Raw genomic sequence first — 72,089 nt, forward strand, 5'->3', positions numbered from 1 at the left:
GTCAACGCTGCAACGCCAGTAAAAAGTTAACGCCGTTAGTTTCAGGTGCCAAACTAGTGGACGGAAAAAAAATTTGGGATAAAAAAATTCATAAGTACCAATATGGAAAAAGTGAACAAATTCGAATATCAAATTTATATTTAACTATTTTGAAAATAATAATATTTAAAAAGGTAATGGCTAGCATTTTTTGAGTAATGGAAAGTAGACGAATAATAATGAAATAGTTTTTTTTCCCTGATTAATGACAACTTAAATACATAATTCTCCTTAACTTTGATATATTCTTTCCATTTGATACCCTTTTTCAACAATTTCTTTAGTAGATATTTTTAATTTCGTGTAATACGAAACTCTTGAGAGGTAAAAAACTATCATGTAATAACTTAAAATTAATCGTAATTACAATAACTACAATTACAACAAAAATTAAACATTACAGTGCACCATTAAACTAACAATTAAAATATAAAACGACATATGATAGGTTGAGCCCAAAATATAAAATTTCAACCTTATCATTCCCATTTAACTAAAACTTCATAAATTAGAAAGTTTATATATACCAAATTGTGATATTTATATAAAAATTAAAATAAAATTTTAATTGAAGCAATAAACTTGAGTTTTATAAATATTAATGTTATAAATTTAAATCTCACTATAAGTAAATTTTTATTGATTTTATTAAAATATAAAAAATAAAAGTACTCTTATAATATTCTAACTTATTTTGCATATAAAAGTGTACTTAAGTTATTGCCTTAATCGAGTTTATATCCCGTTAACTTGTTATACTAATTCAGGGTTTGAAGTTAGCAGTGATATGTATAAATATAGGGAGGGTAAACTATACTAGTTCACGATTTGGTCATTTAATTTCAAAAAGTTATTAAATGATCATTAAACTATTCAAGACTTTTCATTTAAGTCACTGAACTATTTGAAACTTTTTATTTAAGTCATTAGGCTTTTAAGTTTTTTTTTTATAGAAAAAGTCTAATTAGAGAGCTCCAAGCAACAATCGACGATTGATACAGTGGATTAGTAACCATCTACAAGTAGAAGAATATATTTTAAATCTAAGTCGATCCGACGATTAGTGTTGGAGGAGAAAATTGTTTGTATTTTAGTTTGCATATTCGTGAAGTTAAAAACTATTTTATAAAAAAAATTGAATTGTATAAGAGAAATGGAAGGAGAACATTCGATTAGTGCAGACGATGTAAATAAAGAAAATCATACAACAACGATTTTAAGAGCTCAATGATCATTTTATAACTTTTTGAAATTGAGTGATCAAAATATAATAATTTTAATGATTTCGAGCGTAATTTATCTATATAAATATTAGACTATAAATTATGATTGGATAGTTAAGAAAAACTATAAAAAATATTAGAAAAAAGGGCAATTTACTGATTTGCATCGCCATCCAACTCACCTACATTAAAAAGTAATCCCCAAAAAGGTAAATTGATAAATAGAAAAGCTATATACACTGCATTTTAGCATTGCTGTTCCTCACTTATATTTTCCTCTTCCTCTTCCTTTCATCCATTTAAAAAAAAAACATTTTCTTTTTTGGGTTTTAAAGGTTTGAACTTATTATTATTATTATTTTTTTGCATTTTGTTTTCAAGTAGTCCCCTTCACTCTCCAACTCTCTCCATTTTCTCTCCTCTTTGTGTACACTAAAAATAGCACCAAAATAAATACTATTATAATAATCATATAGAAAATATATAGTGGTATTATACAAAAAGGAATTTGGGAAGGAGAGAGCGCTTTGTTTTTGAAGGGGAAAAGTGGGGAAGAAGAAGAAAAAGAAGAGAGAGAGAGAGGAAAATCGATTTGTTTGAGAAGATGAGCGGTGGGGGGTTTAGGGTTTCATCAATTCCAAACAGTGTGAGGAAAACGATCCAAAACATAAAAGAGATCACGGGTAATCATAGTGAAGATGAGATTTATGCAATGCTTAAAGAATGTTCTATGGATCCCAATGAAACCGCTCAGAGGCTCCTCCTTCAGGGTACCTTTTTTTTTTTCTTTGAACTTTTTTTAGCTAAGTTTTCAATTTCTTTTTTGGATATTCTCAATGGGGTAGTTTTTTTTTTTTGGTTAAATGAGGTTGATATTTTTAATGGGTATTTGATGTTTTATTTTGATCTATGTTTTTTCAGTTTGTCTTTGATCTTAATTTCATTTTGGTGACTGTAGTATGTTATTTTTTAGTATTTATTTATTTTTTTGGGTCTGATGGGTTTGCACTGTTCATGAGATTATATTAGATCTTGATTTGATATTTGTTTCCCTATTTTCAAAATTTTCTTATTCCTTTATATGCAAATGTCAAGCTTTGATTTTTTTTATTTAATTTTTCTTTGCAAATTACGTAATTGTTGTTATTCAGTTTTTTATTTATTTTTAAATTTAGCTCTACAAATGTGGTCTTGATTAAATTGCTTATTAAATGATAGTGTTTGCCGCAAAATTTATTCCCTTGAAGCTCATTTTTTGATTTTTCCCGCCTTCATTTCATGAATTCAGACCATTTGATTCTGTTGCATTTTCTCAGAGCTATCACTTTATGTTATAAGATTAGAAAAAAAGAAGGTTTTCACTATCAATATTTTCATTGTCTTGTTTTCCTTAAAATATTTTTATTTTTAAGCACATTGCTACAACCTGTGGCATTTACTATTATAGCACTTATTGGCTTTCTTTTGAACTCTGAGACGGCATACCTATTAAGTGAAGCTTTTAGTCAGGCATTCAATGCCACATCAAATGTTTTGAGGAAGTTTAATGACAGTGATATGCATCTGCTAAAGCTGTGGCTTATTAACTCTGAGAAGTTTTACTGGTTTAGGGTTTCCCCTTTTTTTATTGTCTGTTTTATTCCTACTTTTTGATATTTAGATTTTGGTCACTACTTCAGCTTGGTATCAAGTTGAGCAGTGATATCATATTATGGCCTTTTATGTGATGTAAGCTTATTGTTCCCCTAGTTCATACGAGTTTCGGCTTGGTTTTGAGCAAACAGCTGTCAGATGCATATAGTTCTTAGCCCATGGGTACTTTCTTGTTTATATCTTACCGCCTGTTACTCATATATGACAATTTTAATTGGTGCATTCTTTCTAAACATTGCTATTGTTTTATTTTTCTTCCAAATAGATGACAAATTTGTATGTTGTTCTTCAGATCCTTTTCATGAAGTCAAAAGAAAGCGTGACAGGAAAAAGGAGGTAAGTGATTCTACTGCAAAATTTGAAGTGTTTACTATTTATTTTGGGTTTCTGTAAGTTCTACATTTTTCTGTGTTGGCTATGTTGAAATTTCTTATTGATATCGGTTTTCAAGAGTTGCAATGGTATTATATGATGAGTAGGTAAAGCATAAATTTAACCAGGACAGAGGGTAGGAGGCATAGATAACTAGCACCTATTTTTTTGTTTTACCAGAGTCAATTGTATATCCTTTTAAGGTTGCACTGCGGGCTGGAGAGTTTGGGTATGAAGTGGTGGGGGTGTATGGAGTTGGCTGACAACAGGAGGATGGAAGGTTGAAGAGGTTACAAATGATACTAGGGAGGCACATATTTATTCTGTGTGGTAATGTGATATTTGGTACTCGTTATTGCAGGTTTTGAACAACAAAGAGTCTGCAGAGTCTCGGTGGAGACCTGGTTCACAGGGAAGGGGAAGTAGGGGTGGCTGGGGGAATTTTCCTCGTTCTGCATCACATGGTAAACAGCAATTTCGAAACACAAATTTGTTTGAGATTATTGTTTGGTTAATACTCTCTGGCTTCTGAAACAATGAGTTTGTTGTGCTTCATAAATTTTTGTTTGTTTCATCCATGTGACTAATTTACTGTTAGGTCAACGAACACTCTCAAGTTTTCTCTTGAACATATTTTCTTTACCCCAACCCTTGCAATGTTTTTGATTTTTGTGCTGGATTCTGTTTCTTTTACTAACCCCTGCGGTGCTGATGTAGTGGTTGTTGACCTGCTTTTGTTACTAACATTGCAGTTCTTTTGTACTTATTGTAATGTAGATGTCTAATGAATAAGATTTTCATGAATCTTGTGCTATATTTTAGTACATAAGTTGTGTACTTGTTAGCAATTGTGCTTACTGTAATTGCCACCTGCTTATCTTATCAGAGGCTGATGGTTCTAAGAGTTCTGGTCCTGGTAGAGACAATGGAATGAATCAAGTTGCAGAGAAAGGCAGTGGTCAGTCCTTGTCTACCTTGCAGGAGTCAAAAACAAAAGAATCTACCCTTGTTGCCAGGTGGCTGCAACTTTATCTGCTATTTTTTTTTTAATTTTCAATTTTAGTAGTGTCTATTATTGAAAATATTGCTTCACTTTATTACGATTTGTTTGAATTACATTTTTATTATTATTATGTTTTGTAGCCCTGTATCTGCCATAGCCAATGGTCCTAGTGGTGTTGTGGCTGAAACCTTTTCTGCTCCTCTAAGAAAAGCTGCCAATCAACCTCAAGAAAATTCAGCTGTTGGTAGCAGTGAGTTCGGGAGTGCACCTTCCCCTGTTAACACAATAGGCAAATCCACTATTGCATTTGGAAGTGGGGACATGAGTGGCGAGCCTGCAGCAAGCTCTAGTGACTGCTCCATGTCTACTGCCCCTGCCCCTGCATCTTCATCAGCAATCTGCTTCTCATCTTCAGACCCTGTACTAGTTCCATCCACTGATTCTCGGCTCCTCAACCCTTTGGACACAATCAAACATGAAAGCAACCGAGCTTCTACAGAACCAAATGCAGTTATTCCTACTGAAATCAAATTAGCTTCTGGTCAGAACTTTGAAACCGTAATTAGTTTTAGATAACTTTTATTCTTTGTAGACATCAATCTGATTGATTTTTATTCTCCTACTTATAGAAGCCGCTGAGATTAATAGCTCTTTCCTGCAAGGAAAGATGCCAAACAAATCCTCTGGAGTAGTGAAAAATCCGCCAGGTGAGTCTGCTCATCCTTCATCTACAGTGACCCATGGTTCCTCGGCAAGTCGGCCTTCATCCAATTATAGCAGCCGCTCACAACAAATAATTGGTCCTCAGAAAGGTAATTGGAGTTTCCTGTTGATCAATGCTGTTTTTTATCACTTTTTTATGTATTGGTCATGGTTGACTTAGCTTGAGATGTGTTTCTGTTTGTTTGATGCAACTTATTGCATAAAACTGGAGAAATATTGTGGATTTGGTGCTATAATCCTTCCTCCCTATATGCAGAGAAAGAGGGAGAAGCTACTGATGTAATAATGTGTTTTATCTAGATTCTACATAGATGCTTATGTTTTCTAGATCTAGCCTCAGTATCGAGCTCTATTGGTTTTTGGATATGGCATTTATGTAACTTCATTTATTGTAGGAAAATTTACTTGAAGACACATTTGCTTGAAAAAATGTTCAGACTCATTATTTTGCTCCTTATCATAATTCGAATGCTTAACTATCTTTGGTAAATGGGTATCTCTAATATATATATTTTCCTTTGAGCAAGACTAAATTCAGTAGTATGTTAATTATAAATTTTGAATGAAAAGCATCACTAGAACTTGGTAGGATAGGTGATGGGTTCTATGTAATCAAAAGTAGTACCTTAAATAACAATTTAGTTGTGAGAAGGATAAAATGGTTAAGATACTGTACCTTGTAACTCAAGTTTGCTGGGTTTTTTATTCTCATATTATTCACCAATGGTTGGATGATTTACAATGAAAATGTTTGGTGGAACATATTTTGGCTGATACTTACAAATCTTTGGACTACTTTATGTTCTTATCTAAAAATAGTTGAAGGGTTGCTAAAGATATGCGATCAAGTATTAATTTTCAGTATGTCACCAACAGTGGGTTCTAACAAGGAGTGGAAACCAAAGCCAGTCATCTGTAATGTTGGGCTAGGTTCTGGAGCAGCTACTGCATCTGAAGTTCCTACTGTTTCACTTGAAATTAATGCTCGGTCGCTGCCTGTTTCAAGTGTTCTTGACTCAGAAGTAGCAACTTCAAAATTGGAGAAGAAGTTGGAGGAATTACATCTTCCACAACGTCAACATGTAATAATTCCCAACCATATCCATGTCCCGGAATCTGAAAGAACCAAGCTGAGTTTTGGAAGTTTTGATGCTAGTTTTGGAGTAGCATTGAACTATATTGGCGGTCAGGAGAGTGATAAGAGTTCTACACCTTTGTCTGAGGCTTCTCAAGATGCTGATGAAACTGCAGAGGAACACGGTTCAAGGTTTGTTTTTGTTAAGTGTTTCCAATGGATTTAACTTTTGACGTCTCTTCTTAGCAATGTTGACTCCTCCCCCCCACCACACCCCCACCACACACACAGAGAAAAGCAAGTCTAGCCTTTGTAGGGATCATAACCTTGCTACCATTTCGTCTTTTTTGTGTGTTTGGGTCACATTATTTTCTTATTATGTTAATGATTCCAGTAATCAAAATGCATTGGCAACTGCTGAGGAAGGAGATTATGCCGATCGTCCACAATCACCTGCTCATGCACCTGAAAATTTGTCTGGTGATATTGCTAGTTCTATTCCAGAGTCTGATGAAAACAAACAGGAGAATACATTGCTTTCTGGAGGCAACCAGCACTCTGCTGTAACATCTCCTAATTACAGTTTTGGAGTTATACCGCCTATGGTAGCTTCATTTGGAAATGCTGAATCTCAAGCACGTGAAGTTTCTCGCCTTTCAAGTTTTGTTGTGAGCATCCAATTCCACCATTCTTTTCTTTTTTACATGTTGCTCTGTTGGTTTCTATATCTTATTCTAACTTAAAATTCTTTAGCATGGGTTTTGTGTAGGAAGTAGAAAATTTTATATTGGTAACTAATTTATGTTATATTCTCTGTTTTCATTTGATTTTGGTCATTAAGCCGATTGCTATAATCTGAAGTATTGTTTCAATAAAGTCAATTGCTGCTGTGCTGATTGTTGGCTCCGATTATTTCTGTTATTAATTGCTTCAATCTTTAGGTTCCTCATCCATTTGACCCAGCAACTTATTATGCCCAATTCTACCGTTCAAGTGTTGATAATGATGGTCGCGTTTCTCCCTTTGCTTCTTCTGGAGTTGCTGCAAAGTACAATGGGAACGTTTCAGTTCTTCCTCCACAGACTTCTCAGTCTCAAGAGGTTTGCAGAGACTAAGATTAAGCACCTTGCATATCTACTTGAATTATGTTATGATATCTATTATCTGTTGAATGATCATATTGCTTTTCCTTCTCTAATTACAAACCAGTTTGAGGTATGCAAATTATATCATATTATACTATGTACTGAAGTTCTGTTCTTTGTAGTGTTCTGGTAACATTGTCAATGACACATTTTCTTTGCTTTGGACATTTGCCTGCTTCCAATTGGGTCCTGGAATACTTCTTGAACTTCAAATGGTTAATTGATAGGATTACTCTTTAGGCAAATAATTTGGGGAAAAACACTAGGTAAAAAGGATGAACAATTGAACAAACATCGATTCTGTGGGGAAAAGTAGGCTTGTTTGGCAAAAGTCTACTTAAAACTAGATCCTTATTAAAAGTTGATCTTTTCCTTATTGTTGATTTTTATACAAGAGTAGTGCAGTATATTTCCAAGCACTAGATGTGAAGTTATATATGGTAATTAAATATATCTAATACACAGAGTTGTACTGTTTATTTTTCATAAATCATAATAAATACTGGTTCCTGGCGCATAGAAATCTGTGCTACTTTCCATTAACTGCACAAACTAGAAGATTGCTAACTAACCATTTCTTAACAATGATTCTTTTTAAAGGTTTTTTCTTTTTTTCCCTAACTTAAGTTTATAACTGTTGGAAATTGGAGCTGATTTGCATCTCTTGGCAGGGTGGAAACTCATTGGTACTGACCACAACAAGTTCATCTCCTGTAGTGACTCAAGCTGCTGGGATGATGCAAAGTTCTTTGGCTGTGACTCAGCAGCCAGTCCCTGTCTACCGCTCAGCAGCTGGGGTGCATTTACCACATTATCCTCCAAACTACATTCAATATGCCCCCTTTTACTCTCCTTTTTATGTTCCTTCTCCCGCGATCCACCAATTTATAAACAATGGGGTGTTTCCTCAACAACCTCAAGCTGGTACTGTTTATCCTTCTGTACCAGCGGCACCTACTACAGGAGTTAAATTTTCACTTCCTCAATTTAAACCTGGAAGTAATACACCAAGTTCTATTCATATTGGAATGCCAAGTGGTTATGGACCATATGGCTCCTCCCCAGCTGGTTATAATCCTAGTTCTGCTGTGGCAACTGGGAACTCAACCACAAATGAGGATCTTAGTGGTACTCAGTTCAAGGAAAGCAATGTCTACGTCACTGGGCAGCAGGTTGACAACTTATTCCCATTTCTACCTCTTGCTGTGATTTATTTATTTACTTATTTATTACATTTCTTAAAAGAGGTATTTGTGACATAAGATGACAATGTATGGATCGATGATTTTGTAGGTTCATGTCCCCATTTCTTCTAGTTTTCTTTTCCTAATATGGACTAAATTTGCAAACATAAGTCAGCAATGTAAGAGTGGGATAAATTTGGAGAATAAGATGAGAATGTAAAATTGTAGCGTTGATCTTGCCTTGTGGTATTTATTGCAAACTAGTGCATCCCGTTGAAAAGTGTTTATCACAGCAGACAAGATGATGGCCTTTATTTTAGTGTGAGAATCTTTTAGAGGCCGCTAGTTCTTTTGCTACCAGTAAATGTTGGATTATATTTTACTTCTACTCAAAAAATGCACAAATTAGTTCCTATACATTAGATGAAAGAGTAAATTGGTCATCCTGTTAAAAATCCCGTTCATTTTTGCTCTTAAAAACTGGTCTCTTTACTTCTGCATGAGGCTGTTTGGTTATTTTTTCAGTTAAGTCAGTTTTTAACTGTAGAAATGAATGAAATTTTTAATAGAAAAGACCAGTTCACTCTTTGATTACTGTGCAAGGACAAATTTTCCCTTTTTTCATACAAAGGCCTCCATGGTACTTTTACTAAATAAAACATAGGTTTCAGATTGAAAATGTTATTGGACATTTAACATTCTTGAATACTTCCATATGTCTCTTTTTTTAATAGAAATGAATGAAATTTTTATTGGAAAGGACCAGTTCACCCTTTGATCTACTGTACAAGGACAAATTTGCCCTTTTTTTAAACAAATGCTTCCATGGTACTTTGAATAAAACATAAGTTTCAGATAGAAAATGTTATTGGCCATTAAACATTCTTGAATACTTTCATGTGTCTTTTATTTTTCTTTTTCGCAAACAATCTTTCCTTTCTAAGATGATTGTTTAACCTATTACTTCCTTGCAGAGTGAAGGTTCAGCTGTATGGATTGCTCCCCCCGGGCGAGACATATCCAGCCTACCAGCAAGTTCATTCTATAACCTTGCCCCTCAAGGTCAGAATGTAACTTTTGCTCCAACACAGGTTGTGCCTGGCTCCTTTGCTGGTATATATCATCCACAAGCAGCAACAGCAGCAGCCGTTCATCCTCTTCTACAACAAGCTCAAACTATGGCCGGAGCTGTTAACATGGGGGGATCTGCTGCTGGTGTTTATCGGCAGCCTCAACATGCACAGATGAACTGGCCCAGTAACTATTGAAAAAAAAAAAAAAAAAGAGGAACAAAACATCTTTTTTTTTTTTAAAACCAACCAACCAAGACATTCAATGTCCAATCTTGGGGTATTTTTGGGAAACTCCAATAGGTTTGAATGGAGGAGAACATCAAGAAGATATATCAGTGGCCAGAGTTAAAAGAGTGCAAATCGTTCGAGGTCATCAGAAAAACAAAAAAAAACAGAAAAAAAAACCAAAAACTTGTCAATAGTAGTAGTATCTTCTGTTTTGCTAGGTGTTGATGAGAAGCATAAATGATCCAGTTTTCTTGTACCTGTTATTGACCATTAAATGTTAGTGAAGATAAGGATGTGCAGGTCTCTCTTGCAATATGGTCCTTTATCATTTTTCTTTTTCCATACCCTAAAGCTTATGCACCCCCCGTACCCCCATTTTTTATGTTTTCAAGTTTTTGAACAAGAATTTTATTGAGTGGTGAGAATCTGTTCCATTCCCTTTTTTCCCTTTTATTTTGAGGTTTAGGGCTTTTTGGAAAGGTAAGTTTTCAAGGGTTGATGAACAATTATTAATAGTTTTTTTTTTAATTGTAAAGAGAATTTCCATATTAAGGATGTAAGGAACTGTTGTATTTGGTATAAAGCACAGCCGACATTTTTTCAACTGTTTCACTTGAGCTGTGCCTGTATTTGAAGTATCATATTCTTGTGCCCATGTATTTTAAAGAAAATGAAAAATCTATATTATTTAAGGCTTTTAATTTAATATTCAATGTCAAATTTGTTTAATACTCGTAAGTACGGGTTTGTATTATTTATTTATTATTTAAATAATGCTAATAAATTAATAAAAAATATGAGTAAATTAAGTTATTGATGTTCAATGGGGCAAATTTTTGTTTTGGTAACATAACTAAAAGAAGTTATAATTTGATCTCTGAATTATTTAAAAGTTTTTATTTAAGTAATTGGATTGTTAAAATCAATTTGATATGGTTTTCTCTGTTTGTATTGTTTGTACCACTTGAAAGCTCGATTTTTCATCTCTTTTACAATTTAGTTTTTTTATTTTATGAAACAACTTTGGACGTCAATAATTTGTGAACCAAAATACAAATAATCTTTTTCTCCAATCTCTAAAACTGACAGTCAGCCACTGGAACTAATGTATGTTTTTCTACTCATCGATGGTTAGGCCAAACTTAACAACCAAATTATTTAAATAAAAACTTTTAAATAGTTCAGTGACTTAAATAAAAAGTTTCAAAGAATTCAGTAATCAAATTGTAATTTTTTAGTTAAATAACTAAAATAAAAAAAATACCCATAATTTAGTGACTAATGATGTAATTTAGCCAAAGAATATTTATTAAATGTTACTTTAATCAGAAACAATGAGCAGTGGTTAACATTTCTGTTATCAAATAAAAAAGTTGAAGAACTATAGCCACCATCATGAAAAGGCCATACATCCATGTACTTCACATCATCACATGGCTCCTACTACCTTATCTTCTATTCTTGCAAAGGGACGAAACCCTAAAAAAGGACTTTACGTTTGTCTTTTATTTTCTTTTTACAATTCACGGTTGCCTTCCGAAATTTATGGTTGTGACTTCAGAATTATTTTTCAGTGTATAAGGGTAATTTACTGCTTGTGGGTCTTGAGATATTTCATTGGGTGAACTATTTCTAAAAGCCCAAAAATAATCTCACTCTTGGCCATAAGGATATTGCTTCTTCTGCTACTAGTTCCTCAAAAACCAGGCACCATTTGTATGTATGTATATATGTATGGTGTTGAATTTGTGTGTACATGTTGATTATGAGTTGAAGGCAGACATGGATTGGGCTTGTGGTGGTGGTGGTGCTGATTGCAGTAAGATCCAAATGAACCAGCCTTGTTATTTCCCTAAAACCATGCTTCTTATGCATTCAATGATTACTACAAAAAATTCAAGCACAAAGGTGGTTCTTGCAATTTCAGAGGAGCTGCCATGGTTACTGAACTTGATCCCAGTGAGCTTAATTGATATGTTTAAGTTTTGGTAATAACTAATAACCCCTTTTCTTATAATTTACCTTGCAGGTTATAAAAATTGCAGATATGTGTTTATACCTTGTTCCACAAGCAATTGAATTCAAGAGATTCAGAGATGTTCATCTTTCTTAGCTTTAATTAAAAAAAAAAAATGTTGCGATTTTATTTTCGAATAAGGGAGATCATAAATTCTTGTACGAATCATTATACGAACCAATTGAATTTTCTTATGGAATTGGTTGGTCATAAATTTGCAATTAAAATTATTGTTTACAGTGATGATGATTAAACCAATTGAAAACGGCATGATATTCATGCATGCAATGCAATAGGTAATAACGCTCCGACAATTAATCACACTATTAATCTAACATATTTAGTTCTAAATATTTATATATTTTGTTAATTTTTCTTAATTCTAAATTTTTTTAATAAATTTTGCTTCAACATTTACACATTTACAAAAATATTTGTGGACTAAATTTGTTAAATCATGACCACTTTAATAGACTGTAAATTATGAGAGCTAAATTTATTATTATATCAATCAAATTTATGTAAATTTGACGAAAAACATTAACGTTGAGATTAATTATTCTTATTTGCTTACTTTTGAAATTGATAGAGCAATTTTTTTTGAGAGGGATCAATTTATTCAATATCAAAATTAAAGAGGATCTAGAAAGATCTTTTTACCCAATGCAATACAATACAATCATCGTAACAAAATAACAATAAATAAATAAATAAACATTGCGAACTGAGGCATTCTATTTTTGAGGTTTTGGTTCTTTGTGATTCATATTCAAGTCACATCATGTGGTATTGTCATGTCTAGGTCTGTTTTAGTTTGGATTATTTATATTGACTTAATTATATTTTGTAATTTCTAACATGTATTTGTTATTATACTTTGATAATACATTTTATAAACTCTAAAATGATATGTTAAAATTACATTTCAATCTAGATTCTTTTAATATAAAATTTAGGTTAAAATATGTTAGAAGTCTTTGTAGTTTTCATTAATTTAGAATTTAGTCTTTATATTTTTTTTTCAGAATTTCAGATATCTACTTTCCAAATTTTAAAATTCAACTCTAATTATTAATGTTGTTAAATTTTTTGTTAAATGTATTGATGTGATAATTTAAAATAAAATAAAATTATTTGATAGCAATGTAATTGAATGACGATGTAATAATGAACTTAAATTTAGCAAAATAATTTTAATAGTGCTAATAGTTAAATCTGAATTTTAAAATCTAAAAGTAGAAGAATTAAATTATAAATTTACTAAAAGTACAAAGACTTATAGTATATTTTAAATTAAAATTTTATATTTGCCCTTAAAAATTTTAATTTTATTTCATCCCTCTAACAAAATTTTTTGTCCAACCAAATTCAAAATAGAGTCCAGTCAAACTATATTTTAAGAGTCAATTTTCTCACTAATAAGTGTTAAAATGTAATGACAAGATAAATTACATTCTTTAAAGAGAGAGGACATGTTTGAATCTTAAAAATAACATTAGAGTTACAAATATTAAACATGTACAACAAAACTGACATTAAAGATAAGGAAAGGGCTAATTCTCTCAGTAATTTTTTTTATTCACAAGAATCAAATTAGTAAAAAAATACTATGGAGGTCATTGTACTAGGAGTTAGATTACATTTTATCCTATAAAAAGTTAGATAAATTAGTTCTTGTACATTAGATCAAAGAGCATATTTATCTTTCTGTTAAAAATTTTATCTATTTATATTGTTAAAAAGTGATACTTGTGCTTTAACATGAGGTACACGCAGCACATCACATATCATTGTCTATTTATTCTATCAATCATGTCAAATTTTAATAGTACAAATAAATAAAATTTTAAAGAGAAAAATTAATTTACTTTTTAATCTAATATAAAAATTAATTTATTTATTTTAAATTGATAAATTAAAATACAATTTACATTCTAATTGAAAGACTTTATAAACTAATTATAGCTCTTACTTTTACCTATTTTTTTTTAAAAAAAACAACCTTTTCATTTTAAAGACAAATTCAAAGAAACAAAATCAGGCTTGTCTTAATTTCTCTCTCTACAATATCCCCATATGTTCCATCTTTCTCTCTAAATAAAAGCTTGTTCACTACAAATTTGTATAAGTATCTATAACTGAATTTGCAATTTTGGGTATAAAAAAGGGGAAAAAAAAGAGAAAGATTGAAACTTTTTATAAGAAAAAGGGTACAGTTGAAAGAATAAAGGGAACGATATCATTTGAAAGAGGGAAGGCAAATTAGAAGAGGAGGATGAAATTAACCTCCTCTTATCTTTTTCTTATTGTGCCTCCTCTCAGATCTTAGCTTTTTATTTTTTATTTTTGGCCAGATTTGGCACTTGGGTTGTGTTTTGATTATTGGGTCATTGCTGAATCTGGATTTTTCCCAGAAAAAATTTAAAGCTGTATCGATTGATCATCTATCTGGGTAGCTTATTATTATTATTATTTGGTTTTTTGGGATTTTTTCGTTTACATTTCTGAATTCCAGGTGAAGTTAAATTCTGGGTTTTGTTCGGTTGATTGATCGTGGAAAGATCTGTTTGTTTCCAAATTTTGAATCAGAGAGAAAAAAATCATTTTTGTATAAAATAAAGGTACTGAATTGGATTAGTATATATAGCCAATTAAATGCATACATTTGATGTGTTATTATTAATTTGATTCACAGAAAAAAGAATATTTTTGGTATTGGTTTTTTATTTTTATTTTAATGTCTTGCATTGGATCCTATAATGAATTTGCTTAGTTCGGACGTTGTGTTAATGGAACTATTTTTTTTTATGCAATGTAGAAAAAAAAAAAGATGTTTGAGAATGGGAAGCTATTTATTGGTGGGATATCTTGGGACACCAATGAAGGGCATCTCAAAGAGTATTTCAATACTTTTGGTGAAGTGATAGAGGCAGTGATCATGAAGGATCGGACCACTGGGCGTGCTCGTGGTTTTGGTTTCGTTGTTTTTGCTGACCCCATAGTTGCTGAGAGAGTAGTCAAGGAGAAACACAGCATTGATGGCAGGATAGTGAGTTGTTGATCTATAAACACACCATTTGTGTATCATTGTTGTGCAATCTACTATGAATTAATGCTATTGGATTATTGAAGCAATATGAGAAAATGAAAATACCTTATTGTGGTTATGAACCTACTTTGCAATGATGTCAGCTAGAGTAGTTTTGTTAGTTTGTTAGTTACATTGAGTTGAAAGAGTTTGCAATGTTTAAGTTTTGTTTTCACCATCGAGTTACTTATGTTCAGGTTGAAGCAAAAAAGGCGGTTCCTAGGGATGACCAGAACGTTATGAGTAGAAGCACTAGTAGCATCCATGGTTCACCTGGTCCAGGCAACACAAGAAAGATTTTCGTAGGAGGTTTAGCATCTACAGTTACGGAGAGTGATTTCAAGAAGTATTTTGATCAATTCGGGAATATCACAGATGTTGTAGTGATGTATGATCAAAACACACAAAGGCCTAGGGGTTTCGGGTTCATCACTTATGATTCAGAAGAGGCGGTGGACAAGGTGTTGCTAAAAAATTTCCATGAACTGAATGGTAAAATGGTCGAGGTTAAGCGAGCAGTTCCCAAAGAGTTATCGCCTAGTCCTAGTCATAGTCCCATTTCTGGATATAACTATGATCTGAATAGGGTCAACAACTTTCTTAATGGTTACACTCAGGGATATAGTCCAAGCAATGTCGGAGGCTATGGACTTAGGGTAGATGCGAGATTCAGTCCAGTTACTAATGGCCGAAACAGGGTTCCTCCTTTATGTTCTGGTTATGCAATGGGCATGAACATTGAGCCTAAGTTAAACCCGAGTTTTGGCAATAGTGCAAGTCTTAGTAGTAATATGAGCTATAGACGAGGATTGAGCCCGTACTATGTTGGTAATACAAATAGATTTTGTAGTCCTATCGGGAATGATGGAAGTAGTGGAGGTAATACTTCCTTTTTCAGCTCAGTGACCAGGACCCTTTGGGGAAATGGGGGACTTGATTATAACACAAATGCTTCTAGTTCCAGTCCGTATGTTGGATCTGGAAGTGGTACTATTGGAGAAAATGCTTCTGGAAACGGTGGAATTAATTGGGGTTCTTCCGCAATTTCCAGTCAAGGTGAGGGGAATAATGTTTCTAGAAATAGTGTGGAATTTGGCTATGGAAGCGGCGATAACAGCTTTGGGTTGGGGACAACAGGGTATGGAAGAAACAGTGGGACCAATTTGACACCAACATCAGCATATGCTGCATCAAGTGGTGGTTATGATGGAGCCTTTGCGGATCTTTACGGCAGTGCTTCGGTTTACAGGGATGCCACTAGGGGATCATCAATGTCCGAGCAAGATGGTTCTGGTTCCTTTGGGTATGGACTTGATAGTGCCACTTCTGGTGTTCTGCGTAAAAGTTCTCCTGGTTATATCGGTGGTTATAGTGTTAATAGAAGACAAGCAAATAGTGGTAAGACTTGTTTACATGCATCCTAAGATCTTTCTATAGTTTTGAGCTTGAGCGAATAAAGAACCTTAAAACCTTTCATACGAGGGATCTTGTAGCTAAGTTTCGATAGGAATAAGTCTTAAAATTGGCAACAAATTCCTCTGTTTATATGATCTTTCAGGTTGATAGACAATCTGGAACATAACCACCAAATGATTCATTCATTTACTGGCATTTCATAAGTTATGTTTCAATTGAATTACTTACCAAATCAAATTTTCTCTTGGTTCAGGAATTGCTACCTAGAAAATTATTTTGGGTTACCACAATACGGCAACTAAAGACAATCTTGCGAAGCAGGTGATCTGCTCTGCACATCTCCCGTCTTAATACACTTTCATGGAAGTTGGTTATCTAGAGCTAACCGCAGTACCCCTTTTGGAGAATTAAATTTAGAATTAGCGATGATGACAAGGGATTTTGCGGTAAGGGCTTAAGGCTCGAGTCTTGAGATACCTTTCTAGGGCAGTATTTGAGTGAGACGTAAACTTAGATCTCGGGATATAGTTGTAAGTGTATCATACATTAAGGATATAGATTTTATTCTGTAATGGCTCTGGCAAAGTTGTGAGTTGTTGTCAGGTATGCTTCGTGTTTTGTCCCATTTTCTTCCATTTATTCCGGTTTGTCTTTCAGCCAGATTGTACCTGTTGATTTACTAGTATGAAACAATAAAAGAAATACATATATAAGCCTTCTCTGATCTGAATATGTTGATTCTTCCTCCATTGGAACTTTCCTTGTTAAATGCCGAAATGGATGATCGGAATTGATTTTTGATCTAATACCCTTTTTTTGTCCTTGCAATATACGTAAGTCATTGCATTGCATTGCATTTTCATTGCTTGAGCTTGTTCTTATATCACTTGCATATGATATTAAATCCATCATTTGAAGTTGCATCCATTAATTTAGAACCAGGTGCTTCAATTCACTCTTAATATGTTGCGACTTGTGAGCTTGCATTCCTTGTTTTTGTTTGATCCATCATCCATGCATTCCGGGGCTTGCTACCTGCACGCCGAGTGCTGACTTTTTCATGTTTTTGGGGTGATCCGCTCTAGGACCTTGCTGGAACTTGTTCGATCAATTGGTCTGAAGACCGGACCTGAGTTGGTGCTTCGATATATGCCTGTCCAAGCGTATCTCAATATGATTCTCTAAGCTACAAATGGTTCTCAACATGTTTCACATTTCATCTGTGATATTCATTTTTTTTCATATTTAATGTAATTAAATCATATTTTATTAGTCAATAGTTACATTTGTTTTGGTACGTTAGAAATTTTTGCGAGGGACATGTCAGTGGCAAACTTAAATCCAATTTTAGCCACTTGCTTTATGGAGTTGTTGTTTTAATAGTACATTTTAAAACATAGCAAGTTGTCGCTGAGTCGAGCAAGCCGTGATGAAGAAAGTCACTTTCTTTCCTTATTTAAAAAAAATCACAAAATAATTCTATATATTATTACATTATGGCAGACGTGGGTGAAAAAAATTTATAACAAGTTTTGGATGAAATAATAGTGTTATTTTCATAATAAGATAATTTAGTTTCCACCCTAAAACCACAATGGTACAAGGGGTGTTATAGTAAGGAGATGCTTATGAGTTAATAAAATGTGATATATCAGTGGTTTTGGATACCGAAAAAAAAGTTAAGTCGAGTTTAAATACATTCGTCGTGATTCCAGACCAATAATAGCACCCTATTCGAAGGGCAAACAGACAAGACCCTGAATTTCCTTCTTGGGATTGTAATTTACCAAATCTAAGCTACATTTCTCGTAATTTTTAAGTGTCACATACAGATATATGACTGTTGTTTTTCTAAGTTTTTCAAAATAGTTAGAAATTCCTTGAAGGTCAACGTGCTAAACATCACACTTCGGAAAAAAATAAAAAGGAGAAATAGAATCAAGTTTCAGCCTCATTAGTAGACATTTCAATGCCAAACAGATAATTACACATGCTTTTTCTATCCACCCCTAAAAGTAAGGTTTGATCATATTTTTCTTCTATTGTCTACTCTTGTTTTCTTGGGTGTAGTCCAGCTTGCAAATGTTCAGTGTCTGACTGAATCTAAAACAAACAATTGTAGAGAATAGGTAAAAAAAAGAGGAAAATTTTAACATAACTACTAAAAATATTTCTCAAAAGAAGGCAATCATGCAGTTCAGAGATTTATCACCTACCTTATTGAGTTTGGCCCGGACTGTTTTAACCGTCTGATTCATTGACTGGGAAGGGAAGCAGTCCTGAAAGCAATTCCAATATCAGCATAAAGAAAATATTTATCACACAAATTCCGCAACTATGTATAAATTTTCTTATTTTACCATGTACAACTCTATGTATTCCTCTATACGTAATAAATAAGAAGAAGAAAGCAAAGAAGTTTAACTTAAAGGAGTAAAATCTGGAGAAAGTATTCCACACCTTGTCAGATGACACTCTTGTTATTTGAGCATTGTTACTGTGAGACTTGAACTCTGAATCTCCAGCATCCCTATGTAGAGGAAAAACCATAGTTTATTTAGACAGAATGCAAAAAGGAAACAATGATGACAATAACAACATGAATTTGAACAGTGTACTACCTCTGATGATAATTTTTCTGATCAGGAATATGCTGAAATGAAGCAGAAAGCAATTGAGCTGCCTCCTTGGAAGAGAGCATGTGATGAACTGGATCCCTTTAGATCTTTGAGCTGATATCACAACATAACATGCATGAGGGTAAAAGTACCATGAAAGCCCCTGTACTAGAAGTCAGATTACATTTTGCCCTTTAGATCTTTGTACGGCTAAAATCTAGCATGGCTGAAAAAATAACAAAACATTAACATGTGACATGTCCAGTGTAACTCCTACAGAAGTACAGGAACTAATTTTTAACAGTATAAATGGGTAAAATTTTTAATAAAAAGACCAATTTGCTCTAATGTATGGACTAATTTGTCTATTTTTTGAGTACAGTGGCCAAAATGCAATCCCACTTTTAATACAGGAGCATCCATAATACTTTTACCCTTGCATGAGAATATATAATCACAACTAGAAAGCAGTTCCTATTTGAAACATGGAATTGTTTTTTTCAAAAAGCTAAGTTTTAGAGTAATATATAAGCACACAATTCAATCTTGCAAGGATTTCTTTCCTTCTGACTTATCCTTGGGAGTAAATTTCCCAAAAATGCCATTTGTTAAAAAATAATTACTGGATTAGGCTGTATTTTTTCAAAATTATGGGACTAGGCTGAAATAACAAAAACACTTCAAGCATATTGACAGAAAAACGCTTCTAGCTGGAAGTGCTTTCCGCCCTAATATCTTTTTTTATTTTTTTGGTGCCACCTCTTGTGAAAATAAAACTTACAAAACAGGTCTTTATATAGACCCAAAGTCTCATTTCCCTTTCTAAAGTAATGTGAGATATGGATCTATATAGACTCATAATCCACCATTTGTAGTTTGTTACTAGACAATGTGAGATTGCTTACTCTTTTAACTAACAACATAAGATTAAATGCTACACTTAATTTTTAAAAATTAAAGAAAAAACTTTGTACAACATTAAACTCTAACAAAATAAAACATTATAAACTCTTATACAAATATTATCATTGTAAAAAAGTCCAATAAAAAAGACAGACAAACTTACACACAATATTTTATATATAGATATTAAAGTGTAAAATTAATAGAGATAATAGTGACGCATATTTTAGTTTTTATTTTTGAATATGTTAAATATAGATATTATTTTGTCAATAATTATAGATATTATTGTATTATTATTTAATCTTTTATTAACACATGATTTTAGATTCAAACATCAAACAACTCTACTCTCTTCCTATAAAAATAAAATAAAAGAATAATGTAAATTTAGTGTCGAGTTGAGACTAAATCAATCAAGAAAATTACTTAAATAAATTTACATATTTACAAAAAAAAAATTATGAGAATATTTTTATTTTTTTATTGTAAAAAAAGATAAAAATTTGCAAGTGTAAATAATATTTTAAATATAAATTAATACATGATTATAAAACGAAAAATAACACAAATATGGTAGGAATGTATAAAATTTTCATGATAAAAATTGAAAGAAAATAAAAAAGTTATAAAATAAATAACATGAATTATTTACCCGAATTATCCCAAAAATAATTTAAAGATAACAATTAGTTGTCCAATGACCAATCTCCTCAAAGTATAATCTGAACAATATCAAACAAAAAAGATAGCATTTAAAGGTAACAAAATATATTTTGCTAGAGTTTAATGTTGTACAAAGTTGTCTTTACTTTGTAAGAATTAAGTGTAACATTTAATTTTATATTGTTAGTTAAAAGAGTAAACAATCTCACATTGTCTAGGAACAAACTGCAAATGAATTATGAGTCTATATAAACTCATATCTCATATTTCTTAAGAAAACAAGAAAAATGAGACCTGCAAATGATTCCCCAAGAACACAAAATCGTCCTATTTTCTCTTCGCAAACCTAACGGGGTAAATGGTTAACAAAATATATACTCAGTTTTCACCAATTTGTATGGTTGCCTATTCAAATTAGCTTTCCAACAGAGGTATATTGTTGACTTAAGTACATGAAACAGTGTCATAGTTATTGATAGAAAATGTTAGAAAAGTAACCTGGCATTGCTAATGAGTTGAAATTCGATCCAATAAACATCAGTAAATTGCTTACAATCTTCTGCATCCATTGGTTTACATCTGAAAGGCAAAACAAAGTGGGGGCATAAGCATCATCAAAAGTTTTCTTAAAATAATGAAAAATGGAAAGGAAAAGAGAGAACTTACTCTTCAACATCTCCGTAATTAGCAAAGAGTTTCAACAAATCATCCCCACATCCCAACGCGGGAACGTTTCTCACAATCAAATATCTCTGAACAATATTTCCTTTTCGGGGATAAATTTGTGTTTGTGGCAAGATAGTTTTCAACTTCAACTGTTTCAATTTTAGGGCTTTTTGATGATTATTGGTGAAATAAAAAAGAAGTTGAATTCTTCAACTAGGAGACAATTGGTAAGTGAACAAGGAAAGGATTGACCTGGATTCGTCACAGACTGTGGAGGCGCGAACCGCGGCCAGATCATCTTTGTAACGAGGCATGTGAAAATTGTACACCGACCCTTTTGTCGATTGGGTAATTAAACCAATTAAACTATCATCTTTATTCTCTCTCAAGCTCTGTACAATTACTAATTAAACGATTTCAAAAGTAAATTATCATCCTCATTCTCTCTCAAATTTTGTACCCTAAAATTGCAAATGAACTAAAAGAACCTGAAGCAAATCGATAGCGAATGGTATGAGACAGCAGCAGCAATAAGAGAAACACAGCACCTTCAGCCTTGCCTTTCAGATTGGCAGCACCAAAATTGGAAGAAGAGCTTCAAAGGAGGCAATAGCCTTTGTTTAATTTTAGGGTTCGTATTTTCCCCCCTTTTTTATTCAAAAATTTAAAGGCTTGAGTAGGTCGATTGGGTCTCACCGGGGCTTTATTTGTTTGGGCATAGATTTAGCCCAGCAATAATAAACAAACAAATTTTTTTATCTCTACATGTAAAAACACCTTTTCATTTCCTCTCAATTTTGAAATTGATATATATATATTTAAAATAATTTCATTATAGATTCTGTTTATATTTGCTCTTTTTAACACGATGCCTAGCATTACCCATAGCTTCCCCCCAACCCATAAATAGGAGTATAATGTGCTTCAACGTACTCGAGCCCACGTCTTTCTACATTGGCAACAATACCGATGCCAATCAAAGTAAGACTCAATCGACTGAAATTGAGAAAATTAATCCCTTCAAAAAAAGGGAAATTTAATCTATGTCAAAATTGAAAGTGAGTAATTAAGGACATCTAATTGTCATGGGCAGCGCAAAGGATCTAGCAACTGATGTACATATTTCAGAGCTTTCATGTTCCCTTGGTTCGTTCTGCCCGACAAGTCTAACTCCATCTACTTGGATCCTGGTTGAAATGTAAACACTCCAGTAAATTATATTTTACCAGGATAATTATTATAAATCCTAAAGGATAAACATGTATAGAATTTAAATCTTATAGGACTCACTCATTGTAAACGGGAACTAATCTCAGCCATTGATGTAATTCGATCGATACCGTTAGATCTAGGGGATGTCAACAATAAATAAAACTTTTCCTCTTCATGTGTAATCATTTTATTCTTAAGTTAAAGAATATTTTGAGAGAATTTATTCAAACACTTGGTGTGTGCTATTTTTTTTTGGCTTTTTTGTTTGTTCATGACTTATTCTTTTTCAAGTTTGCTTCCACTTTACTTTACTTCCACTTAGGCGAATTTGAACCCAAGAAATTGCTTAAGGCCACACGGTTTGCCAGACTTAAGTTCTAGCCTTGTGATAGTTTGTATTCGAGGCAGTGTTCGAAGGTGCCAATTGAGATGACAAAAGGAGGAAATGAACAAAATGTCCCGATGGAGACCCATGGGAGGTTCAGGAAAAATAGCTGATCGAGGGATATTGTGTTGACTTTGGAAGGTCGGGCGACCAATCTTGAGGAAGCCATGAGTAGTGTGAATGACATACTTGAAGTAGTTGAGGGATGCACTGATGAGTTGGACTCGATGAGAGAACAACTCAGAGACTATATGGTAGAGATGAAAGAGACCCTCAATGCCTCTATAGATGACTAGACTGAGAAGTTGATTGAGAGGAATAATGCTTTCAAAGCCACGATAACAACTTTGAAGGAACAAATTGTGGAGCTCAAGGGGCAACTCACTATCTACAAAGCTCTTTTGGGTAATGGGATGGTAACTTCGGCTCTTAAGTAGTGTAACATGGGAATTATTTGCAGGCTAATGAATAAATTTAAAAGCCCGTGAGACAAAATTTCAGTAGCACAATACAATATTTTTTCTCAATTACTCTATCGATCTCATTAAGAAATTCTCCTGAAAAGCCATACCTGATCAATGAAAAGGATATAAACACCACAGGCAACAGTTGTGAACCATATTCCTCAAATTTTTTCCAAAGCATGAATGCTAAATACCAAGTAAACCAGTCGTATGGGTATATGGCTTTGCAAATCATCAATAGTTATGACCTACGAAAAGAGTTGTCGATCTTTAAAGTAGGCCGGAAAGGTAAATTTAAAGAAAAAGACAACAAAAGGCGAATAGAATGGCATGATGGGTGTTGGACTAATATAGATAGAAACAAATTACAAGGAACAACTTGGTGCATATTGACTGAATAAATGTAACGCCCCCTTTACCCGAGACCGTCGCTGGAGTCGAGCACGAGGCATTACTAAACTTATTTGAGCACTTAAACAATTCAAACAATTTATATCACACTTTCCAGACAAGCTGTCCAACTGTGTCATAGTTGCTAAATAATTCATATCTCGAGTTATAAAACTTGAAATCCAAATCCGTAAATTTTCTCTGAATTTATACTCATATATCTACTTACCAATTTTTTTCTAGAATTTTTGGTCAAGCCAATTAGTACAGTTTATTATTTAAAATCTCCCTGTTTCAGGGTTTGACTACTCTGACCTTTGTGTATTACGAATCAGATATCTCTCTGTACAGAGCTTCAATGACTATGCCGTTTGTCTCTAATAAAACTAGACTCAATAAGGAATCTTTACATATAAAGTATGACTTCTAATTATCTTTGTAAAATTTATGGTGAATTTCCAAAGTCAGAACAGGGGATCCAGAAATTGCTCTGGCCCTGTTTCACAAAAATTTAAACATCTCATAAAATATAGCTCATATACCTGTTTTTCTTCTTCCATATGAAAATAGACTCATCGAGATTCGATTCCATAATTTATTCATTATTTAATTCCATTTCTACTATTTTTAGTGATTTTCAAAGTCAAACTACTGCTACTTACCGAAAACTATTTTAGTACAAATATTGTTAACTAGTTTATAACATCTTTACTTCAATTCATTCAAACTCTATACATGCCATATAAATCTTCAAACATAAAACAAAAGCTACCGGAATTGATCTGGATAGTGTGCTTTGTTGTGTTGATCCGATCTACCCACTTCACTTCAAGTCAATCTACATAAAATATTAAACACACACAAGTAAGCTTATTGAAGCTTAGTAAGTTCATAGGTTAAAAGTAATGCTTACCAAACATAATATTTCCAAACAATACCAAAACATTTACTAAAGTTTCCTGCGATTCACAACCATTGTTATAATAATTCACATAGTTGAGCTCAACAAGAATAACTACTCAATCTCTTTCATTTGGATCACTTCTCTTTATTTCTTATAATCAAATTAGGAAACGGCTTACGAAATTGAGTACGCCGTTGCTCAATGCCACGATTCACAACTCAGTATGGTTTTCCTCATTGAAATACCATACCTACATTTTTTAACTCGGTATGGGAAATGCCATACCTACATTTCTTAACTCAAGATGGATTTGATAATACCATACCTACATTTCACACTTCAAGATGGATAATACCATACCTACATTTCACAACTCAGTATGGATGATACCATACCTACATTTCACACTTTGCCATGGAACAACCATGGTCTTATCCATCAATTCATCACACGCCACGATACTTAACGTACTCAATCCTGCGTTTTCCTAATTTGCATTTCCACATTTATTCTTTCATTAACAAAATCTACACAATCCCACAACAAATTCGTATATAATAACACATTATATACTTCAATCATTCACAAATAAACATCTAATTTCAACCATATGAACTTACCCGCTAATTTGTAGAAGATATTGAAATTTTGGGACTATTCCGCAACTTTTCTTTTCCTCGTTCTTCTTTGGATTCTTGATCTATAATATAAAATATTTCTACTCATTAGCATTTATTTGATTTCTATTTCACTTCACAATTTATGCTGTTCAAATTTCGAAATTGCACTTTTACCCCAAAATTTACAGCTTCACAATTTAGTCCCTACTCAATTCACCCATCAATTGAACTAATTTTTCTCAATTAACACTTTATTTTATCATTATAAACTATTTCAAAACCTTTTATATTCTGAATTTCAACAGCAACCTTCAATTCACAACTTTTTCACAATTAGGTCCTAAATATCATTTCCTATCAAAATCACTTAATAAAACCACCTTAATATTAAATTAGAACTTAAATTTCATAATAATTCATCATAAAATTCCCTTATCCATCCAGGGTAACTTCCAATTTCACCCATAAAATAAAAACTAATGAATTCTACAAGTGGACCTAATTGTAAAAGTCATAAAAACATAAAATTATCAAGAAAAAGCAAGAATTAGACTCACATGATGTAAAAATATGAAAACCAGCTTTCTCCAGACCTTCTATGGCGTTTTGGCTGAGAAATTATGAAGAAAATGTCTAGATTTTTCAATTACATCATTATTTAACTATTAACTTTTATCTATTTCCAATTTTGCCCTTGTTCACATTGTTTTCTTGCTTATTTCATACCCAAACCGTCCAGCCATTAACCTTTGGGTCTAATTGCTCTTTAAATCCATCTTTTAAATACTTAAGCTATTTACTCACAATTTAACAAATTTTGTGCTATTTTCAATTTAATCATTTTCAATTAATTAGCCATCCAAACGTTAAAATTTTCTAACTAAACTTTAATACTAACTCAATGACACTCCATAAATATTTATAAAATATTTATAGCTCGATTTTCAACTTTGAGGTCTCGATACCTCATTTTTGACCCGCTTGACCTAATAAATTCTTTTAATTCACTAATTTCACCATTTCACAAATTCTTCTAAATTCTTACTTGACTCATAAATATTAAATTACTATCTTGTTCAATCTTGTTTGTCGAATTTAGTGATCTCAAATCACCATTTCCGACACCACTGAAAATTAGGCCGTTATAACTCTCCTCCCTTTAAAAATTTCGTCCTCAAATTTGTTACTGAAAATAGATTCGGACATCGTGATCTTATTGACTCCTCTGCTTCCCAGTGTTGCCTCCTCCATACCATGTCGATGCCATAATACTTTAACCAATGGTACTCTTTTGTTCCGCAATTCCTTAACTTCACGAGCCAAAATCTTCACTAGTTCTTCCGAATAAGTCATATCCGGTTGAAGCTCAATTTCAGATGGGGAATTACGTGTGAAGGATCGACCTATACCGCTTTAGCATAGACACATGAAACACATTATGAATCTTCTCAAGTTCCGGAGGTAAAGCCAAACGATAAGCCACGGACCAACCCTTTCCACAATTTCATATGGCCCTATGAATCTCGGACTTAATTTTCCTTTTTACCAAATCGTAACACCCTTTTCCATGGTGAAACTTTTAAAATACTCGATCACCCAACGCATATTCTATGTCTCTTCGTTTAAATCCGCATATGACTTCGACGATCCAAGCGACTTTTAGACTATATCGAATAATCCGGACTTTCTCTTGGTTTCTCGAATCAAATCAACCCCAACTATTTTTGATTCACTCAATTCGCACCAACACAATGGAGTCTTGCATTTTCTACCATAAAGAGCCTCAAATGGTGTCATTTTTATACTAGACTGATAGCTATTGTTGTAAGCAAACTCACCAACCAGTAAATACCTTTCCCAACTGTCACCAAACTCGAGTATACAACATCTTAACATATCTTCTAAAATTTGAATCACTTGCTCGATCGTCCATCTGTTTGAGGATGAAATGTCAGACTAAAATTCAATCTGGTGCCTAAGGCTTCTTGCAATTTATTCCAAAATCTTGAAGTAAACCTCGGATCCCGGTCCGAAATGATAGATATTGAACTCCATGTAGTCTCACAATCTCGACACATACAATTCGCTAACTTATTAAGTGAAAAATCTATTCGACCGAATAAAGTGTGCTGACTTTGTCAATCTATCAACAATCACCCATATCGAATCTTTCTTTCTCGGAGTCCAGCAGAAGGACCTAACATCTTTCCATTGATTGATTATTACTAACTGTACAACTATATATTTTACTAACCAAATTGTTAACATATTACAAGTATGTGAAAAAATAGGTTTAACAAGCACTCGAAGCATTCTAAAGACCAAATTTTGGGAAAACAGGGTCCATGTTGCGACATGAGTACCTTGTGTCACGATAACATAGTAAGCAACGAAGATTTGCAAAAATCATTTCAGAGTCGCGACATCACTCTTATGTGTCGAGACATAGAAGACAGTTTTCTTAGAATTTCAAAACTGCAAGGTGTGTCGCAATATTGAACCGCGATGTTGGGACATCATTAGTTTGTTAGGGATGTCGCGACACTGAACCCTTGTATCGTGACATCGCTACAATTTTTTTTAGGGTCAACCCGACCTGGCGAAATAATCATGATTTTACCCAGTTTTTAACCTTAAGAACAATCTTTTTAAACATAAAAATATCCCTTTAATTCAATCTAACCCCATTCTAACATTTAAACACTTCCAAAACCTCTTCAAAACCCTTCATCCTTAAAGCCCCTTTTCTCCCAAAAATCCTAAATCCTTTATTCCAAATTCTAGGAAGACTACATTAGAAGGAGTTGTCAACAACAAAACAAAGAGGCAAGTGCACACAAGTCCAACAAAAGTTGAAGTTAAAGTATTCTCAACCTTTTCTACTATTTTATTGATTACTGTTTATATCTTTGTTGGAAATGTTGTTTATAATGTGCCTCCTAGAAAGAACAAGAGAACTCATGTTTAAGAAACACCCTTTGTGTCTGACCCTGTACGATTTCATAATGCCAACATAGAAAAATATTCTCTTGAGTCCCAAGGGAGACCACTAATCCAGGAAAGAGGGTTCGAACCTTAGATGATACATTGCAAAGAAATCTGGACTTTGGTCTGTTACCATTAATGGGAGCAGTTATGCATTACTCCCATGAATAATGCAAATATACTTGTAGTGCAAGAATTTTATGCATCCCTTGAGGACCAAATGATTAAGTGAGGCTATAATATAGTGATACCTGGTGTTGAAGTACAGGTGGAAGATGTTCCAATCTCCCCTAATGACACCTGTGGGTTTAAAGGTTTATTGATAATACGGATATAGATAAATTCCAAAATATTTACATGAAAGATGTTATAAAGTATTTAACCAAAGGTAGGGGTAGTTGGAACTATAGACCAGACACTGAGCTTCACTTAAATTTTAATCAGGCTACTATGTTTCCTGTTGCTAAAATGTGGATGCAATTTATTGGCACTAGAATTGCACCCTTATTGAATGTCTCTAATGTTAATATGTTTCAAGCTGTCTTGTTATATGGTATCCTACAACGAAAATAAATTTGTGTAGGGTGCTGGATCTTTCTAGAAATGAAACGGTGCATACAGAGCCAAAAAGTTGGATTCTTCTTTCCCCATCTTGTGACAATATTATGTCACCAGGAAGAAGTGCCAATGAGTGAAACCGAATAGTTTCTGAAGCCAACCAGAAACATCATTGACGACACCTTATACACCCAATACATTGGACTTCAATGAAAAAAAATTACAGAATAGAATCAAAGGAGGAAGAATAAAATAGACATGCCAGCATCACTCAAATAGAGAGATCAATCGAAGGATAGGAATGGAGCACATGGGAACATAAAAGTGAAACTCGATGGGATGATAAGAAGGATGCAAGAAATAGGCCCGATAATCCAAGAATTTGCAAAAATGAATGAGTTACGCACTCTGAATTATCCCTCGGATATGTTTAGGTTGACTCTGACTCATCAGGATAAAGGGGCTAATCTTGAGGAGGAAGGTGCTGCTCAAGAGTATCTTTGGACGGAGGATGAATATGAAACGACATTCCAACTGCAATTTTCTACACCAAAGGGGCCTGTCATGCGTAACCCAACACGTTATGTGCATTCAATGGGTGGGAACTCTCACCAAACATGTGCTAAAGGAAAGGGCAAAGCTTCGATGGAGATGAGGCAAACACCAAATTAGGATGGTGAGGAGGATGATTGACCATTTTTATTTTGTTTAAACTTGCACTAATTTTTGGATAATTTTGACTTAAACTTTATAAGAGTAGAATTCAAAAGTATATCTTTGATTTTATTTAATTTTGTTTAAGTTTATTATATAGGAACCCAACACGAAGGAGACATAAACAATTAAAACTTCACAAGATAAAAAGTAAGGAAGCTCCTACCATTAGCAAATGGAGCAACCACAATCAATCGTGTAACTTCTTTCCTTACCTTTGTATGGACTACACATTAAGGACAATGTGTCAACTAAAGTGTGAGGTGTAACACCTCCTACCCGTATTCGTTTCCAAAATAAGGTATGAGGCATTACTAGAGTTTAGGAATTAAATTTTTTTTTACTCAATATAGCCCCTTTATAGACATCTAACCTTCCCTGCAAATTTTAAACTGAGACCAATCCTCATCAACCAATCTAGTTCAACATATTTTCAAGATAGATTCATGCATATTTATACGATAACCTCATCACCTACCAAAACCAAGATTTGTTAGCCATACCAATGGCTGACCTTACATTCATTTCATATTAACATTTACTTTATTAGCTTATACATGCCATTGCTTTCCAAAATAAAGTTTCTTTATAAATCGAAATCTTGAAGTTGATAGTGTGATGTGTCTCCGACCGAATCCGACCTCCGAGCTCTTAACACTACAAAACAGGGGAAAAGGAAACAGGGTAAGCACTTTGTGCTTATTAAGCTGATACGTGATATTCGCGACAGGTTTTAAAAATTTATAATTAATCGTTCTTGAAACTAACTATTATCACGATGAAGGCAAGTGTACCTATCGAACAGTAGTATAGCTTTAGCAAGACCGAATTGTCAAACCTAAAGGAACCAAGAGTACTAGTAATTACTTTCTTTTTATTATCTAGCCTAAAAATTAAGGGATTTGTTTATCTAAACTATTTAACTAAACTAAGGGTGCACAGAGATAAAATTGGGAAAAAACTTTTGGGAAAACTCGATTAATTAAGACAATACCCAAGGAAAAATCCACCTAGACTTCACTTGTTATTTGACTCTGAATCAGACGATTTATTCATTTGACTTGATCCGTAGAAATCCCTAAGTTATATTATTATCTCTTTCGAGACTAATAATGTCTAACCCTAGGTTGATTAATTGAAATCTCTTTCTAATTAACACCTACTATTGCATTAACTCGATATATGGACTCCCTTTTTAGGTTTCACCCTAATCCGGCAAAATCTTGTCACCCTATCTCTAGGCGTGCAATCAACTCCGCTTAATTACGAAAAATTTACTCTTAGACAGGGACTTTTTCTCCTCTGAATAAGCGCATTAACTTGAATCAATATCCAGGAATATTAAACAAGAATCAAGAACACATAATTAAGAACAAGTCAAATATTTATCATACAATTCAAATAATAATAACAAGATCCGTCTTAGGTTTCATTCCCCTTAGCTATTTAGGGGGTTTAGTTCATAATTATAAAAGAAAATATCTTAGAAGAATAATGAATACAAAACATAAAGAAAACCCAAAACCCTAAATGGAAATTGAAGGGAGATCTTTAGTCTTGACGATGAATCAGGCTTCTGAGATGGACCAATCGGCTTCTCTTGAGTAATTCCTTGCCTCCTACTCCGTGTGTCTCTTCTAAGTGCCTCCTCAGGTGTTTAAATAGGCTTTAGAATGCCTAAGAGCCATCAAAAATGGCCTTTTCCGATTAGGACTATACTTGGGCTCGACAGGGACACACCCGTGTACGATTACTCCAACCGGTGGTCAAGGCTGTTGAATAGGCACGGACGTGTAGTCTACCCATGTAAGTCGTGCTTCGATCCTGCCAAATGGACACGACCATGTGACACGCCCGTATGAAGAAGTCCAGGCCGTGTTGATTTCCTACGTGGGTCCATTTTCTCCGTTTTCGGCCCGTTTGTAATACCCTGAAAATTTTTACAGTAAGATATTATCCTTGATATAGTAAAATAAGAAAATAAAGTGACAAAAAGGAAAATTTTGAGTTGTGTCAACCTTGGGAAGTATATTATGATATATTAATTCAAGAAAGGACTAAATTGTAAAGATGAGAAAAGTCTTGTTGCATAAGAGTAAATACTCAAAATTTGAGGGGTTAAAGTGTAAATATGAAAAATTTGAAGGACCAATAGTGAAAATATTTTAAGGGTGGAATGATCTAGAAACTAAGGAAAATGGATGAATTAGGACCAAATTGAATAGGTGAAAAATTACGAGGAACTAAATGGAAATTTTACCAAATTAAGTGATGACTCAAGGATGGAATTCTAAAAGATCATGAAGGGAAAAATGGTCAATTAGTAAGAGAGAGAATTCTAGAATGTAATGATTATGTTGATGATATTTTAAATTAATTAATTAGATAAATATTATTTTATTAATATTTTAATGAGATATTTATTATTATTTTATTATTGTTTATTTAGTATATAAGGAAGGAAAGATGAAGAATTCTAATCATCTTTCCACACATGCAAATGTTAGAAGAGAAGAAAAGAAAGAAAGTTTTCTTTTCTTTACAATTTAGTACTTCCACCAAAAATTTACTATTTTTACCTAGAAATCAAAAGAATTTCCATAGCTACCAAGAGAGAAAAATGTTAAGGAGACTATGGAAAGTTAGAATATCAAGTTGGATTCAAGAAATGGAAGCTGAAGGAGAGAGAAAATCAATATGAAGATTGAAATCAATAGAACAAGGTAAGAACCTCATGATTTCAATATATTTTTAAGTTTGATATTATTGAAAAAACATGGGATTGATGTTAATGTAGAGTTTCCTTACATTTGGTCCTATGTTCTTGATATGTTAGTGAAGAGAAAACAAGAGGAAATGATGAGAAATAGTGTAGAGAAAGAAAATAAGGGTGTTATAAACATGGTAATTAATATCTTGCACTAAAATAATTTTGGACAACAGTAGTGGTCTAACTTTGAAAAATCACCAAAAATTGTGGAAATTAAATTAGAAGTTGAATAAAATATGAAATTAAATTTTACTGAGTCTAGTTTTTTATAGAAGAAATGATGTAAGCAATGAAATAGTAAATTGTGAGATATAACAAATTTAGTTAGACAAGGTCAGATTGATTTCGGGTTCCCCTGTTCTGACTTTGGAAAATCATCAAAAATTGGATACAAATAATTAGGGGCTTAAATTGATACGTTTAAAATCCTGAATGAATGATATATGTTTATAAAGAAACAACAAAAGAATGATAGGTATCATGACATGTAAAAATGTGATTATCTTTGATATGTTGCTACAAGGAAACTATGTATGTTGAGATGAGCAATAAACTCAAGTGTAATATGATGAGAAAATAAGTTTATCTATGTTGAATTTATATGACTATGTTTAAGTATGCTAACAAGTGTTACTGTTGATGCTTAGACAAGTGCCAAGCTATTAGTTAAATGGTAATATGTTTATTTATATGATGTGTTGAAAGGGCAAGTGCTCAAATGAAAACATACTTGTGATCGTGAGAGAGTGGCAAGTTTTAAGTTACGCAATAACTTATGAAATGGCTTATCATATGATTAATTGAAAAGAGTTATGTTCAATTGCACTAGCTTGTGGTTATAATGATATAGTATGCGTAACGACCCAAATTTTAAGGTCATAAAAAAAAAATTTAAATTTTCGGGTCATAATTTCCGCGAAATGAATTTGTAAATATTTATTAGAAATATTTACAAAGCTCGTAGTTTAGTTAATTAGACTTTGGTTAAGTGAATTAGCTTGAATTAAGGCTAAGTTAGTGAAAGGACTAGATTGAATAAAGAGTAAAAGTTTAATTATAAACTATAGAAAAGTCAAGGGACTAAATTAGCAAATAAGCCTTAGGAGACAAGTGTGTTGTATGTATGAATACATTTGTATTATTTTAATTGGTACAAATGTATGTATAAATATGTATTTACTTATTAAATAAGAAATAATAATTATACTAATTTAATAATATAATAATATATATGTTATAATAATAAAAGAATAAAGAAAATAAAAGAAATAAAACATAAAGAAAAGGAAAGGAGAAAGGGACGAAACAGAGCAGGGAAAGAAAGAAAGAAAAAGAGAAAGAAAAAGAAAGGAAAAAATAGGGTTTTGATGTTTGAAGTTCAAGTGGTAAGTCAATTTAGTCCCTTTTCTTGTAATTTTGGTGTCTATGGAATCCTAGGAAGAAATATTATTTGAGTTATGTTGAAATTTAGAAAGTTAATGAATTTTTAGATGTTAATTAAGTTGTATGAATTGATAAATTATTGGTTTAATTGATAGAAATTCAAGTTAAAAGTGGGAAAATGAATTATAAGTTTTGTTATAGTAAGGATTAGATTGTTTAAATTGTAGAATTGATGTTTTATATTGAATATTAAGAGTTGAAACTTGTTTAAAGTAGGTATAAAATGAAAACTATAAGGTTATTTGAAGAAACAGAATGGTTATGGTGGAAGGACTTAATTGGAAATATAGTAAAAGTTACATGGAAATAAAAGAATGTGTTATTAAATAGCTTGCATTGATAATTTTAAATGTTAAATTTTATGTAGCTAACGTAGCACTGGAAACGTCATCAAAAAAGGGGAAGGAAAAAGTGAATGAGGATATCGAATAAACTCAAGAATTTCGGTTTCTATTTCTATAAACTATGCTTAATAATTTAGTAATTGTAATTGTTATTTTTATATGGTTAGTATGTATGATAAATGATGTGATAGAAATTGTTACTATTTTTTGTTCCAAAATGAAATGATTCAAATACCCTATTAACAGTGTCGGGCTAGCCGGATATAATTGACATGCCATAGGATTGAAAGTGTTCAGGGATATTCCGACTGTGTGTCAATGAGACACTATATATGTCGACTACTGTGACTATTCCGAATTTGTTCCGAATAGGTACTTTGTACCGATCGTGATCATATCATATCGTTATTACCCTACGGTGTATTCTGGTTTCGGCCGATGAAACACTGTACATTATACTCGGTGTGTGGGTTGGATCCGTGTATCCGTCCAGGTCCGAGTTATGTTAATATGGGTAATTGAAAGTACTAAAGACAAAGACTGACTACTATTGATTATGTGACTGTGACTGTGACTGTTATACAAGTATTGAAAGATATTGAATGATATGAGAAGTATATAAAGAATTGTTTAAATATATTTAAGAGCTATAAGTTAAAGGTAAGTGATGAAGCTATAAAGATTATGAAAGTAAAAAGTTTAGTTACAATGTATATACATAGCTTACTAATGTTTTAAGCATTAGTTTATAGAAATATCACTGAGTGTATACTCAGCGTACGGTTTATTTTTCATGTGCAGGATTAGGTACGAAAGAAAGTTAATGACTCAGCACCCAAGCCAATCCTGGACTCAAAGTGGTGAATACTTTTCTTTTGGTAAAATGGCATGTACCTAGGTTGTTAAGGTGTTATTTTGTACATGATAGTGTATAAATATGAAAGTTGTTGAAGCATGGTATGAAATATGCATATTTTGGAAGTTAAACTTACATGTGTTTGACTAGTATGATAATGTTGTATAATTTTGATATGAATTGTGGTACATAATTCTTAAGAGGTATTGAAGTGAATGAATGAATATTTGCTAAGCTTGAATGGCATAATGAATGATATTTGACTTAAGAACTATTAGTAAATGTTTGGACATGAATTAGATGTGTTTAGCTTGTGAAAATAGCTTAAAAATGGTAAAAAATTATGTTTTCACACGGCCAAGTCACATGGGCGTGTGCTCAGGCCGTGTGGTTCTCTGTTTATTCACATGGGCTGTTCTCACGGCCGTGTGTGCAAGTCAGATCTGCCCACGGCCTGGCCCCACGGCCATGTCCTAGGCCACACTGGCATGTCCCAGGCCACACGGGTGTGTGCCCCTATCTTCAAGGAAAAATTTCTAAAGTTGCCAATTTAGTTCTGAATCACTTCTAAAACATATATTGGGCCCCGTAGGCCCATATTAGGGACTTTAAGATGAAATTTGAAAGGTTTTGATTTGGAATGAAAATCTATGACTCGATTTTGTATAAATTCTAGTGTATAAGTCCAGTAATGCCTCGTAACCCTATTTTGGTGACGGTTTGGGATTAGGGGGTGTTACAGTATGCTTATGATCGGTGTGTTATACATAAGGAATGAGTGTGGAAAGTAAAGAGATACATATGAAAATAAAGAAACTATGAAGAGTTAAAATTTTTTAAAATCTTACTAAGTTAGAGATGATATGTATAAGTGATGTTGTGGATTTATTCACCTTGTAAATTGATGAATATAGCTTCATGAGTGACCCCTGTAGTGTTGAAAAATTTTAAATATTTTCGAAAATTTTTTCGAGTTTTCGGTTAAGTCCCGATATATATTTTGAGCCTCGATGGCTCACATAAGGGACACTATGATTAAATTTGATTAATTACAGGTATAAATGTTGTGTGAAGCGAAATTTCTGTTAAATGATCTGTAAATTTTGGTAATGCTTTGAAACCCTGTTTCGGCGATGGATACGGTTTAAGGGTGTTACACCGTTTCTCGCTCTTTTTACTCTCCTATGCTCACTTAAGTATAAAACATGAAATTAAAGAATTAGGAGCATCGAATTCACCAAATCTAAGGAGAAATCATCCATAAATGTGCTAAGCATGGGATAAAATTTTTTATAAATTACGGTTTATCAAATACCCCCAAACTTAAGCTTTTGCTTGTCCTCAAGCAAAATCCTCAACTCACAATCAAAATAAATTCTTCTCAATTTATAATCCCTATCAATAATATCTCAAAATAATCCATGAGTATTCGTACATTGAAAATTCAACTAAAAGTACATCAAAGTTTCAAACATTCCAAGTTGAGCATTTTATCACGAAAACATAGGTGTCTCCCCTCATCTAAGTGATTACCTTTGATCAAAATATCACAGAGTTTATGTAACACCCCGAACCCGAGACCATCGCCGGTGTCGGACACGAGGGGTTAACAAGCCAAGTTCACATATTTTGCCCACCCATTTGGCATTTCCAGTCAGGCTGGAAAACTGCGTCACCGTCGCCTTAAAAATCATATCTCGAGTTTTAAAACTCAGAAACTGGTTTCGTAAATTTTCCCTGAATTTAGACTCATGTATCCATCCATGTATTTTTTTCTAGAATTTTTGGTCAGGCCAATTGGTACAGTTTATTAGTTAAAGTCACCCATGTTGCAGGGATCGACTGCTCTGACCTTCGCGCGTTACAACTTGAATATCTCACTGTACAGGACTTTAATACTGGTGCCGTTTGTTTCTAATGAAACTATACTCAAAATGGAATCTGTACATATAATGCATGACTCCTAATTATTTCTGGATAATTTATAGTAAATTTTTAAAGTTGCGACAGGGGACCCAGAAACCGTTCTGGCCCTGTCTCACAATAGCTTTAATATCTCTTAACATGTAACTCCTATGACCATTTCGTTTCTTCCATATGAAAATAGACTCATCAAGGTTCATTTACATAGCTTATTCACTATTTAATACCATTCCTACAAATTTTGGTGATTTTTCACATTCACGTCACTGCAGCTGGCAGCATCTGTTTTTAAGGTAGGTCTTACCTATTTTGTAGTCTCCATGAACCAACTAGTCTTGCCATACATAGGTTCATATATGATCATTTTAACCATACCAATGGCTGGTCATGTGACCAACACTCCCACTTCCAATCCATAATCACATCATGACACCATATATATACATACAAACCAAAAATAGTCCAAGTTCATGCCTCCTTTTACGAGCCATTTTCGCATGGCCGTATACATATACATCACCACATTTTTAAACCAACAAGGGGTAGTCCTATACATGCCATTTCAAAGTTCAAACAAAATTTATACCAAAATAGAGGCGTTGATAGTGTGGATGACTTCGACTTTATTGATCCCGAATCCGATTGCTATCGAAATAAATCTATAAAACAGAGAGCCAAAGTAACGGGTAAGCATTTTATGCTTAGTAAGTCTCAAGGAATATAATCAACTCTAATTACAGCAATACATTCACATAGCCAAATGCATCATTTCATTAATACATATTCTTACTTCACACTTCATCATTATATACTTTCACAAAGTATCAATCAATTCAATAACTGAAATTCATTAGTCGATTGAGCGAATGTTGCTCAAGCATGTCGACTTTCCAATGCACATATAAACGCACCTTATTCTTTGGGCTTCTCGAGTGTACTAATTGAATTTATTACAGCAACCAACACTCACCTCCAGCCCAAGATTCTTCGAATATAACCGGATATAAGCATGTGCACAAATGCCTTCGGTCTTAGCCCGGATAGAATGACTCGCATTTAATGCCTTCGGTCTTAGCCCGGATATAGCCACTAGCACAATTGCCTTCGGGTCTTAACCCGGATATAATTTCCAGCATAATTGTCTTCGGGGCTTAGCCCGGATAGAATTCAATTTCTCATGCACACATACATCAATAATCATTGGACATACATATTTCATTTTCGTTACTAAGGCTCAAACACAATTATAATCATTAGCATAATCGCCTTCGGACTTAGCCCGGTAGAATTCAATACTCATACACACATAAATCAATAATCAATACATCCATATTTCATTCCACATAATTCAATTAAGGTCACTTCTTGAGGACTTACCTCGGATGTTGTCGAACGGCTTTTACGGCTATTCGATCACTTTTTCCTTCACCTTGTCCAATTGTGGCCCTTTTAGCTCTTGAGCTAATTCAAACAAATTCAATCTATTAAAACCTCATTGTGCTAGCTTATGGCCGAATATGACAAGGAGTTTAAATGGTCATATGGCCACTCTTTAGCTTGAATACACAATGGTCATGCACATTTTATACTACATCAAGCAATTCAATACAATTTATTCGAGCATCAAGGAAAAGCTAAGGCCTTCAATAGGCTACCCAAGGCCGAATATTCATGTACATGTTGAGGCCAATTATGCACTTAATACCTCACAAAAACAGCATGCATTTTACTAGTTAATGCTTTGCATATTGTTGCTCAAAACTTATAATATAGCATCAAGCACTCATATGTGTGCTAGGCCGAATGTGCTTGCAATTTCACATTCATTCTTCAACATCTTCTTCTTTAAACCAACATATTCATCACTTAGTTCACAACCAAACATCATGTGCAAACATATATATACATATATGAGCATGGCCGAATTTCAAGGTGTCCATAGCCATCCAAAACACAAATTTTAACTAACATGCAAGAAGCATGAACCATGCTTATGAATGCATCATGGCCGAATATGACAATCATGCTCCTTTTCAACTTCAATCATGATTAAACAAAAAGAAAACTCAAAATCTTACTCAAGAGTAGACAATCCATCATTGCATGCATCATCATCAAGCTTTACACTTAGCATGCAATGGCTTTATCACCATAACAACTTTGGCCAAATACCATTTCCATGGCATAACAAAGATTTGAGCCATGGCTAACATGCACATCAAGTTAGCAACCAAAACATGCATGAAACTCCTAACACAACCTCATACATACCTTAATCTTGATGCAAACTTAGCCAAATCTCCTTCTAGATCTCTTCCAAACAAAAAAATGGAGCAAAAATCCCTCCTTCTTCCTTAGTTTTGGCTCAAAGAAAGGATGAACAAAATTTTTCTTTCTTTCTCTACAACTCACTGCAATGGGGGGAATACCACACTCACACACATTTTTTTTCATTCTTTTCTTACCCATACACCTTTGTTTATTATTTCTCCCTAATGCACCAACAAAACATGTTTCATGACATGTTTTGCCCATCCTCTCTTGCCATGGCCGGCCACTTCATGTTGGGGGAAATTTGACATGCAAATCCCTTATTTTGCATGCATGAGCAACTAGTCATCACACATTTCCCCATCATACTTTCAAAGTTCACTACTAGGTCCTTTCTAGAGAAATTCACATTTATAACACTAAATCGAAACATCAAAATGTCACACACAAATTAACACATATCATAGGCATCAAAATAAATTTTAAATTATTTTTATGCCTCGGTTTTGTGGTCCCAAACCACATCCCGACTAGGGTCAATTTTGGGCTGTCACAACTCTCCCCACTTAAGAAATTTTCGTCCCCAAAATATTACCGTAAATAGGTTTGGATATCGCTCTTTCATAGAGTTCTCGGTCTCCCAAGTAGCTTCTTCTATCCCGTGCTTGAGCCATAACACTTTCACTAGCGTAACCCGCTTGTTTCGCAATTCTTTCACTTCCGTGATAGGATACGGATCGCTTCTTCCTCATAACTCATATTAGCTTGAATTTCAATTTCGATGGACTAATCACGTGTGATGGATCGGATCTATAGCGTCAAGCATCGAAACATGAAAGACATCGTGAACCTTTTTGAGTTCGGGGGCAAAATCAAACGATATGCCACCGGACCGACTCGCCGGATATCTCATATGGCCCAATGAACCTCGGCTCAGCTTGCCCTTACTACCGAATCTGAGTATCTTTTTCCAAGGCGATACCTTGAGAAACACTTTATCACCCACCGATACTCGATATCCTTACGCTTCAGATCCGCTGCACGACTTTTGACGATCGGAGGCTATCTTCGACTTTCACGGATTACTTTCACTTTCGCTCAAAGATCTCTAATCAAATCCACCCGAAAATATTGCTTTCACCGAGCTCACCAAAACAATGGTGTACGGCATTTACGAATCGTACAAGGCCTCGTAGGGTGCCATCTTCATACTTGATTGAAAGTCGTTGTTGTAAGCGAATTCAATCAACGGCAAATACCGTTCTCATGAACTACTAAACTCGAGGACGCAACATCTTAACATATCCTCAAGTATCTCGAATTATCTGCCGGATTGACCATCGGTTTGGGGTGAAAGGCGGTGCTTGAATGCAACTTGGTACCCAAAGCTTCTTGCAACTTTTTCCAAAATCGCGAGGTAAATCTCGGATCTCTATCCGACACGATGGAAATAGGCACCCCGTAATCTCACAACTGAGAAACGTACAATTCGCTAGTTTTTCCATTGAAAAATCCGTGACGACGGGACAAAGTGGGCCGACTTAGTCAATCTATCTACCATGACCCAAACCGCATCCTTCTTACTTGTCGACAATGGCGGTCCGGATACAAAGTCCATTGTGACTCGATCCCATTTCCACTCGGGTATCGTGATTGGTCAAGTAATCCTCAAGGCACCCGATGTTCCGCTTTCACTTGTTGACATATTAAACATCTCAAACAAAGTCGGAGATGTCTCGCTTCATACCATGCCACCAAAACCGACGCTTTCAAATCATTGTACATCTTCGTATTCCCGGTGGATTGCCATTTGGCTACAATGGGCTTCATTCGAATTATCGAAATGAGTTCAATTCTTTGGAACACACAGACGACTTTTGAACCTCAAACAATCGTCATCATCGATTTGAAATTCGAGTCCTTGTTCAAACACACTCAACCCGCTTTTGTAGCCAACTCGTCGTCGACTTTCTCGAGCTTCTCGAATTTGATGTATCAATAGTGGTTTGGCTTTCAATTCAGCTACTAACACACTATCGGATCGAATGCATAAGTGCACGCTCATCGCCAGAAGCGAATAATGATTTACGACTCAAGGCATCCGCAACCACATTCGCCTTTCCCGGTGATAGTCAATGACCAGCTCATAATCCTTTAACCGCCGAGCCAACGCCTTTGTCGCAGATTTAAGTCTCTTTGGGTCATCAAATATTTGAGACTTTTGTGATCCGAGTACACATGGCACCTTTCACCAAATAAGTAATGTCGCCAAATCTTTAAGGCGAACACGATGGCGCCAATTCGAGATCATGAGTCGGATAATTTTTCTCATGTGGCTTTAATTGCCTCGACGCATAGGCCACAACTCGACCTTCTTGCATCAATACACAACCTAACCCAAGTAGGGAGGCGTCGCTATAGATGACAAACTCTTTGCTTGACTCGGGTTGCACTAGAATTGGGGCTTCACCAAATAAGTTTTCATTGATCGAAACTTTTTGACATTTCTCCGTCCATTCAACTTAACATCCTTTTGGAGTAGCCGTCATCGGCGTGGCTATCGTTGAGAAACCTTTACAAATCGTCGGTAATAACCTGCAAGCCTCAAAAAGCTCCGAACCTCAAGAATATTTCTGAGGTTTCCAATTAAGTATGGCTGAAATTTTATTCGGCCGACTCGAATACCGATGCGATACCACATGACCCAAGAAGCTAACCTCTCTTAACCGTAACTCACACTTGTCAACTTAGCATATAATTGCTTATCCCGTAAAATTTGCAAAGACTAACCGCAGTGTTCAAAGATGTTCGGTCTCATTTCTTGAATAGACCAAGATGTCATCAATGAACACGACTACGAATCGATCCAAATATGGTCCAAGATCCGATTCATTAAATCCATAAATACCGCAGGGCATTAGTGAGCCCAAACGGCATCACTAGGAACTCATAGTGACCATATCTCGCTCAAGGCGCTCTTGGGTACATCCGAATCTCGGATTCGCAATTGATAATAGCCCGATCTCAAATCTATTTTCGAGAACACCGAGGCTCCTTCATTGATCGAACAAGTCATCGATACGTGGTAACGGATATTTGTTCTTTATCGTCGCTTTATTAAGTCGACGATAGTCGATGCACGTACCGCATGGTTCCATCCTTCTTTTCACGAACAATACCGGGCGCACCCAAGGCGAGAAACTCTGCGAGCAAAACCTCTATCCACTAATTCTTGCAACCGAGCTTTCAACTCCTTTAATTCCGTTGGTGCCATACAATACGGAGCTATCGAATTGGAGTGGTACCAGTACCAATTCGATGCCAAATTCTATTTCTCGAACAGTGGTAAACCCGCAATTCTTCTGGAAAACATCCGGTATTCACAAACCACGCACAGATTCGGGTTTCTTTTCGATTCCTTGTCATCGAGCATGTACACAAGGTACGCCGCATCCTTTTCTTACATATTTCGGGCCAACATCACGATATTACACCGGCAACCCTTTAAGTCCGTAGACTCAACCCGAATTATCTTGTTATTCGCGCTCCTCAAATCGATAGTCTTGCTCTTGCAATTTACAACCGCATCGTGCATGGTCAACCAATCCAAACCAAGAATAACGTCGAACTCATCGAACGGCAAAAGCATCAAGTCCGCCGGAAAACAAGAACCTCTAACACTAGGGGACTTTTCTTGCACACTTTGTTGACAAGCACGTAATGACCCAAGGGTTTGACACCAATTACAAACTCAAGAGACTCAATAGGCAAGGTCTTCATGGATGCTAAGGTTTCACATATATATGAATGAGTAGAACCAGGGTCAATCAAAGCAATCACATTTGTATTGAAAAGAGTGAAAGTACCGTAATGATATCCGGAGAGGCAAGATCCTCACGCGCCAGATGGCATAAGTCCTTGCAGGAGCACGAGCCTCGATCCGATGGTAGCATCTCTAGATCCTCTCGACCGCCATCGACATTGCCCATATTTCTAGGTGGCCTACCTCGAGCAAAGGTAGCACCGGGTTTCCACTCGACTTACATTCTGCTCATGCATCCTCGGGCAATTCTTCATAAAGTGGTCGGCCGACCCACACTTATAGCAGGAGTGATCACGAAACCAACAGCTCCCGAATGCCATTTGCCACAATGTGGACACTCCGCCTCTCTCGGTGATCATTTCCACCATCACGATCAAGTGACTCGTGTGGTCACAGGGGTCGATCGCGTCCTCGCCTAGAAAAGCCCAAACGCCTCTAGACCGCTCGCATCATCTCAAATCTCTTCGATGCTTGTTGAAGAGACTTTCCGAGGACCTCTTTCGAATTCTCCAGTTCCCACATCAGCTTTTTGTTTCTCCTTTCTAAGCTCTTCGCTTTACAAGCTCGCTCAACAAGTACTACGAACTCTCGTATCTCGAGAATGCCAACGAAAATCCTTATATCATCATTCAGCCCATCCTCGTTGCTTACACATAATGGCTTTGACGAAATGCATTCTCGCATCTGGCTAAGCCTCACAAATTTTTGTTTGTAGTCAGAATCGACATAGAACCTTGCTTAAGATCAAGAAATTCCTTCGCTTTTGGTCGATGAATCTCGATCGATATATTTTTTCTAACTCGGTTTGAAAGAATTCCCAAGTCACTTGCTCTCTAGGTACCACGAAGTCGAGTACTCCACCAATAGTAGGCGGACTCACGTAGCAAGGAGATGGTACACTTTAAGCACTCATCGGGTGTACAGGATAGCTCATCGAGCACCCGGATAGTGTTATCCAACCAAAATTCAGCTCGCTTCGCATCATCATCATCCGTAGCCTTAAATTCAGTGGCCCCATGTTTTCAATCCTCTCGATCGGGGCTTACTTGACCTTATTTGGTCATCACCGGAGGTATTGTAGGTGCGGGTTGCATTTGTCGGGAATGGAGGTTGTGGAACACCGTGTTAGTTCGAATGTATTGATTAAACCATTCGCTCATCACACTATAAAAGGCTTGCCTAGCCTCATCATTCGGATTGTTGGCCATAGGTTGAGAGTCCGCCGGCTTGTCCCTTGCGCGGAGCAGCGCCACACTCTCCACATCATCAGCTATCGCTTCGGTTGGGATCGGATCCATTGCTATAAACAAACACAAAGTCAAATTGTCGTAAATCACCACACTATCGATTCATCATTTAATGGCATGTATAGCTAGACCCCAAACACATCACGGTAGTCCTAGAATCGACTAAACCGTGGCTCGATACTCAATAAAATTGTAACACCCGAACCCGAGACCATCGCCGTGTCGGACACGAGGGTTAACAAGCCAAGTTCACATATTTTGCCCACCCATTTGGCATTTCCAGTCAGGCTGGAAAACTGCGTCACCGTCGCCTTAAAAATCATATCTCGAGTTTTAAAACTCGGAAACTGGTTTCGTAAATTTTCCCTGAGTTTAGACTCATGTATCCATCCATGGATTTATTTCTAGAATTTTTGGTCAGGCCAATTGGTACAGTTTATTAGTTAAAGTCACCCATGTTGCAGGGATTGACTGCTCTGACCTTCGCGCGTTACAACTTGAATATCTCACTGTACAGGGCTTTTATACTGGTTTCGTTTGTTTCTAATGAAACTAGACTCAAAATGGAATCTGTACATATAAGGCATGACTCCTAATTCTTTCTGGATAATTTATAGTAAATTTTTAAAGTTGCGACAGGGGACCCAGAAACCGTTCTGGCCCTGTCTCACAATAGCTTTAATATCTCTTAACATGTAACTCCTATGACCATTTCGTTTCTTCCATATGAAAATAGACTCATCAAGGTTCATTTAAATAGCTTATTCACTATTTAATACCATTCCTACAAATTTTGGTGATTTTTCACATTCACGTCACTGCAGCTGGCAGCATCTGTTTTAAGGTAGGTCTTACCTATTTTGTAGTCTCCATGAACCAACTAGTCTTGCCATACATAGGTTCATATATGATCATTTTAACCATACCAATGGCTGGTCATGTGACCAACACTCCCATTTCCAATCCATAATCACATCATGACACCATATATATACATACAAACCAAAAATAGTCCAAGTTCATGCCTCCTTTTACGAGCCATTTTCGCATGGCGTATACATATACATCACCACATTTTAAACCAACAAGGTAGTCCTATACATGCCATTTCAAAGTTCAAACAAAATGTATACCAAAATAGAGGCATTGATAGTGTGGATGACTTCGACTTTATTGATCCCGAATCCGATTGCTATCGAGCGAAATCTATAAAACAGAGAGCCAAAGTAACGGGGTAAGCATTTTTATGCTTAGTAAGTCTCAAGGAATATAATCAACTCTAATTACAGCAATACATTCACATAGCCAAATGCGTCATTTCATTAATACACATTCTTACTTCACACTTCATCATTATATACTTTTACAAAGTATCAATCAATTCAATAACTGAAATTCATTAGTCGATTGAGCGAATGTTGCTCAAGCATGTCGACTTTCCAATGCACATATAAACGTACCTTATTCTTTGGGCTTCTCGAGTGTACTAATTGAATTTATTACAGCAACCAACACTCACCTCCAGCCCAAGATTCTTCGGAATATAACCGGATATAAGCATGTGCACAAATGCCTTTGGGTCTTAGCCCGGATAGAATTCGAATACTCATACACACATAAATCAATAATCAATACATCCATATTTCATTCCACATAATTCAATTAAGGTCACTTCTTGAGGACTTACCTCGGATGTTGTCGAACAGCTTTTACGGCTATTCGATCACTTTTTCCTTCCCCTTGTCCAATTGTGGCCCTCTTAGCTCTTGAGCTAATTCAAACAAATTCAATCTATTAAAACCTCATTGTGCTAGCTTATGGCCGAATATGACAAGGAGTTTAAATGGTCATATGGCCACTCTTTAGCTTGAATACACAATGGTCATGCACATTTTATACTACATCAAGCAATTCAATACAATTTATTCGAGCATCAAGGAAAAGCTAAGGCCTTCAATAGGCTACCCAAGGCCGAATATTCATGTACATGTTGAGGCCAATTATGCACTTAATACCTCACAAAACAGCATGCATTTTACTAGTTAATGCTTTGCATATTGTTGCTCAAAACTTATAATATAGCATCAAGCACTCATATGTGTGCTAGGCCGAATGTGCTTGCAATTTCACATTCATTCTTCAACATCTTCTTCTTTAAACCAACATATTCATCACTTAGTTCACAACCAAACATCATGTGCAAACATATATATACATATATGAGCATGGCCGAATTTCAAGGTGTCCATAGCCATCCAAAACACAAATTTTAACTAACATGCAAGAAGCATGAACCATGCTTATGAATGCATCATGGCCGAATATGACAATCATGCTCCTTTTCAACTTCAATCATGATTAAACAAAAAGAAAACTCAAAATCTTACTCAAGAGTAGACAATCCATCATTGCATGCATCATCATCAAGCTTTACACTTAGCATGCAATGGCTTTATCACCATAACAACTTTGGCCAAATACCATTTCCATGGCATAACAAAGATTTGAGCCATGGCTAACATGCACATCAAGTTAGCAACCAAAACATGCATGAAACTCCTAACACAACCTCATACATACCTTAATCTTGATGCAAACTTAGCCAAATCTCCTTCTAGATCTCTTCCAAACAAAAAAATGGAGCAAAATCCTCCTTCTTCCTTAGTTTTGGCTCAAAGAAAGGATGAACAAAATTTTTCTTTCTTTCTCTACAACTCACGGAATGGGGGGAATACCACACTCACACACATTTTTTTTCATTCTTTTCTTACCCATACACCTTTGTTTATTATTTCTCCCTAATGCACCAACAAAACATGTTTCATGACATGTTTTGCCCATCCTCTCTTGCCATGGCCGGCCACTTCATGTTGGGGGAAATTTGACATGCAAATCCCTTATTTTTGCATGCATGAGCAACTAGTCATCACACATTTCCCCATCATACTTTCAAAGTTCACTACTAGGTCCTTTCTAGAGAAATTCACATTTATAACACTAAATCGAAACATCAAAAATGTCACACACAAATTAACACATATCATAGGCATCAAAATAAATTTTAAATTATTTTTATGCCTCGGTTTTGTGGTCCCGAAACCACATCCCGACTAGGGTCAATTTTGGGCTGTCACAGTTTAACATCCTCACTGAAGATTCACTCAAATCACTCGAGGTGTTTAAGGACATTAAATAAAGCACTCATTAGTCAATATGAAAAGTTATTACCATAGGCTTGCTTGAAAATCAAATCTCCACCACTATATACTGAGATGACACATCAATCAAAAAGGTCTTTAGAGGGCTGTAATGTGGCTTTGGTTAGGGGGTGTGGTCACAAGCTGAAAGGAAAGGTTAGAATCAAGATTGAATTGAAAAATTACCTAGCTAGAAAAATAACTAGTCATCAGTTGAATACAAGTGAGCTTCTTCTCAGAATATGGAATTAATACTTTAAGCTCAAAAACGACAAATATAATTTTTTTTTAAGAACAAGTCAAATAACATAGAACTTAATTATTGCAACAAAGAATAAGATTCAAATCAAATCTCGACAAAAATAGGGATCAAATTAGGGGATTTCAACAATAATGGGTTATGAGTGAACATTGAGGGTAAATTAATTAATGGCCTGTTAGGTTCAAAGGGATTCACTAAGGGTTAATTATGAAGGTAGGCTTTTGTAGAGTGAGTAAGTTAAACCTAAGTGGCTTTATCATCTCGACATATCAAATCAAATGGTGTGGTCTTGACATGCATAATCAAGCAAGTTTTAAATTATACTTACCTAATATTTTCAATACAATGCAATAAACATTCATATATCCATCAATGCATTATTACCCTAACATGCACAAACTCAACATTTAAGTTAGTATAATAATTTCCATATATCAATAATATATACCATGATTGATGAGCTCATCAATACCATGATTTCCATTCCCTTGTTATTTTTCCATATTTATCCCGTTGAATTTCTCGAAATTTCAATGGATTTTCAGAGGTACACTTTTAGTGTACAAATCCGGGTCCGTCAATTCATATTCATGTGCCCACATTTCCATTTCAGATAGCACACTCCAGCGAACCTCATCCTTACAAATGGATTACCACCAGCTAAATCTCAGTAATATAAACTCATAGAGTATTGTCTGGATTACCATCGTGCTAAATCCCTACAACGACAATTACTCTAATGAGCTTGATCTCAATTACCATCTGGCTAAATTCAGACCTAATTCGGATTACCCGTCCGGGCTAAATCCATTTTACACATATTCATCGGGAGGACTATATCAAGATAGGATCACCCGTCTGGGCTAGATCCTTTTTACCGTCAATTCTTTTTCAGAGATCCATCGAATTTTCCTTTCATTCAACTGGGATTTCTTCCCCTTTTTATCAAATATATCAATGTTTCATCAGTTTTCATACAATTAACATTCAAATTATATTCACATCAATAACATATATTTCAAGCATTTAAGAATATAATTCAAGTTACACGAACTTACCTCAATACTTGTTCGTATACAAAAATCTACTAATCCCGAACTTTTTCCTTTCCTCGATCTAGCTTCGTATTTGAATCTTCTGGATCTAAATAAATAAATTTAATTATCAATTTAATACATCCGATAGCAGCTAGAATATGCATCTACGACTAGCTACAGGAACTATATGAAAACTTCTACAACAGGGAAGAATGCATTCGACATCAAAGATTTGACTCCGTCCAGGATCAATGAATATAAAATAAAAATAATTTAGTAACTATGACTCAAGTAGACAACTTTGAATGAACTATAAATAATAATGAAATTATAGAGAATGTTGCTACAGAACTCCAAATTAGGATCCGATAATTTTCCCTAAAACTAAATTCACATATATTCTTACCATAAAATTTTTAGAATTTTTGGTTTAGTCAATAAGTACAGTTTATTCTTTAAAACTTACCCCTGTTCTGCTATCTGATAGTTCTGACCCTTCTTTGCTAAGAATTAATTATCTCCTCGTACGAGATTCCGATGATGTTCCAACTTATTTATATTGAAAATACACTCATAAAGAATTTTAAACATATAAATTTAATCCCTTACTTATTTGTATCCAATTTTTTTATGATTTTCCAAAATCAGAATAGGGGAACCCGAAATCATTCTGACATTGTCTCACAAAATTTATTATATCTCATGATTCACAATTCTATTTCTTACACCGTTTCTTCTATAAGAAACTAGACTCAATAAGATTTAATTTCATATTTTTTACATCCTCTAATTCGATTTTCAAACTTTATGGTGTTTTTTAAAAATTTGCCTACTGCTGCTGTCCAAAACTGTTTTAGTGTAAAATGTTTATTAACATTTTTCCCCTAAGCTTTTAATAAATAATAATTTCTTCCCTACTCAATTAGCCTATCAATTGAGCTAATTTTTCTCAATTAACACTTTATTCTATCACTATAAACTACTTCATAACTTTAGGAACCAGAATTTCAGTAATAGATGTAATGGGCCAAATCCATCTGGGCCCAACAACCGAAAATCAATCCCAAAACAAAAACCCAATAAATATTATTAACAGTCCATCAGTCCAAAATTACTACAATGGCCCATAGCCCATTTACAAACAAACCTGAGCCCAAATCAAAACAAGCCTAATAGGCCCATCTCTTTAGCAGCTTCAGAAACCCTAGGTCACCCCCCTTTGTTTTGCGCCGCAGCCAAGAACCGGACAACGTCTCCACTTCAGCAGCCAGCCCTCGCACCGTACCACATCGCATGTGCTCCTTCGTACACCACCAGCCACGCCAGCACCCTACCTGCAAGAAAACAAAAGGGACAACAGCAAAATAGAGACAAAAAAGGAGCAGATTTTTGTATTCTTTTTCTTTTTTCTTCATTTTTGCTTTCGGCTACAAAAGCCAAAGCCAAAGAATGTAATTGGGACACGGAAAGACACAACAAAAAAAAAATCAATACAGAAAAGCTTGAAAAGAAAAAAGTCTCCACAAGGTGATTTTAATCTCGTTTTTCTTTCGATTTAGTTTCTGTTTTCTTTGATTTATCTACCGCATAAAAAACGAATAAAGGGGAGGGAAAATCAAATACAAAGAAATCAATTTTGTTTAAAGAAAAAGAGAGAGGAGAGCCTTATCTTGCAGATATGCCAAAGGTTCTTCTCTCAAGGCTGAAAGTTCTCCATCGTTGGTAGGTTCAGGCCATCGTCTACGCTGCCGGCCACTGGATCTGGTGGTGGTTCGGCTGCTGCAAGTTTATTGACTGAAACCCTAGTTGAAAGGGCTAGGAATTTGGGGGGGTTTTTGCTTAGAAAAATGGTTTTGTAAGCTTTTAAAAAATAAATGTATAATAAAAGCTATATTAAATTTAGAGTGGTGCAATTAAGAGGGTGGAAACCCGCGTGTTGACCTGCTCGTTAGGCTGGAATTGCGCATTTCCATCTTAAAAGGGTAATTTATGCGGACAGTCCCTCCTATTTGCACCACTTTTAACTTAATCCTATTCCATTTCTTTCATCTTTGCCCTGAACTTTGCGCGCCACTCCAATTGAGCGCCTTGCACTTTGGTCCTTTCAATGGTTTATTCTATTTGTTAATTATCTCTTTTAATTTGCTTTTATTCCAATTAAGTTTTTTTTTATTTTAATTGGTATAGTTCATTATTTTTATTCGCTTAGCATTCATCTTTTATTTTTAATATACATTTTAAATTACTTTAATAATTTATTATTATTTTTAATTATAAAACTATTATTTTAAAATTACCTTGTATATCATATTGTTTTTAAAATTTTGTATAATATTTAATTTAAATTAATCTTATATTAATACATATATGATTTATGACAAAATTAGTTTTACTTTATACACATTATTAGTTCCATGTTATTTTACATATATAATTTCTTTTAAATCTATTTATTTGTATTTCCTTGCAAATTTATCACGTATATAGTTTATTCTTTGGAAAATATGTTTTATTATTTCTTTGTTATTTAAGATTATTTCATGTATATATTGTTTTATTATATATTGATTTTGTTATTTTGTCATGTATATTATTTCGTATATGCTTACTTTAATCTTCTTCTTTTGATATTTATTTTAAAATTCATTTTTACATTACTAACTTGTATACTGTTTGTTTTAGCTATTTCATCCTTTTGGTTTATCTCGAACTTTCATGTTTGTTACTTATTTTAAAATCATATAAACTAATCTTAAATTATTTTGTGTATTACTTATTTTATGTTTTTATGTACATATTAGTTATTTTAAACTTTTACATATTAAATTTATATATATTATGTAGCTTAAGCTATTTCATATGTTATTTATTTAAAGTTTTTATACATATCGTTCATTCCAAACTTTTTACTACTATTTACTTTAAGCTTTTTATATATATTATTTATTTGAGACCTTTTTTTACTTACTCGTTTTGAATTGTTCTTATACATTATTTATTTTAAACCATTATTTACTTGAAGTCGCTTTATATTGTTTTATTTTGTCTTCTTTGATTGTTAATATCGGAATTTAAGTGACACATGTTATGTGATTATTGACATTGTGTGTGTTATAATTCGTTTACTCGTATTTTCATTATTGTCATTTGCTTGTATAATATTGTATTCGTGCTATATTATTCCATCTCATTTCAAGTAAAATTAACACGTTTTGAGCTAGTTCGACAATTGTTTATTTGAAGCTTCACTAAAACAAAGATAATAGTTGATGTTTGGGAACTCAAGGAATCGTGCCCAACTGTCCTGGGTTTCAATTTTCTGTTTGCCTAAATAATTAAATGTTCCTTTGAAATTTCATTTGTACATTGAAAATTCCTTAAAACAAAGGCAAGGTTCGATGTTTGGCAATTCGGGAAATCGTGCCCTATTGTGCTGGGTTGCAATTTCCCGTTTGTTAAAAATAATCGGATATCCTTTTAAAATTTCACTTATATTTTCTAAACTTTAAAAAAGGGGGCAATGTTTGATGTCTAGAAATGCGAGGAATCATGCCCTACTGTGCTGAGTTTCGGTTTTTCGTTGGACTAAACAATTGGGCATTATTTTGTAACTTTCAACTTATAAACTTTTGAAAGTCAAAATTTATCGTGTTTTCGAGGGTATAAAGGATCGTGACCTATCGTGCTGGATGTGATGCTATATTCCTCTAAAACAAGATGACTTTGACGACCAACTCGGGTTATTCGAATGTTATTAAAAGGAACCACATTTCAAAAACAGTTTTAAATTTCAAACATAAGGACAATATTTAATCGATTTGGTACCAATTTTGGGTGTAATGAGGGTGCTAATCCTTCCTCATACGTAACTGACTCCCGAACTCATTTTATCATATTTACGTAGACCAAAATCGTTGTTTTAGTAAAAAGAAATATTTTATTAAAATAACCAAATTTCTAGGTGATCCGATCAAACCTAAACAAAAAAGGATTAGTGGCGACTCCATTTCCATTTTTCCAAAAGTCAATTCCCCGTTTTTTTAAATTTAAAATTTTTGAAAGATGGTTTTGACAATAGACTTTAATTCCAAACATTTTCACAATTAGGTCCTAAAAATTAATTTCTGTTGAAATTACCTAATAAAATCATCTCATAAAAAAATTAAAGCTTCAATTTCATTCTATTTCATCATAAACTTACAACACTCAACCATGGTGACTTTCAATTTCATCCATAAAATCAAAAACTAATGAATTTAATAGTAGGACCTAGTTGTAAAAGTCTTAGAAACATAAAAATTACAAGAAATAGGCAAGGATTAACTCACTTGGTGCAAAAATTAAGAAATATCAGGTTAGAAAACCCTCCTATGGCGTTTTTGGCTAATGAGAATGAAGAAAAATGAAGAGATTTCTAGATATTCCAAATTAGTCCTACTTTTATTTAGTAAATTTTGTTATTTTCCCATATTTCCCTTATTTCAGTAATTCTCCTGCTTATGCCGCCCAAAATATCTCCTTTGGGCTTATTTTCTCTTTAGGTCCCTCCTCATTTGATAATTGAGCTATTTAATTCTTCTAATAACTTTTACACCCTTTTCAATTTAGTCCTTTTCATTTAATTACCTACCCAAACGTTAAAATTTTCTAACGAAATTTTAATACCACATTACTAACATTTTATAAATTTTTATAAAAATATTTCCTACTCGGTTTTACGAGATCAAGGTCTCGATACCTTGTTTTTACCCAATTCCTTCAATAATTCCTTTTTCTAACTAACCACTAAATCGGTATAATTTTTCTATCGATATTTTAATACGATTTTCCTATCATATTAATATTCATGCAAAAATATTAAAATAAATTTCTCTTTAAATCAGATTTGTGGTTGCGAAACCACTGTTCTGATAACCTTGAATTTAGGCCATTACAACTCTCCCTCCTTTAAGGATTTTCGTCCTCGAAAATCTTACCACTAACGAGGTTTGGGTGTTGTTTCCTCATTGTATCCTATGGTTCCCATGTCGCTTCCTCAATCCTGTGCTTTTGCCACAATACTTTCACCAAATGTATCTTTTTATTTCTAAGCTCCTTTGTTTCCTGTGCCAATATCTTGACCGGTTCTTCACTGTAAGTCATATCCGGTTGAATCTCCACTTCTGTCAGAGAAATAACATGTGAAGGATCTGACTGATATCGTCGTAGCATAGACACATGAAAAACATTATGGATTCTATCAAGTTCGGGTGGTAATACCAATCGATAAGTGACCGATCCAATTCTTTCTATGATCTCATATGGCCAGATAAATCTTGGACTCAATTTACCCTTTCGACCGAATAGGAGAACTTTCTTCCAAGGAGACACTTTCAGGAATACCTTGTCACCGACCTGAAATTCAATCTCTTTTCATTTAAGATCCGCATATGATTTTTGACGATCGGAAGCTGCTTTTAAACTATCCCGAATAACCTTTACTTTTTTTTTTCTGTTTCCTACATCAAATCAACCCCATGTATCTTCTTTTCACTGAGCTCTGTTTAATATAACGGTGTTCTACATTTTCTACCATACAAAGCTTCATACGGAGCCATTTTAATACTAGACTGGTAAGTGTTATTGTAAGCAAATTCAATAAAAGGTATATACCTCTCCCAATTACCTTCAAACTCTAGTATACAACATCAGAGCATATCTTCCAATACTTAAATTACACGCTCAGATTGGCGATCTGTCTGAGGATGAAATGCAGTGATGAAATACAACTGAGTACCCAAGGCTTCTTGCAATTTATCCTAGAAATGAGACGTAAATCGGGGATCTCTATCTGATATAATGGAGACAGGCACTCCATGTAGCTTAACAATCTTAGATATGTACAGTTCAGCCAGTTTATCTAAAGAATAATCCATACGTACCGGAATAAAGTGCGCTAACTTTGTCAATCGGTCAACAATCACCCAAATAGCATCTTTTTTTCCTCGGAGACAACGGTAACCCCGATACAAAATCCATAGTGATTTTTTCCCATTTCCATTTCGGTATAGTAATTGGTTGAAGTAACCCCGAAGGTACCTGATGTTCAGTGATAAACCGTAATTTATACATATTTTTACCCCATGTCTAACGCATTTATGGATGGTTTCTCCTGATATTTGGTGAATTCGATGCTCTTAATCCTTTAATTTCATGTTTTATACTTAGGAGAGCATAGGAGAGTAAAAAGAGCGAGAAACGGGCCAAAAACGGAGAAAATGAACCCACATGGAAAAATAACACGACTTGGACTTCCTCACACGGGCGTGTCACATGGCCGTGTCAATTTGGTAGGATCGAAGCACGAATTACACGGGTGGATCACACGCCTGTGCCCATTTAACAGCCTTGACCACGACCTTCAATAATCGCACACGGACATGTCACACGGGCGTGTCCCTACCGAACCCAAGTTTAGTCCAATTCGAAAAAGGCCAATTTTGAGGGCTCTTAGGCATTCCAAAGCCTATTTAAACACTTGAGGAGACACTTAGGAAAGGGAAGGCAGAGTAGGAAGCAAAGAATTACTCAAGGAAAGCCAATTGATCCATCTCAAGAGCCGAATTCATCATCAAGACTGGAGATCTCCCTTCAAGTTCCTTCAGGAGTTTTGGGTTTTCTTATGTTTTGTTATCTTTATGCTTTTGAGATGTTTTCTTTCATAAGTATGAACTAAACCCCTAAATACCTAAGGGGAATGAAACCTAAGACAAATCTTGTTATTATTATCTGAATTGTATGATAAATATTTGACTTGTTCTAAATTATGTATTCTTAATTCTTGTTTTGATATTTTAGGATATTGATTCAAGTTAAGCTCTTATTCAGAGGAGGACTAGACCCTGTCTAAGAGTGAATTTGTCATAATTAAGTGGAGTTGATTGCATGCCTAGAGATAGGGTGATAAGATTTTGCCGGATTAGGGGGAACCTAATAAGGGGATCCATAGATCGAGTTAATGCAACACTAGGGCATTAACTAGAAAGAGATTTCAATTAATCAACCTATGGTTAGACGTTATTAGTCTTGAGAGAGATAATAAGATAACTTAGGGATTTCTACGGATCAAGTCAAATGAATAAATCGTCTGATTCAGAGTCAAATAACAAGTGAAGTCTGGTGGATTTGTCCTTAGGTATTGTCTCAATCAATCGAATTTTCCCACGTTTTTTTTTCTATGCATTCTTAGTTAGTAATTAGTTTAGACAACCAAATCTCTTAAATTTTAGGCTAGATAATAAAAAAGAAGTAAATACTAGTACTCGTAGTTCCTTTGGGTTCGACAATCCGGTCTTGCTGAAGTATACTACTGTTCAATAGGTACACTTGCCTTAATCGTGATAATAAGTTAGTCTCAAGAACTCATTTATAAATCTTTAAAACCTGTTACGAATATCATGTATCATTTAGCTTTAACTTGCTGACATATTAAACACCTTGATACAAACTTAGATATATCACGTTTCATTCTCGACCACCAATACATCTTTTTTAGATCATTATACATTTTATTTCTCCCCGGATGTACATACATAGTACCGCTGTGAGCCTCATGTAGAATGTAACACCCCGAACCCGAGACCATCGCCGGTGTCGGACACGAGGGGTTAACAAGCCAAGTTCACATGTTTTGCCCACCAATTTGACATTTCCAATCGTGGAAAACTGCGTCACCGTCGCCTTTAAAATCATATCTCGAGTTTCAAAACTCGAAACTGGTTTCGTAAAATTTTCCTGAATTTAGACTCATATATCCATCCATGGATTTATTTCTAGAATTTTTGGTCAGGCCAATTGGTACAGTTTATTAGTTAAAGTCGCCCATGTTACAGGGATCGACTGCTCTGACCTTCGCGCGCTATAACTTGAATATATCTCTGTACAGGGCTTTTATACTGGTTTCGTTTGTTTCTAATGAAACTAGACTCAAAATGGAATCTGTACATATAAGGCATGACTCCTAATTCTTTCTGGATAATTTATAGTAAATTTTTAAATTTGCGACAGGGGACCCAGAAACCGTTCTGACCCTGTCTCACAATAGCTTTCATATCTCTTAACCTGTAACTCCTATGACCATTTCGTTTCTTCCATATGAAAATAGACTCATCAAGGTTCATTTACATAGCTTATTCACTATTTAATACCATTCCTACAAATTTTGGTGATTTTTCACATTCACGTCACTGCAGCTGGCAGCTTCTGTTTTTAAGGTAGGTCTTACCTATTTTGTAGTCTCCATGAACCAACTAGTCTTGCCATACATAGGTTCATATATGATCATTTTAACCATACCAATGGCTGATCATGTGACCAACATTCCCATTTCCAATCCATAATCACATCATGACACCATATATATACATACAAACCAAAAATAGTCTAAGTTCATGCTTCCTTTTACGAGCCATTTTCGCATGGCAGTATACATATACATCACCACATTTTTAAACCAACAAGGGTAGTCCTATACATGCCATTTCAAAGTTCAAACAAAATTTATACCAAAATAGAGGCGTTGATAGTGTGGATGACTTTGACTTTATTGATCCCGAATCCGATTGCTATCGAGCTAAATCTATAAAACAGAGAGCCAAAGCAACGGGTAAGCATTTTATGCTTAGTAAGTCTCAAGGAATATAATCAGCTTTAATTAAAGCAATACATTCACATAACCAAATACATCATTCCATTAATACTCATTCACATAGTCATTCTTACTTCACACTTCATCATTATATACTTTCACAAAGTATCGATCAATTCAATAGCTGAAATTCATTAGTCGATTGAGCGAATGTTGCTCAAACATGTCGACTTTCCAATGCACATATAAACGCATTCTTATTTTTTTTGGCTTTTGAGCGCATTAATTGAATTTATTACAGCAGCCAACACTCACCTCCAGCCCAAGATTCTTCGAATATAACCGGATATAACCACGCAGCACAAATGCCTTCGGTCTTAGCCCGGATAGAATGTCTCGCACGAATGCCTTCGGTCTTAGCCCGATGTAGCCACTAGCACAATTGCCTTCGGTCTTAACCCGGATATAATTTCTAGCATAATTGTCTTCGGGGCTTAGCCCGGATATCATTCAATTTCTCATGCACACATACATCAATAATCATTGGACATACATATTTCATTCTCGTTACTAAGGCTCAAACACAATTATAATCACTAGCATAATCGCCGGGGACTTAGCCCGGTATTATTCAATACTCATACACACATAAATCAATAATCAATACATCCATATTTCATTCCACATAATTCAAGTAAGGTCACTTCTTGAGGACTTACCTCGGATGTTGTCGAACGGTTTTTACTACTATTCGATCACTTTTTCCTTCCCTAGTCCAATTGTGGCCCTCTTAGCTCTTGAGCTAATTCAAACAAATTCAATTTATTAAAACCTCATTGTGCTAGCTTATGGCCGAATATGACAAGGAGTTTAAATGGTCATATGGCCACTCTTTAGCTTGAATACACAATGGTCATGCACATTTTATACTACATCAAGCAATTCAATACAATTTATTCGAGCATCAAGGAAAAGCTAAGGCCTTCAATAGGCTACCCAAGGTCAATATTCATGTACATGTTGAGGCCAATTATGCACTTAATACCTCACAAAAACAGCATGCATTTTACTAGTTAATGCTTTGCATATTGTTGCTCAAAACTTATAATATAGCATCAAGCACTCATATGTGTGCTAGGCCGAATGTGCTTGCAATTTCACAATCATTCTTCAACATCTTCTTCTTTAAACAAACATATTCATCACTTCCTTCATAACCAAAACATCATGTGCAAACATATATATACATATATGAGCATGGCCGAATTTCAAGGTGTCCATAGCCATCCAAAACACAAATTTTAACTAACATGCAAGAAGCATGAACCATGCTCATGAATGCATCATGGCCGAATATGACAATCATGCCCCTTTTCAACTTCAATCATGATTAAACAAAAAAGAAAACTCAAAATCTTACTCAAGAGTAGACAATCCATCATTGCATGCATCATCATCAAGCTTCACACTTAGCATGCAATGGCTTTATCACCATAACAACTTTGGCCAAATACCATTTCCATGGCATAACAAAGATTTGAGCCATGGCTAACATGCACATCAAGTTAGCAACCAAAACATGCATGAAACTCCTAACACAACCTCATACATACCTTAATCTTGATGTAAACTTAGCCAAATCTCCTTCTAGATCTCTTCCAAACCAAGCATGAAGCAAAAATCCTCCTTCTTCCTTAGTTTTGGCTCAAAGAAAGGATGAACAAAATTTTTCTTTCTTTCTCTACAACTCACGGCAATGGGGGGAATACCACACTCACACACATTTTTTTTCATTCTTTTCTTACCCATACACCTTTGTTTATTATTTCTCCTAATGCACCAACAAAACATGTTTCATGACATGTTTTGCCCATCCTCTCTTGCCATGGCCGCCACTTCATGTTGGGGGAAATTTGACATGCAAATCCTTTATTTTTGCATGCATGAGCAACTAGTCATCACCCATCATACTTTCAAAGTTCACTACTAGGTCCTTTCTAGTGAAATTCGCATTTATAACACTAAATCGAAACATCAAAAATGTCACACACAAATTAACACATATCATAGGCATCAAAATAAATTTTAAATTATTTTTATGCCTCGGTTTTGTGGTCCCAAACCACATCCCGACTAGGGTCAATTTTGGCTGTCACAACTCTCCCCACTTAAGAAATTTTCGTCCCGAAAATCTTACCGTAAATAGGGTTGGGTATCGCTCTTTCATAGAGTTCTCGGTCTCCCAAGTAGCTTCTTCTATCCCGTGCTTGAACCATAACACTTTCACTAGCGGAACCCGCTTGTTTCGCAACTCTTTCACTTCTCGTGATAGGATACTTAATCGGTTCTTCCTCATAACTCATATTAGCTTGAATTTCAATTTCGATGGACTAATCACGTGCGATGGATTGGATCTATAGCGTCAAGCATCAAACATGAAAGACATCGTGAACCTTTTGAGTTCAGGGGCAAAATCAAACGATATGCCATCGGACCGACTCGCCGGATATCTCATATGGCCCAATGAACCTCGGCTCACCTTGCCCTTACGGCCAAATCGAGTATCTTTTTCCAAGGCGATACCTTGAGAAACACTTTATCACCCACCGATACTCGATATCCTTACGCTTCAGATCCGCTGCATTTACTTCGACGATCGGAGGCTATCTTCGACTTTCACGGATTACTTTCACTTTCTTCAAAGATCTTTAATCAAATCCACCTCAAGATCTTGCTTTCACCAAGCTCACCCAAAACAATGGGGTATGGCATTTACGACCGTCATGAGCCTCGTAGGGTGCCATCTTAATACTTGATTGAAAGTCGTTGTTGTGTTTAATTCAATCAACGACAAATACCGCTCCCATGAACCACTAAACTCGAGGACGCAACATCTCAACATATCCTCAAGTATCCGAATTATCCGCCGGATTGACCATCGGTTTGGGGTGAAAGGCGGTGCTGAAATGCAACTTGGTACCCAAAGCTTCTTGCAACTTTTTCTAAAATCGCGAGGTAAATCTCGGATCTCTATCCGACACGATGGAAATATGCACCCTGTAATCTCACAACTGAGAAACGCATAATTCGCTAGTTTGTCCATTGAAAAATCCGACGACGGGACAAAGTGAGCCGACTTAGTCGATCTATCTACCACGACCCAAACCGCATCCTTCTTACTTGGTCGACAATGGCGGTCCGGATACAAAGTCCATTGTGACTCGATCTCATTTCCACTCGGGTATCGTGATTGGTCAAGTAATCTCAAGGCACCGATGTTCCGCTTTCACTTGTTGACATATTAAACATCTCAAACAAAGTCGGAGATGTCTCGCTTCATACCATGCCACCAAAACCGACGCTTTCAAATCATTGTACATCTTCGTATTCCCCGGTGGATTGCCATTTGGCTACAATGGGCTTCATTCGTAATTATCGAAATGAGTTTCAATTATTTGGAACACACAGACGACTTTTGAACCTCAAACAATCGTCATCATCGATTTGAAATTCCGAGTCCTTGTTCTAACACACTCAAATTTCGCTTTGCGCCCAACTCGTCGTCGACTTTCTCGAGCTTCTCGAATTTGATGTATCAATAGTGGTTTGGCTTTCAATTCAGCTACTAACACACTATCGGATCGGACGGATAAGTGCACATTCATCGTCAGAAGCGAATAATGATTTACGACTCAAGGCATCCGCAACCACATTCGCCTTTCCCGGTGATAGTCAATGACCAGCTCGTAATCCTTTAACACTCGAGCCAACGCCTTTGTCGCAAATTTAAGTCTCTTTGGGTCATCAAATATTTGAGACTTTTGTGATCCGAGTACACATGGCACCTTTCACCAAATAAGTAATGTCGCCAAATCTTTAAGGCGAATACGATGGCGCCAATTCGAGATCATGGGTCGGATAATTTTTCTCGTGTGGCTTTAATTGCCTCGACGATAGGCCACAACTCGACCTTCTTGCATCAATACGCAACCTAACCCAAGGAGGGAGGCGCCACTATAGATGACAAACTCTTTGCCGATTCGGTTGCACTAAAATTGGGGCTTCAACAAATAAGTTTTCAGTTGATCGAAACTTTTTGACATTTCTCCGTCCATTCAACTTAACATCCTTTTGGAGTAGCCATCATCGGCGTGGCTATCGTTGAGAAACCTTTACAAATCGTTTGGTAATAACTCGGCAAGCCCCAAAAAGCTCGAACCTCAAGAATATTTCTGAGGCTTCCAATTAAGTATGGCTGAAATTTTATTCAGTCGACTCGAATACCCGATGCAGATACCACATGACCCAAGAAGCTAACCTCTCTAACCGTAACTCACACTTGCTGAACTTAGCATATAATTGCTTATCCCGTAAAATTTGCAAAGACTAACCGCAGTGTTCAAAGATGTTCGGTCTCATTTCTTGAATAGACCAAGATGTCATCAATGAACACGACTACTAATCGATCCAAATATGGTCTCAAGATCCGATTCATTAAATCCATAAATACCGTAGGGCATTAGTGAGCCCAAACGGCATCACTAGGAACTCATAGTGACCATATCTCGCTCAAGGCGCCTTGGGTACGTCCAATCTCGGATTCGTAATTGATAATAGCCCGATCTCAAATCTATTTTCGAGAACACCGAGGCTCCTTCAGTTGATCAAACAAGTCATTGATACGTGGTAACGGATATTTGTTCTTTATCGTCGCTTTATTGTCGACGATAGTCGATGCACACCGCATGGTTCCATCCTTCTTTTCACGAACAATACGGCGCGCACCCCAAGGCGAGAACTCGGGTGAGCAAAACCTCTATCCACCAATTCTTGCAACCGAGCTTTCAACTCCTTTAATTCGTTGGTGCCATACGATACGGAGCTATCGAAATTGGAGTGGTACCGGTACCAATTGATGCCAAATTCTATTTCCGAATGTGGTAAACCCGGCAATTCTTCAGGGAAAACATCCGGGTATTCACAAACCACGCACAGATTCGGGTTTCTTTTCTGATTCCTTGTCATCGAGCACATACGCAAGGTACGCTTCACACCCTTTTCTTACATATTTTCGGGCCAACATTGCTAATATTACAGCTGGCAACCCCTTTAAGTCCGTAGACTCAACCCGAATTATCTCGTTATTCGCAGACTCAAATCGATAGTCTTGCTTTTGCAATTTACAACCGCATCGCATGGTCAACCAATCCAAACCAAGAATAACGTCAATTCATCGAACGGCAAAAGCATCAAGTCCGCCGGAAAACAAGAACCTCGGAACACTAGGGGACTTTTCTTGCACACTTTGTTGACAAGCACGTAATGACCCAAGGGGTTTGACACCCGAATTACAAACTCAGTAGACTCAATAGGCAAAGTCTTACTGGATGCTAAGGTTTCACATATATAAGAATGAGTAGAACCAGGGTCAATCAAAGCAATCACATTAGTATTGAAAAGAGTGAAAGTACCGGTAATGACATCTGGAGAGGCAGCATCCTCGCGTGCGCGTATGGCATAAGTCCTAGCAGGAGCCCGAGCCTCGGATCTGATGGTAGCATCTCTAGATCCTCTCTGACCGCCACTGACATTTCCCATATTTCTAGGTGGCCTACCTTGAGCAGTGGTAGCACCCGGGTTTCTACTCTGACTTACATTCTGTTCATGCATCCTCGGGCAATCCTTCATAAAGTGGTCGGCCGATCCACACTTATAGCAGGAGCGATCACGAAACCAACAGCTCCCCGAATGCCATTTGCCACAATGTAGACACTCGCCTCTCTCGGCGATCATTTCCTCCATCATGCGATCGAAGTGACTCGTGGTCACAGGGGCCGATCGCGTCCTCGTCTAGAAAAGCCCAAACGCCTCTAGACCGCTCACATCATCTCAAAATCTCTTCGATGCTGTTGAAGAGACTTTCCGAGGACCTCTTTCGAATTCTCCTGTTCCCACATCAACTTTTTGTTTCTCCTTTCTAAGCTCTTCGACTTTACAAGCTCGCTCAACAAGTACTACGAACTCTCGTATTTCGAGAACGCCAACGAACATCCTTATATCATCATTTAGCCCATCCTCAAGCGTTTACATAATAGCTTCGGACGAAATGCATTCTCGCAGATCGGCTAAGCCTCACAAATTTTCGTTCGTAGTCAGAATCGACATAGAACCTTGCTTAAGATCAAGAAATTCTTCGCTTTTGGTCGATGAATCTCGATCGATATATTTTTTCTAACTCGGTTTGAAAGAATTCCCAAGTCACTTGCTCTCTAGGTACCACGTAAGTCGAGTACTCCACCAATAGTAGGCGGACTCACGTAGCAAGGAGATGGTACACTTTAAGCACTCATCGGTGTACAGATAGCTCATCGAGCACCGGATAGTGTTATCCAACCAAAATTCAGCTCGCTTGGCATCATCATCATCCGTAGCCTTAAATTCAAGTGGCCCCATGTTTTCAATCCTATCGATTGGGGCTTACTTGACCTTATTTGGTCAACCACCGGAGGTATTGTAGGTGCGGGGTTGCATTTGTCGGGAATGGAGGTTGTGGAACAATGTGTTAGTTCGAATGTATCGATTAAACCATTCGCTCATCACACTATAAAAGGCTTGCCTAGCCTCATCATTCGGATTGTCGGTTATAGGTCGGCGCTGTCCCTCATGCGGAGCAGCGCCACACTCTCCACATCATCAGCTATCGCTCGGTTGGGATCGGATCCATTGCTATAAACAAACACAAAGTCAAATTGTCGGCAATCACCACACTATCGATTCATCATTTAATGGCATGTATAGCTAGACCCCAAACACATCACGGTAGTCCTAGAATCGACTAAACCGTGGCTCGATACCAATAAAATTGTAACACCCGAACCCGAGACCATCGCCGTGTTCGGACACGAGGGGTTAACAAGCCAAGTTCACATGTTTTGCCCACCAATTTGACATTTCCAATCGATGGAAAACTGCGTCACCGTCGCCTTTAAAATCATATCTCGAGTTTCAAAACTCGGAAACTGGTTTCGTAAAATTTTCCCTGAATTTAGACTCATATATCCATCCATGGATTTATTTCTAGAATTTTTGGTCAGGCCAATTGGTACAGTTTATTAGTTAAAGTCGCCCATGTTACAGGGATCAACTGCTCTGCCTTCGCGCGCTATAACTTGAATATATCTCTGTACAGGGCTTTTATACTGGTTTCGTTTGTTTCTAATGAAACTAGACTCAAAATGGAATCTGTACATATAAGGCATGACTCCTAATTCTTTCTGGATAATTTATAGTAAATTTTTAAATTTGCGACAGGGGACCCAGAAACCGTTCTGACCCTGTCTCACAATAGCTTTCATATCTCTTAACCTGTAACTCCTATGACCATTTCGTTTCTTCCATATGAAAATAGACTCATCAAGGTTCATTTACATAGCTTATTCACTATTTAATACCATTCCTACAAATTTTGGTGATTTTTCACATTCACGTCACTGCAGCTGGCAGCTTCTGTTTTAAGGTAGGTCTTACCTATTTTGTAGTCTCCATGAACCAACTAGTCTTGCCATACATAGGTTCATATATGATCATTTTAACCATACCAATGGCTGATCATGTGACCAACATTCCCATTTCCAATCCATAATCACATCATGACACCATATATATACATACAAACCAAAAATAGTCTAAGTTCATGCTTCCTTTTACGAGCCATTTTCGCATGGCCGTATACATATACATCACCACATTTTTAAACCAACAAGGGTAGTCCTATACATGCCATTTCAAAGTTCAAACAAAATTTATACCAAAATAGAGGCGTTGATAGTGTGGATGACTTCGACTTTATTGATCCCGAATCCGATTGCTATCGAGCGAAATCTATAAAACAGAGAGCCAAAGCAACGGGTAAGCATTTTATGCTTAGTAAGTCTCAAGGAATATAATCAGCTTTAATTAAAGCAATACATTCACATAACCAAATACATCATTCCATTAATACTCATTCACATAGTCATTCTTACTTCACACTTCATCATTATATACTTTCACAAAGTATCGATCAATTCAATAGCTGAAATTCATTAGTCGATTGAGCGAATGTTGCTCAAACATGTCGACTTTCCAATGCACATATAAACGTACCTTATTTTTTTTTGGCTTTTTGAGCGTACTAATTGAATTTATTACAGCAGCCAACACTCACCTCCAGCCCAAGATTCTTCGAAATATAACCGGATATAACCACGTGCACAAATGCCTTCGGGTCTTAGCCCGGATAGAATGTCTCTCACGAATGCCTTCGGGTCTTAGCCCGGATGTAGCCACTAGCACAATTGCCTTCGGGTCTTAACCCGGATATAATTTCCAGCATAATTGTCTTCGGGGCTTAGCCCGGATATCATTCAATTTCTCATGCACACATACATCAATAATCATTGGACATACATATTTCATTCTCGTTACTAAGGCTCAAACACAATTATAATCACTAGCATAATCGCCGGGACTTAGCCCGGGTATTATTCGAATACTCATACACACATAAATCAATAATCAATACATCCATATTTCATTCCACATAATTCAAGTAAGGTCACTTCTTGAGGACTTACCTCGGATGTTGTCGAACGGTTTTTACGGCTATTCGATCACTTTTTCCTTCCCCTAGTCCAATTGTGGCCCTCTTAGCTCTTGAGCTAATTCAAACAAATTCAATTTATTAAAACCTCATTGTGCTAGCTTATGGCCGAATATGACAAGGAGTTTAAATGGTCATATGGCCACTCTTTAGCTTGAATACACAATGGTCATGCACATTTTATACTACATCAAGCAATTCAATACAATTTATTCGAGCATCAAGGAAAAGCTAAGGCCTTCAATAGGCTACCCAAGGCCGAATATTCATGTACATGTTGAGGCCAATTATGCACTTAATACCTCACAAAAACAGCATGCATTTTACTAGTTAATGCTTTGCATATTGTTGCTCAAAACTTATAATATAGCATCAAGCACTCATATGTGTGCTAGGCCGAATGTGCTTGCAATTTCACAATCATTCTTCAACATCTTCTTCTTTAAACAAACATATTCATCACTTCCTTCATAACCAAAACATCATGTGCAAACATATATATACATATATGAGCATGGCCGAATTTCAAGGTGTCCATAGCCATCCAAAACACAAATTTTAACTAACATGCAAGAAGCATGAACCATGCTCATGAATGCATCATGGCCGAATATGACAATCATGCCCCTTTTCAACTTCAATCATGATTAAACAAAAAGAAAACTCAAAATCTTACTCAAGAGTAGACAATCCATCATTGCATGCATCATCATCAAGCTTCACACTTAGCATGCAATGGCTTTATCACCATAACAACTTTGGCCAAATACCATTTCCATGGCATAACAAAGATTTGAGCCATGGCTAACATGCACATCAAGTTAGCAACCAAAACATGCATGAAACTCCTAACACAACCTCATACATACCTTAATCTTGATGCAAACTTAGCCAAATCTCCTTCTAGATCTCTTCCAAACCAAGCATGAAGCAAAAATCCTCCTTCTTCCTTAGTTTTGGCTCAAAGAAAGGATGAACAAAATTTTCTTTCTTTCTCTACAACTCACGGCAATGGGGGAATACCACACTCACACACATTTTTTTTCATTCTTTTCTTACCCATACACCTTTGTTTATTATTTCTCCCTAATGCACCAACAAAACATGTTTCATGACATGTTTTGCCCATCCTCTCTTGCCATGGCCGGCCACTTCATGTTGGGGGGGAAATTTGACATGCAAATCCCTTATTTTTGCATGCATGAGCAACTAGTCATCACCCATCATACTTTCAAAGTTCACTACTAGGTCCTTTCTAGTGAAATTCGCATTTATAACACTAAATCGAAACATCAAAAATGTCACACACAAATTAACACATATCATAGGCATCAAAATAAATTTTAAATTATTTTTATGCCTCGGTTTTGTGGTCCCGAAACCACATCCCGACTAGGGTCAATTTTGGGCTGTCACAACTCTCCCCCACTTAAGAAATTTTCGTCCCCGAAAATCTTACCGGTAAATAGGGTTGGGTATCGCTCTTTCATAGAGTTCTCGGTCTCCCAAGTAGCTTCTTCTATCCCGTGCTTGAACCATAACACTTTCACTAGCGGAACCCGCTTGTTTCGCAACTCTTTCACTTCTCGTGATAGGATACGAATCGGTTCTTCCTCATAACTCATATTAGCTTGAATTTCAATTTCTGATGGACTAATCACGTGCGATGGATTGGATCTATAGCATCAAGCATCGAAACATGAAAGACATCGTGAACCTTTTTGAGTTCGGGGCAAAATCAAACGATATGCCACCGGACCGACTCGCTTCGGATATCTCATATGGCCCAATGAACCTCGGGCTCACTTTGCCCTTACGGCCAAATCGAGTATCTTTTCCAAGGCGATACCTTGAGAAACACTTTATCACCCACCGATACTCGATATCCTTACGCTCAGATCCGCGTCGACTTCTCGACGATCGGAGGCTATCTTCGACTTTCACGGATTACTTTCACTTTCTGCTCAAAGATCTCTAATCAAATCCACCTCAAGATCTTGCTTTCACCAAGCTCAAATCCAAAACAATGGGTACGGCATTTACGACCGTCTGAGCCTCGTAGGTGCCATCTTAATACTTGATTGAAAGTCGTTGTTGTGGCGAATTCAATCAACGACAAATACCGCTCCCATGAACCACTAAACTCGAGGACGCAACATCTCAACATATCCTCAAGTATCTCAATTATCTGCCGGATTGACCATCGGTTTGGGGGTGAAAGGCGGTCTGAAATGCAACTTGGTACCCAAAGCTTCTTGCAACTTTTTCTAAAATCGCGAGGTAAATCTCGGATCTCTATCCGACACGATGGAAATATGCACCGTGTAATCTCACAATCGAGAAACGTACAATTCGGCTAGTTTGTCCATTGAAAATCCGACGTCGGGGACAAAGTGAGCCGACTTAGTCGATCTATCTACCACGACCCAAACCGCATCCTTCTTACTTGCGACAATGGCGGTCCGGATACAAAGTCCATTGTGACTCGATCTCATTTCCACTCGGGTATCGTGATTGGTCAAGTAATCCTGAAGGCACCGATGTTCCGCTTTCACTTGTTGACATATTAAACATCTCAAACAAAGTCGAGATGTCTCGCTTCATACCATGCCACCAAAACCGACGTTTCAAATCATTGTACATCTTCGTACTCCCGTGGATTGCCATTTGGCTACAATGGACTTCATTCGAATTATCGAAATGAGTTTCAATTATTTGGAACACACGACGACTTTTGAACCTCAAATAATCGTCATCATCGATTTGAAATTCGAGTCCTTGTTCGGAACACACTCACGGCCGCTTTTGCGTACCAACTCGTCGTCGACTTTACGAGCTTCTCGAATTTGATGTATCAATAGTGGTTTGGCTTTCAATTCAGCTACTAACACACTATCGGATCGGACGGACAAGTGCACATTCATCGTCAGAAGCGAATAATGATTTACGACTCAAGGCATCCGCAACCACATTCGCCTTTCCCGGTGATAGTCAATGACCACTCGTAATCCTTTAATGTTTCGAGCCAACGCCTTTGTCGCAAATTTAAGTCTCTTTGGGTCATCAAATATTTGAGACTTTTGTGATCCGAGTACACATGGCACCTTTCACCAAATAAGTAATGTCGCCAAATCTTTAAGGCGAATACGATGGCGGCCAATTCGAGATCATGGGTCGGATAATTTTTCTCGTGTGGCTTTAATTGCCTCGACGCATAGGCCACAACTCGACCTTCTTGCATCAATACGCAACCTAACCCAAGGAGGGAGGCGTCACTATAGATGACAAACTCTTTGCCAGATTCGGGTTGCACTAAAATTGGGGCTTCAGTCAAATAAGTTTTCAGTTGATCGAAACTTTTTTGACATTTCTCCGTCCATTCGAACTTAACATCCTTTTGGAGTAGCTTCGTCATCGGCGTGGCTATCGTTGAGAAACCTTTTACAAATCGTCGGTAATAATCGGCAAGCCCCAAAAGCTCGAACCTCAAGAATATTTCTGAGGCTTCCAATTAAGTATGGCTGAAATTTTATTCAGTTAACTCGAATACCCGATGCAGATACCACATGACCCAAGAAGCTAACCTCTTAACTAGAACTCACACTTGTGAACTTAGCATATAATTGCTTATCCCGTAAAATTTGCAAAGACTAACCGCAGTGTTCAAAGATGTTCGGTCTCATTTCTTGAATAGACCAAGATGTCATCAATGAACACGACTACTGAATCGATCCAAATATGGTCTCAAGATCCGATTCATTAAATCCATAAATACCATGAGGGCATTAGTGAGCCCAAACGGCATCACTAGGAACTCATAGTGACCATATCTCGCTCAAGGCGCCTTTGGGTACGTCCGAATCTCGGATTTGTAATTGATAATAGCCCGATCTCAAATCTATTTTCGAGAACACTGAGGCTCCCTTCAGTTGATCAAACAAGTCATTGATACGTGGTAACGGATATTAGTTCTTTATCGTCGCTTTATTAAGCTGACGATAGTCGATGCACAGCCGCATGGTTCCATCCTTCTTTTTCACGAACAATACTGGCGCACCCCAAGGCGAGAAACTCGGGTGAGCAAAACCTCTATCCACCAATTCTTGCAACTGAGCTTTCAACTCCTTTAATTCCGTTGGTGCCATACGATACGGAGCTATCGAAATTGGAGTGGTACCGGTACCAATTGATGCAAATTCTATTTCCGAACAGTGGTAAACCGGCAATTCTTCAGGAAAACATCCGGTATTCACAAACCACGCACAGATTCGGGTTTCTTTTCCGATTCCTTGTCATCGAGCACATACGCAAGGTACGCTTACACCCTTTTCTTACATATTTTCGGCCAACATTGCTAATATTACACCGGCAACCCCTTTAAGTCCGTAGACTCAACCCGAATTATCTCGTTATTCACAAGACTCAAATCGATAGTCTTGCTTTTGCAATTTACAACCGCATCGTGCATGGTCAACCAATCCAAACCAAGAATAACGTCGAATTCATCGAACGGCAAAAGCATCAAGTCCGCCGGAAACAAGAACCTCGGAACACTAGGGGACTTTTCTTGCACACTTTGTTGACAAGCACGTAATGACCCAAGGGTTTGACACCGAATTACAAACTCAGAGACTCAATAGGCAAAGTCTTCTGGATGCTAAGGTTTCACATATATAAGAATGAGTAGAACCGTGGTCAATCAAAGCAATCACATTAGTATTGAAAAGAGTGAAAGTACCGGTAATGATATCCGGAGAGGCAGATCCTCGCGGCATGCGTATGGCATAAGTCCTAGCAGAGCCCGAGCCTCGGATCCGATGGTAGCATCTCTAGATCCTCTCCGACCGCCACCCGACATTTCCCATATTTCTAGGTGGCCTACCTTGAGCAAAGGGTAGCACCCGGTTTCTACTCGACTTACATTCTGCTCATGCATCCTCGCAATCCTTCATAAAGTGGTCGGCCGATCCACACTTATAGCAGAGCGATCACGAAACCAACAGCTCCCCGAATGCCATTTGCCACAATGTAGACACTCTGCCCTCTCTCGGCGATCATTTCCTCCATCACGATCAAGTGACTCGTGTGGTCACAGGGGCCGATCGCGTCCTCGTCTAGAAAAGCCCAAACGCCTCTAGACCGCTCACATCATCTCAAAATCTCTTCGATGCCTTGAAGAGACTTTCCGAGACCTCTTTCGAATTCTCCTGTTCCCACATCAACTTTTGTTTCTCCTTTCTAAGCTCTTGACTTTACAAGCTCGCTCAACAAGTACTACGAACTCTCGATTTCGAGAATGCCAACGAACATCCTTATATCATCATTTAGCCCATCCTCGGCGTTTACATAATAGCTTCTGACGAAATGCATTCTCGCACAGTGTCGGCTAAGCCTCACAAATTTTCGTTCGTAGTCGGAATCGACATAGAACCTTGCTTAAGATCAAGAAATTCCTTCGCTTTTGGTCGATGAATCTCGATCGATATATTTTTTGAACTCGGTTTGAAAGAATTCCCAAGTCACTTGCTCTCTAGGTACCACGTGGTCGAGTACTCCACCAATAGTAGGCGGACTCACGTAGCAAGGAGATGGTACACTTTAAGCACTCATCGGTGTACAGGATAGCTCATCGAGCACCGGATAGTGTTATCCAACCAAAATTCAGCTCGCTTCGGCATCATCATCATCCGTAGCCTTAAATTCAAGGGCCCCATGTTTTCAATCCTATCGATTGGGGCTTACTTGACCTTATTTGGTCAGTCACCGGAGGTATTGTAGGTGCGGGGTTGCATTTGTCGGGAATGGAGGTTGTGGAATGTAGTGTTAGTTCGAATGTATCGATTAAACCATTCGTTCATCACACTATAAAAGGCTTGCCTAGCCTCATCATTCGGATTGTCGGTTATAGGTCGGTTGTCCCTTTGCGGGAGCAGCGCCACACTCTCCACATCATCAGCTATCGCTCGGTTGGGATCGGGATCCATTGCTATAAACAAACACAAAGTCAAATTGTCGGCAATCACCACACTATCGATTCATCATTTAATGGCATGTATAGCTAGACCCCAAACACATCACGGTAGTCCTAGAATCGACTAAACCGTGGCTCTGATACTAATAAAATTGTAACACCCCGAACCCGAGACCATCGCCGGTGTCGGACACGAGGGGTTAACAAGCCAAGTTCACATGTTTTGCCCACCAATTTGACATTTCCAGTCAGGATGGAAAACTGCGTCACCGTCGCCTTAAAAATCATATCTCGAGTTTCAAAACTCGGAAACTGGTTTCGTAAAATTTTCCCTGAATTTAGACTCATATATCC

At 36.0% G+C, this 72,089-nt stretch overlaps 2 protein-coding genes across 3 annotated transcripts; both read left to right on the plus strand.

The window, feature by feature from the left end:
- Positions 1 to 1,466: 1,466 nt before the first annotated feature.
- Positions 1,467 to 10,424, plus strand: LOC108455150 (GBF-interacting protein 1-like). The gene is made up of 11 exons (XM_017753759.2): positions 1,467 to 2,032; positions 3,208 to 3,251; positions 3,649 to 3,751; positions 4,174 to 4,303; positions 4,431 to 4,831; positions 4,920 to 5,102; positions 5,890 to 6,280; positions 6,483 to 6,756; positions 7,030 to 7,188; positions 7,905 to 8,405; positions 9,392 to 10,424. The coding sequence occupies exons 1-11, from the start codon at positions 1,867 to 1,869 to the stop codon at positions 9,683 to 9,685; spliced, it is 2,646 nt and encodes an 881-aa protein (XP_017609248.1). The 5' UTR covers positions 1,467 to 1,866; the 3' UTR covers positions 9,686 to 10,424.
- A 3,316-nt stretch (positions 10,425 to 13,740) lies between these two features.
- On the plus strand, positions 13,741 to 17,634 carry LOC108476175 (heterogeneous nuclear ribonucleoprotein 1-like). Of its 2 annotated transcripts, XR_001870091.2 has the most exons (5): positions 13,741 to 14,356; positions 14,554 to 14,784; positions 15,021 to 16,221; positions 16,493 to 16,560; positions 17,325 to 17,634. XR_001870091.2 is itself a non-coding variant. In XM_017778333.2 (4 exons), exons 2-4 carry the CDS (start codon positions 14,566 to 14,568, stop codon positions 16,504 to 16,506), a joined length of 1,434 nt encoding a protein of 477 aa, XP_017633822.1. In that variant the 5' UTR covers positions 13,741 to 14,356; positions 14,554 to 14,565; the 3' UTR covers positions 16,507 to 16,963. The 2 variants fall into 2 exon arrangements, 1 of the variants encoding a protein (XP_017633822.1); XM_017778333.2 differs by lacking the exon at positions 17,325 to 17,634 and having other exon boundaries at positions 16,493 to 16,963.
- The last annotated feature ends 54,455 nt before the right edge of the window (positions 17,635 to 72,089 follow it).

Source organism: Gossypium arboreum, chromosome 7 (genome assembly GCF_025698485.1).
Source record: "Gossypium arboreum isolate Shixiya-1 chromosome 7, ASM2569848v2, whole genome shotgun sequence".
Taxonomy (NCBI): Eukaryota; Viridiplantae; Streptophyta; class Magnoliopsida; order Malvales; family Malvaceae; genus Gossypium; species Gossypium arboreum.

What these genes read in the sequence shown, in the direction of transcription:
- LOC108455150 (XM_017753759.2), top strand. Translation starts at nt 1,867, where the DNA reads ATGAGCGGTGGGGGGTTTAGGGTTTCATCAATTCCAAACAGTGTGAGG. An exon ending in AGCGTGACAGGAAAAAGGAG is followed by an intron (nt 3,252 to 3,648) that starts GTAAGTGATTCT and finishes TCGTTATTGCAG; the next exon opens with GTTTTGAACAACAAAGAGTC. An exon ending in TGAAATCAAATTAGCTTCTG is followed by an intron (nt 4,832 to 4,919) that starts GTCAGAACTTTG and finishes TCCTACTTATAG; the next exon opens with AAGCCGCTGAGATTAATAGC.
- LOC108476175 (XM_017778333.2), top strand. Translation starts at nt 14,566, where the DNA reads ATGTTTGAGAATGGGAAGCTATTTATTGGTGGGATATCTTGGGACACC. An exon ending in ACAGCATTGATGGCAGGATA is followed by an intron (nt 14,785 to 15,020) that starts GTGAGTTGTTGA and finishes ACTTATGTTCAG; the next exon opens with GTTGAAGCAAAAAAGGCGGT.